Below are 72089 nucleotides of genomic sequence, written 5' to 3' on the forward strand. Positions count from 1 at the left end.
ATGATGAGCAACATGAAAATGAAAATGAACAGTGTTGGAATGGTTTTGTGTTAAATATGATTTTCATTGATATGTATGTTTACAATTGTACTGTTATATAGCTAAGATCTGTTTTACTGTTACTAACAGAATTCAATGCTATAAATACAAATATTCAAAACTAATCTATAGTTACACAATCAGTTTTGATTGTGGATAGGTTACACAATCAGTTGTGATTGTGGAGAGGTTACACAATCAAAACACACAATTAGTTTTGATTGTGGAGAGGTTACATAATCAGTTTTGATTGTGGAAAGGAAATCAATGTAGGAGAGTGATTTTCTCTAACAACCCCCTTCAAACTGGGCGGCTCAGGACGCACAAGTTTGGTACACAAGAGATTATGGCGCTGCTTGTGAAGTGGTTTAGTAAGAAGATCAGCAGGTTGATCGACAGAAGGGACAAAATGAACCTGATGACTCCCAAGAGCTACCTTTTCACGAACAAAGTGATAATCTAACTCGATGTGCTTGGTGCGAGCATGGAAGACCAGATTAGAAGCCATGTATGTGGCACTTAGGTTATCACAATAAAGCAGAATGGGGTACTGAATATGGACACCAAGTTCATATAGTAAGAAGCCTAACCAAGTTGTCTCGGCACTAGAATGAGCAAGAGATCGATATTCAGATTTTGCACTAGAGCGAGCAATGGTAGGTTACTTTTTGGAACACCAAGAGACAAGGTATGGCCAAGGTAAATGAGATAGCCAGAAGTGGAATAGCGAGATTCTGGGCAGCAGGCCCAATCGGCATCAGAGTAAGCAGAAAGGTGGGCAGGTTGGCGTTGAGGACTGAAATGAAGACCATGGCCTAGTGTGCCTTTGACATAGAGGAGAATACGTTTGGCTGCAATGAGATGCGGAGCATGAGGTTGACTTATGAATTGTGACACAGAATTGACAGCAAAGGCAATGTCAGGGCATGTAATGGTTAGGTATTGCAAGGAGCCAACCATCTCACGAAAGGCAGTTCGATTTTCAAGAAGATCCCCATCATCTGTGGTGAGAACAGCCTTTGCCGACATTGGGGTGCTCACTGGTTGACTGAGTAACAGATCATGTTTCTCTAAAATATCATGAGCATACTTAAGTTGATTGATGTGAAGGCCGGTGGAATGACGCCTAACCTGTAAACCAAGGAAATAGTGAAGGGGACCAAGATCCTTAATATCAAATCCACGGCCCAAGGCATCAATAAAACTTTGAAGAAGCTGATCACTCCTGCCCATAATGACAATGTCATCAACATAGAGTAAAAAGAAAATTGTATGATGTCCATGTGGATAGATGAATAAAGATGAGTCAGCTTTACTATGTCGAAAACCAACAAAAAGCAGAAAAGAGCTCATGCGATGAAACCAAGCACGGGGTGCTTGTTTGAGGCCATATAGTGCCTTGTGAAGCTTACAGACATAAGAGGACCGAGAGGAATCGACGAAGCCAGGAGGTTGAGTCATGTAAACGTCTTCTTGAAGATAGCCATGGAGGAATGCATTTTTGACATCTAGCTGACGGAGAGGCCAACCCCTAGACACAACAACACAGAGAACGGTCTGAATAGTAGCAGGCTTGATAACAGGACTATAGGTTTCACCATAGTCGATCCCGTGCTATTGATGGAATCCTTTGGAAACAAGGCGGGCCTTGTAACGCTCGACTAAGCCATCCGGGTTTCGTTTAATGCGGAACACCCATTAGCAGCCCACAATATGCTGAGATGGAGAGGGAGGAACAAGGGACCATGTATGGTTTTTCAACAAAGCATTAATCTCCTCGGTCATGGCAGCTCTCCAATTCACATCTTTGGAAGCCTGAGTATAACAAGTCGGTTCCATGGAATTAAGAACAGATAAAAGAGCTTTTGGAATGGGATACTTTACAATGCCATCCGTGCGAATTCTGGGCTGAATGATTCCATCACTGAGTAGAGTCCTCATCGGGTGTGTTAGGGGCGGCAGAGGAGGCGCTAGGACTAGTGGAGAATGAGGGGGAGGTACAACGACCTGCAAAGGTTCGACGATGACCGGAGGAGCGACTTCGTTCGGTTGCTGAGCAATAGTGGACTGAGCAGGCGGCTCGGATGCATCCACCGGTAGGTGACGATGGCTGTAAGTCACAATCGGAAAAGCGACCGGAGGAGACGACCAGGGGCAGCGATAACGGAAGTGGAGGCATAAGATTGATGGAGTGCCTGTCTGATTCGAGAGACGCCAAGGGTGGATTTTGACCAGAGTGTGAACTGGGGGCATTGGGCTGCAGACTTGGACTTGGGTCAATGGCTTGCGCTGGGCGAGAAGGAAGGGCAGATTGCTCAATTTGGTGAGTAGTTGGGCTTGGGCCAGATGACACTGAGCTCGGCAGGATGGCCTGCGGAGGTGCAATGTTAACTCGATTGGAGAGAACAGTGAACTCGAAGGTAGCTGAAGATGAATTAGCGTGTACCTGCAAGTTTTTGTAGGGAAAATTAGTTTCGTGAAATAAAACATGACGCGAGATATAGACACGACCTGTGTTTGGATCGAGACAACGATAACCTTTGTGTTGGGGACTATAACCAAGGAAGACACACTTGACACTACGACTAGACAATTTGTTGGGAACATTTGTACCTAGATAAGGAAAACATGAGCAACCAAAAACACGAAGGGATGAATAAGAAGGAGGATACTGGAAGATGTAGACGCAGGAAGAGAAGAAAGAAGATTGGGTTAAGGTTTTGGTGGATTTGATTAGTTTGATTTGTGTTTTGAGAGTTTCAGGTACTGATTCGAATTCGGCCTCTGAGATCAATGATGGCTACACCATTCCCTTTTTTTTTTTTTTTTTTTTTTCTTTTTTCAGCAGATCACATGCCACAAGTTGTCTAGTATGAGAAAATATGCAGAAAAAATGTTTTAATTCCAGTTATGTACTATGTACTAGAATAGCATCTGTTTGGTAGATCTACAACTGCTTGTACTAATATTGAACTGTTGTAATTGTCTTGTTGCAAGTTTATTGGTGGGCAGTAATAAGATTACTAGGGGCAATAAAATGTTTATTGGGCAATAATTAGATTATTGGGGGGCAATAATATGATTATTTATTTAGATAAACCTCCTAAAACTTTCAAAATTAAAAGCATCTTCATTTTTCACTAATTATTGATTCTCAATAAACTTGTTATTGAGGGGCAATAAATTTTTTATTGGGAGGTAATAATATGATTATTGGGGGACAATAATGTGATTACTGGGTATTATTGGGGGGCACTAAAATCGGCCGCTGGAATCCCGTCACCGGTCCGGTAGCAGGATACGGGATTCTGGTCACCTGTCCGGTAGCCGAAATCCGGTCACCGGTCGCCGGAGTCCTGTCACCGGAGTCCGCGGCCTGCCACTGGTCACCGGAGTCCGGCAAGGTCTCCAATGACTTCTCTCTCTAAGTGACAAAGAAGGAGAAGGCAAAATTGTCCCAAAAATAAATAAAAAGGAATTAAAAAATACTTAGTTGGGTATTAGGGAAATAATATCTTAGAGTGTTTGGGTAAATGGGCAATCTCTTAGAGTGTTTGGGTAAGTGGGCAATTTTTAAGCTAAAATTGGGTAAATGATCATTTTGCTCCACATAATTTGGTTAATACAGTTTGAGAAATATATCATACAATGTAAAGTACCCTGATATCAGGGAGATGGAGTCATGGAATTACCCAATGTGGTTTATTGTATATTAATGGGGTAAAAGAATAAGAATGATCATACTATTGATCACTAGACAATCTCAAGTTTTGTGTGTGTGTGTACGATTGAGAGATGACGTCCGTGAGTATCAAAAAGTGCGGACGAAATGATATGAGCCGTAGATTGCTTTAAATGAAAAAGAACGGTCTAAGATCCAAAACTAGTCTCCACGAGAAAACCAGATTACCCAGTCTCCACGACAAAACACTCTCGCTTGTCATCATTCTCTTCTCACTCCTCATCATCTCCGCCCAAAAACCATTAACAGCTTCGGACTGATTCCACCGGCGACGCCCGATATCAGTCCCCGCCGAACCTCGTCATCTCCTTAGTCCTCCTCACTACTGCCGTTTGGGTGCGACGATGACATGGTCACCGGAATTCATCACCGGTGAAGACCCCGATGCAGGTCCCCAAGTCGCCGTATAAGGTAAAACTTTGAGTTTTCTGAGTTTGAAGATTTGGGATTTTTCAGATTTTGCATTTGATTTGGTCCTTTTCAGGCTATGGATTTTGTGGTGTGTTTGACTCTACAGATTTTGGATTTGCAAGATTATTTCAGGTTGGGTATTAGCTTTACTGATTAGCTACTGTGCTGGTTTCGAGTTTGTTGAGAAATTGTTTCTGTGATTGGTGATTTAGCTTATGAATTTTGTGGTCTGTTTGATTCTTTAGGTTTTGGATGCACGGGCCTTGCAAGACGTGTATGATAATACACTTTTTTGTTTAATTGGTTAGTTGTTTTATTGTTATAACTAACCAGTCTATTGACATCTTGTTTTGCAGAATCTGTTTGAGACAAATCAGTTCATTTGTGATTGCAAATGCTCTCTATGAATGAGCTTCACTCTGTACATAGTAGATTTTCTTATCATTGAGTAGAAATATTTCTTATTTTGTGACTGCAGATGCACAAAAATTATGTTGGCCTTATTTATAGGTCTGCACTTGATTCATCTGTTATCAGTTTAATGGCTCAATTACAAAAGTGTTAAACTTTGGTATAGCAAGAAGTTCTTGATTCTCTGTTGTGTAAATGATTTCTTCAGTCCAAGAACTGAATCTGCTTTTTTGGCTCAGTTTCTTCTACTTTGGGACCATTTTGTTCACAACTATCCCTTTGCATTTGGGTCATCTATTTTCCGGCTTCAGCCAAACACTATAAAAGAGGCAAATGAAGAACAAGATTCATGTGACCAATTAAAGGATAACAAGGATGACAATATAAAAGTATGTCATCAAGGGACTTATGTTATTGCTACTTCTCTCCAGTAGTGACAAAATCAAGTCTCCCAACTCATCTAGATCATTGTTACATACATAGTTGAAGCTAGAAAGATTCAATTAGTTCCATCTCAAGATGAACTTCAGGAAATTTAACCAGAAACACCAGCAAGGGCATGGGATTGAATTAAAACGATAGGGACCAATAAGATAAACATAGTTTCATTTCATCAAACCACCAGAACAAGACCAGTACTCAACATCAACATTAACTAAAGCCTTTTATAATGGAATCCCTGCTGGATATATAATACAACATTCATGTAATGATTTCATTCCTTCCAACATTCATCTAACTATGAATATGCCTCTCTGCATCAAATTCCTTTGCAAAGTCATAAACAGTCGAGGGAACCTTCCTTTCCTTTTAGCCCACAGAAAAAACGAATTCCCAGTAAACATGAGGCATATGCCAGCAATGCTGCAACATTAAAAGTAAACCAGAGTCACTAGTAGAAACGGGATAAAAAAAGAAGGAAAAATCCCAATTATGGTATCTGGTATAAAAAGAACAATAAAACAATAAAACAACTAACCAATTAAACAAAGAAGTGTATTTTGGCAAGCCTTGATCTTCCAGATCACCTTTCAGACATGTAATCATTTAGAGTGTTGAAGTGAAGGATTTAATCTTGCTTCATGAACTTTATGATACCTCACTGTAAAACTACCACATTATTCATAGGTGGATAATAGGACTAGAATTCGATGAGTGGTGGAAAATAGGATCAGAATTCCAACAGGGAACATCCCTATTTCTGAGACTGGTCTTCAGTGGTGAGGTCCTTCATCTCATATTTCAGTCAATTCTAGCTAATGCATGAAAGAACTAAAGAGTGGATGAAACGTCACAAATGAGATGACAAATATAATTGACTCATATTTCAATCTATTTTGATCATTCATTGAGATAGTCATATCATAACAGTTACCATCAAAACAATTGAGAATAATAAATCCAAAAGAGAAGATGAAAGAAATTGACTTCAACTCAAATAATTAGTGTCAGGACCCACCCCGGAATTACCCTCCTAACTCCAAGATGGACCTGCGGGGCCCACTTTTCGGGAAAATTCGACAGAACTTCCCCTAAAAGTGGACAACCCTAAACCTGCTGAAAACACTTCTAAGTATAATAAATTTCAATGCTTGAAGCCACCCTGCTTCCTAGCAACAATCCGCAAATATCCAAATATAAACACCGTACTACACAAACATATCCACTTATATAAATTACAACCCAGCAAATCAAATCTTTCGACTTCCTCCAATATTATACAACTCCCATACACTCATAATTATACAAATGTCTAAATCCAACCTTTTAAGGTAATCAGAGCAATCTATAGAACACACTCGAAATATGATACATAAGGTAGGTTAGGGGTCGTCAATGGGCAGGGCAGGGCCGGCCCTGCCCAAAATTAATGGGCTCGGGCCAGGCCAAAACATATTTTTTTTATTTTTCGGGCTGGGCAGGGCTGGGTTTCTCTTAAAAATCAAGGCCCAGGGCCGCCCATGGGCCCAGGGCCGGGCTTTTTTGGGTGGGCAGGGCCGAGCCCATTATATTTATATGTCATATTATTTTGTTAAAAAAATACAAAAACCTATGAAAAAATGATGATATGTTAATTATTGAACAAAATAAAATACAAAATTAAAAAAACATATGGCCTAATGCAATAATTAGTTCAATATAACTACATAAAAATATATTAATACAAAAATTGAATGGGCTTTCGGGCGGGCTTATAAGGCCGGGCCGAGCGGGCTTTAATGGGCATATAACTGGCCGGGCCGCTGGCCGGGCCTGGGCTTTGATGGGCTTTTCTGCGGGCCTCGTGCCCTTGGCAGGGCCGAGATGGGCTTTTCTGCGGGCCGGGCCGGGCTTTTGCCCACTGGGCCGGGCGGGCGCCCATGGGCTTTTAGGCCCGCGGACCAAATGATGACCCCTAAGGTAGGTTAATAAATAACCTACTGAGGATAGATGGCAAAGGTGGTGCTAGCCTCCACTCCTAAGCCGGTCAGCAACGCTGCGATCTGGGCAATTGAAACCAAATGGCCCAGGGGAAAGTACATAAAAACGTTAGCGTGAGTGGACAAAATAAATAAGCATAACGAAAGAAGAGTTTATACTTTCCCACAGTTTTAAATTTATAAAATCTCGATGCATGCAACGTTTAAAAAAAAAAGTTAAAAAACGTATTTCTTTAAACTCAAAAACTAGTGAAAAACATACCAGCCCCGCTGGTTAAGAGAAATCAGACTAGCCCCACTAGTCAAGTAACGATAAAATATGGGGAAGAAATTTCACCATACGAAAGAAGGGAGCCTCCCAGGCTCGGGTCGGAGTGTCCCACACTCTGGAGCATCTCATGCTCTGCTCTTACTCACCCACGAACACATAGTAAGTAGGGACGAGTACTAATAGGCTAGCTAGCAATAAAATATAGCGACCCAGGTATGGTGGGTAAAAACTATTCAAAACCAATAAATCTATAAGGCTTCCCCATGTCCCACGAATAAAGAAAACACGGGTACGATTCCCAACCGTACCCGGAAACTCTCGTAAAAAGTCGTATAAATTAACAGCGTGTCCCACACGCTAAAAGAATAATTAGATTATCAATGAGGCATTCCCAATGCCAAAACTGAGAGTCGATAAATAAATATGAAGATTTACTCCAACGAAAACTCATTTCGAAAATAAAATCTCAAATCAACGAATATAAATATAATATAAATAGTATAAATCCGGAAATCACATCGAAAATAATTCGTCGAAAATCAACATCAATTATAATTCGAATCTGAGCATAACAACTTAATAACCGAAATTCACAACTGGTATAAATCATAAATGCTTCATGAAAATCATTATTGAAGGCAAATCCACGAGATAAATCGCAATCAAATTCCGAAATCAATTCATATGCTCGGAAAGTAATATGTTAATTAAATAGAACATACTTTAATAAATAAATGCATGCATCACTTATTTGAAAACAAAAGTCCACTCACAGTGTACGACTAAGCCTGCCGTCGATCCGAACTCTCCTCGAGGGAATCCTCCTCACGTCATGTACAATATAACGTTCGTTCACCCTTAATTACTGGATGAAAAACTAAATTACGATAAGTAAAACCAACCCTAACATTGTCTTTATATGCCCAAAACCTCCCAATCTTCTTCACTAATGTCAATCCCTTAATGTATGGGCTTTAGGGCCGAATCAAGGAAATCCGATGGATGGATTCCTCGTAATTCAATTAACAATTTCCACCTTTGAACAAACATCAAAATCCATACTCACTCCATCTCCAATTCTATCCCAAAGCTGCAATTATGAAACTAAATGTATAATTGACTAATTATCTCAACAACAGAAGTTAAAGACCGGCCAAACACCGTCTCACGCGCCACCAACAATGGCGGCGCGTGGCACCCACGCGCCTGTACCAACCTCCACCACCGGCTGCCAAATTCCATGCACAGCAACAACTCAACCCACTGATTAATTTTCTCAACTACAACACATCCAAATTTTACCTGGAAATGGTCGAATCCGGCCGGTGAAGATAACCCAGAAAACTCAAGAACCCTAGATTGTCGATTCGGCCTCTACACAGCAAATTGGAATGCAAGACCTTAGGGGAAATGATCTCCAGCAAAAACCCGACCTTCGATGCCGGTTTGGTGACCGGAGATGACCGGAATCGCCGGAAATCGGCAAAAACCACAAGTTGCTACAGTAACCTTCCCAGCTCAAAATCGAGCTCCTCCAGCCAAATCTCCACAAAATACCACCACAGATGCAACAAGGGGGAGGAGACGAGCTTGGGGATAGCTGGATTTCGTCGTGGGTTGGCCGGAGGGGGAAGAAATCGAAAGGAGAAAATTAGGGCCGAAGGGGAGGAAGGGTCCGGGAAGGAGAAGAGAGAGTTACCGGGGGCTAGGTAGAATTTCCGAAAATGGAAATCTACCAACAGTAACTTCCATATATATATTAATTACCATGAACAGTAACTTTTAATTTTCGGCCATAACTTTCACATACTAAGTCCAATTTTTACGCACCACATATGCACGCGCTCGGTTTAAAGTCCTCTACAACTTTCATGAATGAAATTTTCTCATAAACGGCCCCGAACAAAGGTCAACCCTTTAGGGCCACTAAAGTATCGATAAAAAGTAAAAATTGATAGTAATCGACATTTACCGTCTAAATAGTAAGTAAATCGTTAATTCTAGGTTCGGGATGTAACAATTAGGGGGATGCAAAAGATAATTTGCCGTACAGTTCTCCTTGGCCACTAGTGTAGTCTTGGCCTTGGCAATGGCTACCGTAGTATACCAACCTTATTACCAATTCATCAAATAGAATTTATTAATGAATTTGGTGAATGCTTTTCATTGTTGCCTCAAACTAATTAAGATATATAAGACAAATCAATGAATAACTTCAACAAAAGAAAGAAAAAAGAAACCCAGAAACAGAAAGAAGAAAAGTCCCAAATATGGTAAAAACCCTAAATTTTGTAATTGGAAATCAAACACATCAGAAAAGAGAGAACCCATACTCTAGATGTGTTTCTGTGCTTACAAGTCTCCAACTTTTGCCTCGAAAACTCCAAGGGTGGTCAGTACCATAGAGCACTACAATTTTTGTGAGATAAAGGAAAAGAAGAGAGTTTGTGTTGCAACAATCGTGCAATCTGAGGCCAGTTTCAAGTGTCAATGGTGGAGACTAGGAGTCGGGTTGGAGAACTGGATTTTGGTTGGAGAAGTCGAGACAAGAACTCTGGTTTTGTCGTTGAGAGAGTGAGACTGAGGAGTCGGGTTGAAGCACAGAGCTATTTGACCCAAAGTTGAACGGTTGAGATGCCGAAATGTGATCAAAAAGTTGATCTAATGTCATATTTCTAGAAAAATAAAAAAAATGGATCCCTTAGTGGAAGGGCCCTATACACACACACACACACACACACACACACACACACACTAGCGTTCTTCATACATGCTCTGCATGTGTAATAGATTTTTTTTTTAAAGAAAAAAAAAACAGTTATTGCAGAGAGAAAATAGTGGGAGAGAAGTGGAGGTTGGAAAATTTACTTTTTATTTTTTAATAAAAATCCATTTTGTAATTGTCATATTTACCCTTATGATTTAATTTATTTTCGAAGTTTTTTATTCTTTCAGAGTTAAATTTGTCAAAATTTTTGATTTTGGCTAACAAAGCCTTTTTTTTTTTTTTTTTGAAATAATAGTAATTCCATTGATAATAGCGCATGCCAAGAAAGCCATTACATACCCATCCGCTGACACATAACAATAGCCAGACAAGACTCCGTGGAGGAACCACAGTGATACATAGGATAGACCAACTATATTAGAACTTATCGCTCGCATAACAGCGAGCCTATAAGCTATGAAAAAACATAGCAAATAGACAAGCTAAAACAAAGACACTCGTTAGGTTCCTAATACAAGGGAACTTATTGTAATTAGACAAAAGCTAAAAACATAGGGTTGGGCCAAGAGCAAAGCCCTAGCCCAACATAGAGGCCCAATGGGGTAGCTCAAAGAGGAGAGACCCAAAGCCCTAAGGCCCAGCAGGATTTGGAGCAAGGCCCAACCGGTCATCATCTTCACGCGTCTGCCCGTGCAGCAGCACCCACCACCAGCAATCCGTCCTATCGTGCCACGCCGACTCATCCCCCGGTTCAAAACTGCGCCTACCCGACCTGGTATACAACGCACCACCTCACCACCGCACCTCCGAAAGCCGCTGCTGGATCATCTCAGTCTGCACGTCTGCACAGCTCCTCAGAACCGCAGCCGCTCATCCCTGCAGACCCTGCCACCACCTAGATTTGCAGAGCCATGCCGAAGGCTGCCATCCTTGCACAACGCAGTCACATCCAGAGATCCCGTCTGGAACTCACCACTTCCTCCCCTCCAAAACCTTGAGTTTCAAAGCCTCTCTCTAGATCTCCCCGAGCAAATAGCATCCAAACTCCATTCCGGCAGCAGCCCATCGGCGGCGAGGCAGACCCTCACCCACCCCGAGCATCGCCGGACGAGCAGAACTTTGCAAAAACCTAGACTGAGGAACTTCCGGGTTTTTTGGAGCGTTTAGTTTTTGACAAAGCCTCTTCTCTTAATAATAGTATAGATATAACCAGTAATGTACAAGTAAAAAAGTACAGGCTTGCTACTGAACAATCAAACTCAAGACACCTAACACGGTTTTAAAGTTAATAATACAAATAAAGTAATATGCTCCTAACTAGCTATCTTATTTTCCAGCAAAATATCAAAGCTTCTTCATCCAAAGGGAATTCCTCAAAGCTTCTTCATCAAAAGATCGACGCCGGTTTCTGGCTCTACAACCAATCTTTGAGCAGGTCTGTGACTGTAATTGGGCGAAAGTGAGAATGAGAAGTTGGTGACTATGAGAGCTATGACAACCTTGAGTTCGATCATGGCCAAGTTCTGTCCAAGACACACTCGAGGTCCAAGCCCGAATGGCATGTACAAGTAGGGAAGCTTGCAAGCCCCAGTGATCCCATTTGCAAATCTTTCCGGCTTGAAATCGTAGGCATCAGGTCCCCATATTTCTGGATCAGTGTGTATTGTCGCCACACTAGTCCAAACATTGACACTCTTTGGAACATGAATGTCTCCAAATTTCATGTCCTTGAATGCCTCCCTTGACATAATGGTAACGGGTGGGTAGAGCCTTAATGATTCATGAATCACCATTGTTAGCTGCACATTAAAAGATTCAAGTTTAGGGTTACTGATTGGACATGTTCAAGTAGTTTCAAGCGCAATATTAAAAGAGTAATGCTAAGTGAACCACATATTGGGATACCACCTGCATCTCACTTTCTATGACAGCTAATGTAGCAGAAAGTTTAGCCTATCACATAATTTTATTATATGACATGATTGTGCCACATCAGCTGCCACATAAGGTGGTACCCAAAAAAATAGTTCACATAGCATTATTCATACTAAGAATCTCTTGTCAAATAGTTTGGCATGTTATGTTGTCATATTAACTACATAATGTGTGAGATATAACCTAGTCAACTAGTGATACCTGTTTCATCTTGCGAAGCATATCAGCATCTGGGACGCGGCCTTGGCAAACTTGAAGGACCTCTGCTCTAATGCGTTCTCGCCATTCTTGATTCGAAGCCAACAGCATGAGGCACCATGTGGCAGAAGTAGCTGTGGTTTCATATCCAGCTAAGTATATGTTCTTGCAATTATCAACAATGAAGCTGTCTGCTGCATCTTGACTGAGATCACTAGCTCTTGCACCCTCAAGAATCATTTGCAACAAGTCTTTTTCATGCCCAGCTGCCTGTCTCTCCTTCACTAATTGCAGTATCAACCTCGCAACCTCCTTTTCTAATGCCCATTCTTCCCTATTGCTCTTTGTAGGAAGGTGTCTGCATCAAATTAATATGACACCAATTTAGACCATATACTTAATATGTAAAATTACAAGCATATTTTTCCATTGATTTGTGCAACTGTTAGCGAATTTCTGTCCGGAAAGTTCAAGCATCTCAATAAGACCCCAGTGATACCACTAGGAGCCACAACTATACTAACTCTTATTACCTCATTCCAGGAACTGCACCCCCAAAGACTTTCCTGCCCATGGCCTCCTGGAGTTGCCTTAGTTTATCAAAAATCTGTACCCCTTTGGTATAACTGCTCCCAAAACATGCCCTCGAGATAACATCACCAGAGAAGCTTCTCAAATCGTTGTCGATTTTTATGTCTGCAACTCCTTTGCCAGCATCAATTTTAATGTTCCACAAGTTCACCAGAGTATTCGAGGATTCGGTAATTAAGTTGATCATTCCCTGCAGGATTCAACACAACTACAAAAATTAACACTTTTTCATGTCACAGTTCATTTCCAAGTACCACCTATAAATTTTACTCATTACTTACCTTGACCTTCTCCATGTAAAGTTCAGGAGCCATGACCTTGCGCTGATGAGCCCACGAGGCTCCATTGGAGGTCAAAATACCTTTACCAAGTAAAGGACCACGCTGTTTGAATTGGTATGTGGGTTTCCCCAAGTCCAAGGATGTGCAGGTTGTGATCTCCCTCACTGCTTCTGGTTTGATCACATATAGGATTTGCGTGGTGCCAAGACCAAACACAAACACATCACCTGCACACAAGTTTCACGCTGTTAATTTTACTAGAAACGCAAACTCACCAACTGGGAAAACAAATACGAAACGTTTCTCTCTTATGCCAAGGCCTTCAGCCATCTGAAACCACCTCCCCCAAGTGAAATCGTTCAATATCCCTAACTAAGCTCCATGACAAAAAGTATGATAATAGGTCAACATAGTCGGACATGTACGTTATGTAACCAATAAATTTGAATCAATAATTTTATGTTGTATGATTGTTTGGTAGTGCTTGTGCTTTGGTTAAAAGTGTATTTTTATTCTGGTTATAAAAATTAAAAAAGATAAACTCACTCAAGCCCCCCCAAATAACACAAAAATGGTACTTTTGTGATGTAACAAAAAGTGGTACCAAAGTGCCATTCTTGTAAAATTCTAAATTTTGGGTGCCACTTTTGATCGGTACATCTCAAAAATTTCATGTGCTTCGAACTAAAACGCTTTCAGAAAATGAACTTTCTACAGAAGACCGACAAATATACGTGTACACATATCTGGTATGACAACAATCAAGTTCTTCCGGCAAGAGAGACAACAGTCATGTTTATGAAATGACAATTAAGAACGATAAGCATGGTGTTTTAAGTACAATACCAAATTGCTTCCTCCACTTATCAAAGAAGGGGAAGATAGTAGCAGCCAGGTTGTGTGAGGTGGGTGGTTCGCTGCTCGGAGCCTTAGCATTGCCACCTCGGCCGTGAGCCTTCTTTATCTCCGAGATATTCCCCAGAAGCAAAGCCTGTGGAGGTCCGGTGATGCCTTGCTTGGCCAGTAGGGATCTCAGCCTCTTCGGCTCCGCCACTAGCCCCCTATACAACCGCACCAGCAACCCCACGAACCCGATCAGCGCCACCGTCGACACCAACATTTTCACATCGAACCCGTGGAGGAGCTCCATGAGCACCGCACAACTCGATCTATATATGTATACTTTAAATGATGAATGGACTAGCTAGCTCGATAGTTTCGAGTTATGGTTTAGTTGGCGATGATGTTGAAGCTTGTTGAGAGCGCGTATATAAAGGGCAAGAGGGGAGAGGTGTGCCTTGGGTGACCTACGCTAAGTGACAGACGAGTCCCGTCAAAGTAGAATCGTGGCCTAGACAGAAAAAAGTACCGAGTTTGCACGTATCTGTAAAACATACATGAACGAAATGAGGAATATTTGTGGGCCGGTGATTGTACGGAGTGGTTAAAATATGGGATTTTTTTATTTTTTTATTTTTTGTCAAAGCAAAATAAGGGATCTTAATGATAAAAAAATGCAGAGCTTCTCCGCTAAGGACCTCTGCATATTTTAAATTATGCGGATTTCCTTGATAAACTCAATTTTCGATCTCATATCCACATCTTGATCGTTCAGTTTTTAGGTCATAAGAGCAGATCATCTCTGCAAATTTTCAATCAAATTGGTAATCGTTAAGGCAATCATAACTGCTATTTGCAATTATAAACATGAACGGTTCAGGTTGGACAAATTCAGTTCGTCTATTGGTTTAATCTAGTTCGATATCTAAATTACGATAATCAATTTGGCTGAAAATTTACAGAAGTGATCTATACATTAGGATCTAAAAACTGAACGGTCGAGATATTGATATGTGATCGAAAAGTGTGTCTATCAAGGAAATCTGCATATTTTAAAATAGGCGGATGTCCTTATCAGAGAAACACTGATAAAAAATGTCATCTTCTAGGGTTCCATTTGATATTATGTCTTATACGCGGTAACATTCTGAAAATTATCAAAAATATCATCCACATATAATGAATTTCTTCAAATCAGAAATAGACTATTACGGGGGCGGATCCGTGGCCACCTAAATTATAGTTAAGATTATACTCTGATTTTAGACCATTAGATCATATAGCAACTAATGGTGCTATTATTGGTTTTTTTTTTAATAAATATTCTAAAATACATAAGTAGAGGATTATCCCTTTTCCTTTTTTTCTCAATCCTTCATTTACTACAAGAAAAACTCAATTTGGAATACCAAATCAAATAAGATTATCTATTTAGTTACTTTCTTCTCTAATCTCATTAAGGTACCAATTGAAAAACTATTTAGAATTTTTCATGTAACATAGAGTAAATTTTTTTTAGAGGTTGAGAAAAAAAAAAATCTTTGTTTCTTGATTCTACTCCTTAGGTGAGTTGCATATCAATGAAAAAAAAAATTCAATTTCATTTTCTTAATTAATTATTTTTTTCTGCAACAAATGAATTTAGAGAATAAGAAAAAGAAGAAAGTAATTTGAGGAAATGGATCCTGTAATTATTGACCATTTTTTAAGTTGTCTGTAATAAATGAATTTGAAGGAGAATAGGAAAGCAATTAATGGCTAGTTATTTGATTAGATATATAATAGAATATATTAATAAAAAACAAATAAAATATTTTGTTTAATCTCAACCATTAGTTGCTATATGATCTAATAATCTAGAATCAGAGTATAATCTTAACTATAATTTAGGTGGCCACGGATCCACCCCCATATATCTTTTTAAAAAAAAATTACTATATATAATAATAATTAACAAGAATGACATATTATTACAAACTTGTTATGATTTTATTAAATTATTTTTGTTGAAATTTTAAAGAAGAAAAATTTTATTCACGCATTTCCAATTACTTAATACTAGGGCTGGGCATATATCGGGCCGGGTCGGTTTGAGGCCCAAAAAGATCTAGACCCGAAATTGTCGGTTGTGGAATTTTTAAAACCGAAACCGGATTTATCAAGTAATGGGCCGAATCTTCGGTTGGGACGGATCTTCGGTTGGGCCGAAAAATCGGGTCGGTCTGGTTCATTTTTGGGTTGGGCCGATTTAGAGTTTTTGTCCCATTTTTGACGCCCAATTATTTAATATTTCAGTTTACCTGCTTTTCTAGGACTGTTTTTTTGGATAAGGCCCAATTTTAAGGCTTTGTTCAACACCTGAACTTTCAAAACAGAAATCAAACATCCAAAACGCAAGCTAATCAAACTAATAAACTATCAAAGACTCAAAAGTGCAGCAAACTGTGAAGATTAAAAGTGTAGAATTACTTAGTTACAGACCAATAAAAGTCCATTAACCATTAACCATACTAATAAAAGTCCATCACCATCAGTTTCAGTCCTAATAAGTAATAAAAGTCCATCACCAACAGCAAATAAAAGTCTTTGATTTAAGCAAATAAAAATGCAGCAACTTCAAGTCTTCAACAAGCAGCTCTTTTCACCCATCATAGTCTCTTCGGGTAGCTCACCAACATTTGTTACACTAGAATCTGCATCATATCCACAATATCCCAAATTTCAAGTATTCAACAAAATCACAAACACGCAAAATGAAACAAAACAAAAAATTTTACTTGCTTCCATCTTTTCCAGCTTTGCATACTGCTCCATTTCGTCCCTTATAGGCTCCTTGAACAATGGCTTGCTTGTAGCCCTTAACCAGTCACTTGAACAAAAGCGCCTCAACCTTTTTCGGGGTCAAACTTGCCCTAAATGGATCCACAATCTCCTTTCCAAGACTGAAGGCGCTTTCACTAGCAACTGTTGATGCAGGTACAACCATAACATCCCTTGCAATCTACGACAGAATGGGAAATCTAGCACAATTCTCTTTCCACCAATCCAGCACTTGGAAGCTTGTATTTGAAGGGTCCTCAGATAGCTCAAGCAAGTATTTATCAACTTCATTCTTGATCTCGACGACATCCTTTTCCTGCCTAAGCTTCATGAACTCATTCATGCTTGCAGCATAGTTGTCCTCTTCAATCAAACTTGCATTTCCAGCATCAAACTTTGGTTGAGTTGTAGAAAAAGACGCTTGTGCTGCCTCCGGATCATTTTCTGGATACTCAAGGAAGAGGTGCAGAAACATGCTCTTCACTTCAGTCACCATCACATCCACCATGGACTTGTCTTGCTGCAATTTTGGAAAAAAATATTCCAAGTACAGCAACTTGTACCTACAAAACAGAAAATAATGTAAAACTCCTCTTGTCAACCAATACTGCAAACTAATACTTGTCAACCAACTACTTTAAAGGCGATGATGACAAAAACAAAAGCAATGGATTTTAGTGTAGCAATGACAAAAACAAAGCAGCAGTATTTTAGTACGAAACAGTTAGTTCAAGTGTAGCAATACCAACATAGCAGTAAAAAAGAAAAAAAGAAGAAAAAAAACATAACCTTGGATCCAACACCACAGCTATCAAAAGAATCTTGTTCAGCTCCTCAAGCCTCCCTCAATATTTGTCGAACTTCTTCTTCATTGAATTCCCAACGCTAGCAAGCAATGGATCATCCCCTTGTAAAAACAAAATCATGCAATTAGTTATATAGTTTTATGAAACTGAAATTTGACAACTACATAAACAGAAAATTTGACAGGTAACAAAAAAGAAATCAAAGGCAGTATTTTACCTTTAATACACGTGTCCAACACTCCTATGATGGTGCACATCCAAAGCAAAGGCTGGTTTGCGGTAACAACTTGTGTCCCACTAAACTTGAGTGTTGCATCGTAAAATATTTTCATAAACTTGACCAGCCTTGCAGCCTTATCCCAATCAAGACCAACTGGAGGTCCATCTCATTTCTTCCCACCAACCCTCTCACTGAAATAGGATTCAAACTGTGAATCCTCGTCCTCCAACCTTAGAAAAGCTTTTCGGTACTTTATAGCAATGTCTAGCATGAAATAAATCGAGTTCCATCTAGTGCACACATCTAAAGGCACTATCCCACCCTTGTGGTCAACTTTTTCTTGAGCTGCACCCTTTAGGAACTTTTCCAATCTAGCTGGACTTGACCTAATGTACTTCACGCAGTTCCGAATCCCTTCAATTGAGGAATCCAGCTCCTCCATTCCATCCTTAACAATTAAGTTAAGGATGTGGCAACAGCACCTCAGATGTAAAAACTGCCCCCTCAAGACTAGCTCTTTCCAATTTCCTATATTTTCTCTCATGTAATCTAAAGCCACTTGATTAGGTGAAGCATTATCGACAACAATACAGAAAACTTTCTCTATTCCCCACCCAATTAAACAAGTCTCAACTAGCTGCCCACACAAAAATTAAGGATTCTTTTGTGCAAAACCCATTCATCATCAATAAAGTGAGCTGTGAGAACCATATAGTTGATATTTTAGACCGAAGTCCAAGTATCAGTGGTTAGGGACACTCTCTGACCATAAGTGGCTAAAATATTTTTTGATCCTAGTCTTCTCCGATTGATAGAGATCCCAAATATCTCTAGCAATTGACCTATGGGACAGCAGCTTAAACTGTGGCTGACAACTCTTCATGAAATCAATGAATCCCTGCCCTTCAACAAAGCTAAAGGGCAGTTCATCCCTAATTACCATCTTAGCACAAGCTAGCCTCGCCACATCATTGTCAAAACATCTTGCAACTAACTTTCCCCCATTATCTACCGAATCAAACACTAAATTTTTCTGTTTTTTAGCAAGAATGTAAAGGGGACACTTCTTACACTGATATAGCATATGATTTTTCATCGAACTCGTGCCGTTGAACTTCGTGTGGCATAAGTAAGTCTGCGGACAGTAGTTGCATTTGGCCTTCGGCTTTGCCATCTTCGAACCATCAGGATTCATCAGTTGCATGAAGTGCTCCCATACCACGCTTTTGTTCTTCCTTTTCGTAGCAGACTGAACCTGAGCCACATCTGAAGAAGGGGTGCAGCTCCAGCAGGAGGTGGAAGTGCAGGGGGAGGTCGAACCGTGGCACTAGATGCAGGGGTATCAGCAGCAGTAGTGCCAATGCTGCTCCCAGTGACCTCAGTCCCGACGACCGGTGGTTGACCCTGAATTGATTGATTTGATTCATCCATCATCTGCATCAACAGTTTAAAAAAAATGTTTAACAGGTTATAATGATAGGATACAAAATTGAAATCCCAATATATGAAAGTATTGACAAAGTAATTCTGCCAAAAGCCCAAAACTATAACATACTGAGAGTTAGATATACCCAAAACGAAGAATTAAAATGTGCTAATGTCAATAACTGAGATCCTTTTGTAAATAATTTAGATATCAAAATCCTACCAAAACTAAACAAGTGAACCATATCAACCAAACAAGAACAGTTTTCTTACATGGTTCTTGTAGTAAGAGATACATGAAACAACAAGCACAAAAGAAAAACAAGCATACAACTGATACAAGTACAACAGACTGTTTCATACACAAAAGAAGAATATTAGTTTTCCTAAGGAACAACTAAAGACACAAATAACAAATTGGGAAAATAGATCAAACAGCTAGATTTATGCTTAAGAGATTCTCTCTTTGAAGAACAAAAAAATAGGGTTTGATTTGAAATCATAAGCCTTAGGCTATAGTGTACTAAAATAGAGGAGAAAGAAAAGCGGTTGTTGACTTGTTGGATACATAGTGATTGCTATCCTTCGGAGCTTCCAGAGGTTTCGATTTGGCATACTAGTATCTGACCAAAGTATAATTCAAAGCATTCGGCGGGACTATCATAAAACACACAGATCTGGAAGAGAGGGAAAAGAGAGGGAGAGGTGAGGGTGATAGCCGACATCCGACGAGAGAGACTGAGAGAGGGCGAGCGGACGATAGGTCGAGGTTGATCGATCTGCTGGCAGACAGAGTGAGAGTGAGAGTGAGAGAGAGGCGCTAAGGGAATGAGTCAAATGACTCAATAAGTTGATTAGGGTCTGATAGTCTTAGGGTTTTCTAAACGTGTGATCGGGTGTGAGTTGGCCTACACAAGCTCTGTGTTCCACCAATAATATGAAGACAGATATAAAAAATTTATATAAAAATAATTATTTAAATTTTGGTCTGTCCAGGATATAAAACCGAATCCGACCCGGTTTATGTCCGGTTCGGTCCTGTTCTACAAATTTTCGGTCACAATATAATCGGTTCGGTAACCTGTTCGGTTCGGCCGGTTTTCTGCCTCACATCGGTTTTTTGTCCACCTGTACTTAATACACACTCTTTACTTTCATTCTAAAAAATATATATATATATATACACACTCTTTCCACATTTAATAAACACCCATTTAATTTCTTATTTTATCATTTTATTAACTACACCACTCAAATTACCTAACTACTCTTAAATTGCAAGTGTAGATTTTGTCAGCTAATTTTCCATGAATATGGAGTTTGTTCGGTGACTAATGGAAGAATCGTTGGAAAAGCAGTTGAACCTGCAACTTTTAAATGCCTTGACATTGCCAGTCCCTTCTTAGGTTTTGCATATGGTAGGTTTGTGAATGGGGCCTTCAAATTTCAAGGCATTCAAACTTCAGTTCTTAATTCCTTCGATTGGAAGAACTCTCTTTAGGCCAAAATTAAGAACTTGTCAAAAGTTCGATGGTGATTCACAGCTAGGACATGCACTCAACCACCAATATAGTGATGACAATGCACCAGCGCTAGTACATGTTAAGGAGTCACTGCCATAGAGTTTCTCTTCTCCAAAATAACTGAAAATCTTGCTGCCATATTTCATTGATGAGGGAATTAAGGGTATTGATGCACCTATCAAGAAGGTAAAGAAACCTGAATTTTCTTCCAAATTTACTGCTAAATCACTGAGCTTGGTAGAGGCACCGAGTGGTATAATGGTACCACGAGAGTTGGTGACTGTGGGAAAAGATAGAGACAAAGAAAAAAAGGGGAAGCCTTTAGGTTCAAAGAATAAAAATCCCTCTAAGACGAAGAAAGCTACTGCTGGAGAGGTGTTAACCTTGATTTACCCCGCTAAGCCTCTTAGCCCTAGTTTAACGGTAAGAGAAAATTTAAGTTTTTGCTACTTAGCCTATTTACTATGTCTTAGCGTTACCATAGTTCATAGGTTTGATTTGAATAAGTGAGCATTGGATGTTTTCAATGAGTGGTACTATTATAAATTATCTATTCTTGTTATGAGACAAGGTTCTCGAATAATTATAAAAAAACTGACCTAGCCGTCTGCTAGGGTTTCCTCGATACCTCCTCGAGTAAAATTCTAAGATTTTCCGGCGACATGTCTTACTTGGTGGAGAGCAACCTCGATGATCTTCATCTAGTGGACACGGCCAGGGTATCCTTGGGTTCAGCGGGGCTTGCGGCGTTGCAGGCTGATCGTTGGTATCTGGTGGGTCTACTGCTTGGCCCGAAGGGCAATCTTCTGGGGTTCATAGGTACTATACCTACGATTTGGCGTATGAAATCTAGACTGACGATTCATGAAGTGGGAGAGCGTTTTGTGTTTCAATTTGAGCATAAGGCTGAAAGAAGCAAGATCTTGCATGGAGGACCTTGGTTTTATAGAAATACGATGGTAGTGCTTGGCAATTATGACGGTATTGGTCTGGTGCATGAGGTTCCTCTGAATCTGGTGGAAGCATGGGTTGCAGTTAAGGGACTTCTGGTGGGTTTCCGAAATAAGGCTGCGCTGAACTTGGTGGGATCTGCTCTGGGCTATGTGATTCGCTTTGATCATAACGCTCTATATTGGAAGGAGGCAGAGCAAAGGATCTGTTTAGTCTTTGATGTTCGAAGGCGGATTAGGGTTTGGATGCTTTTTGAGTTTTCAGTGACGGTGGCACCTGAACTGTCGTTCAACTTTGAAAAGGTCCCGCGGATTTTGTCGGAGTTGTGGCTTCTTCATGCATGGAGAGGCAAGATGTGATGCCTGGTTGACTAAGGAGAGAGATGAGATCATGGCTCCGGTCCAGACTACGGAGATGGTGGGCTATCATTAACGGATGGGGAAAGTGGTCCTCGACCTGATGGGGATGACCTGCAGGTTCAGAGGGCGATGGTGATTGAATCAGAACAGGTAGTTAGGGGGGAGGGGGGGCGGCGATAGTGGAAGCTGTTCCAAAACATCAGCCCTCGCTGTCTGGTAGTTTCAAGGTTTTCCCTTCGATGTTGGTGGATTTTAACCTAGCTGCGTTTTGGAAACTTGGACAAAGCAAGCTAGTCAACCTCCTCTAGAAATAGTGGGGAAGACATTCCTGGTGGCTGTTATCAAACCTCTGTGCATGGATAAGGGTTAGGATACAGGGGTGATGGTCACTTCAACTCATACCTATCCTGTTTTAGGAACTAAGGGTAAGGCTGTGGAAGGGCTAAGACGGTTGGGCAAGAGATGTGTGTCTAACACTGAACCTTTACTCCAAGTTGATGATGGGATGTTGCTTGTCTTGTAACATAAGAATGGACAGCTGATTGTTTCGCCAAGAACGAAGAAATTGGGTAGACCAAAGGGAAGCAAGAACAGGCCGAATTATGCAAAAGCTCTGGAGAATGAATTCTAGGGTAGGAATTCTAAGAAATGGAAACTTCGGGAAAGAGATCGTAATGGTCAAGTTCTTGAGGAAAAAGAGATCAGTAGTACCTCTGAATACATGGTGCAGCTGCAGGGAAGTGTTGGCATTATTGGGGATGTTGGAGCGTCATCCTCAACTAGTAATGTTTAAATTTCCATAGGTCGCAGAGTCTAGTTTTGCTCGGTTGTTACTTTTATGTTTCTTTGCTTCTGAGTTTACTAGATTTTGTAAGAATAAAGGTGCTTATTAGTCCTTAAAAGGTGAGTGTACCCGGAGTGCGAGGTTCTGTTTTTAGAATAGGCCCTTTGGATGTCCTAAAGGACTGCTCTTTCTATCGGCCCCTCTGGGGTATGTCATTTCTGGTATTGCTTGCTGAATATTAATATATCTGACCTTTCTTGATTCAAAAATAAATAAATTATCTATTCTTTAAAAAAAAAAAATGAGCGGTGCTATTATATATACCACTTTTCTTATCAGCTTACTCATGACAGTAGAAAAGTACGTAATGTGTCATTTTGGCTTGAGGTCAATAATATATTGTTTTGATTTAAGTAAAAAAACTACTCTTAAATTTCATAATTCAAATCAATATCAAAATCCTCGATTTTTTTTTAGTTAAAATTTATCATAATCACAAGATTATATATATATATATATATATATCATCAAGAAATTAAATGCGTTTATCAGAATAATTAGAATGATTTTTCGACTAGGGTTCATAATTATTAACATGATTTTTTGAAGATCCTGATTAGGGTTCATATCAAAATAATGTTTATTAATTCTCTCCATCCATTAACTACCATGAAATAATATAAACAATCATAAGGATTGGGTGCGGCTATTGCCACCCTACCAGCTACTTGTTCATCCTACATTCTCTTCTCACCCTACACATACTTTTTAAATTTCATGTTTACTTTGTTCACCCATTTGCAGTACCTAAAATACCCTTTTCTAATGTAGGGTTTAACTCGAATTCTTTTTCTATTTGGTTTCCTCAGCATCTCTCTCAGTTGTTTTTGACTTCCTCCTCGTCTATCTTAGTCAATCTCATGAAGTCTTGGTCAGTCAGTCTCACTAGGATTGACGATGAATGAAACGATTAAGAATTAAGAATAATTCTAAGTACATATGATATAGGGATAATAAGAAAAATAATTAAAATTTTTAATAAGATATTGTCCTTTATTGTAATTTTTTATTAGGGTATTTTACTATTTTAATAAATCAAAGACTTGATGGGTAAACAAAGTAATTAGTAGGGTGGCAATAGCCGCACCCTAAGGATTTTGTAATGCATTACTGGCATCATGTTTGCAGAAGATTATCAAGAAAACATGAAGAAATTTCTAACTTGGGTTTATAACAAAACTAAAATCTATAACTATATTTCAACAATATTTTATTTTCTAGAGATTAATAGGGTGCTAACAGGTCTGGGGGGAAAATAAGAATCAAAGCTTGGTATCAAATGAAATCATTTGTGATCTAATGTCAAGAAACCCTAGGGTTTAGCAAAGTGCGGCGGCCAGAGCTTCTTTGGTTGCAGGCGGTTCTAGCGACGACTAGGCTTCTTGTCATTGGTCAGGGCAATCCAGGGCGTGGTCGTGTGTTTGGCTGGCTATTCCTATCTCTGATCGAAGGTGGAGGGGTGTCTGTCAGTGGCATCGGGGAGCAGAGTCAATCTTCCAGTTTGATGTGATCGACGTGATATAGATCGAGGGTAGCGCGGCGATGTGGTCGTGTCGATGGCTGGGCTATCTGTGTTTGGCGCTTGGTCGGATTTGGTGTCAGTGGGGAAAGCTATGATCGAGTCGAGGTTGACAAAATTGGGACAGATCGGTTGTTGCCGATCTGATTGGTGGACCATTTTGCATGTATACAGCAAGGCGGATATGGCCTTCTGGAGAAGCCAGCTGCCAGAACTTGCAGCACTGGTGGGGTTGCTCAGAGAGGCTTCCTAGGCTTGGAGTTGGGCCTGGGGTTCTGGGTCTGATTTTGAGCTTGGGCTAGCTGGGCCTAGCTCATGGGTTATCAATGAGGGTGCATTGCCACCCTCACTTGTTAGTTAGACTTGGGCAGGCCCGGCCCAAGAGTTTTAGACCTACTTGGGCATGTTTTGGGGCTACCTATGATCTTCAAGTGCCAATTTATTCAGATCATGACTTTTTCGAGAGTTGGTAATTATCTTGGATGTGATTGGTGTTTTTCAAGCGAGTTTATGGATAAGGAGGTGCTCTTATTTGTTGGATAGGAAGTGGTTTTCTGTTGGTACCACAATTGCGTGATTGGCTAATGGGAGGCTAGTGACTGATTTTTCCCTAGAAGACATGGAGTTTCTTTGTTTATAAGTACTTATAATGAGTTTGCTTAGCTTAGATTAGGGATTTCAGATTTTCTTGTTGGGTATCTTTTTGTAAGTGCAGTTAGAATCTAGCCATTGGCTGAATGCCAGCTATTGATCCTAATGATATCAATTTCTCTTCAAAAAATAAAAAAAACAATATTTTCTTTTCTAACATCTGCAATTCAAAAAAGACAAAACCCTAGCTGTCTTATTCTCTCTGTTAGAGTTTTTGCAGCACCTGATTATACTCATTTATATGCGTGTAATTATATCTAAAACACTATAAATAAGCTAATCCTCATGTCAATTAATATGTAATTAATCCATTTTTATTTACTGTGTAGAAAATAAGCGGAATTGCGGAAACGAGAGAAAATGGTGCGAAATTGGAGCAAATTGTAGTTTCCGACAAAATGACGAAAAAAGTCAACACTGAGTCAACTGCAGTGGATGCCGTGAAAGAAGTGAAATTCCATTGTCTCCAAAGATATATGCTGAGGTGCATTGAGAAAAGAAGAAGAAGAGAAAGAAAAAAAAAAAAAGGAAATAAATCTTGATGCATGGATGTTTAATTAATCAAGGATTGATTACTTAAACATGTTTTGGCCATATATATGCTGCACGTGTTCCCCCATTTCAACCAACCAAAAAAAAATCCCATTAGCCATTCCTTTCACACGTGGCCCTTTTCTTATCACATTCCCTCACCTCTTTCTGACCCATCGAGACCACATATACATATATATATATATATATATATATATATATATATCCCTCATCTGCATCATCCCGAAGGAGAGGGCAACAACCGCACCAGACCACACCCAAAAAAACAGAGGCAGCCCTTTTGGGCTGCTCTCTCTCCTCCTTCTCCTCCATTTTTCATTTTTAATTTCTTTCTATTTTATTTTGAGATTTGAAGGACTACTCACACAAAGCTTCAAAGATCTATCAAAAGACTCAACCTCTACAAGATTCAATATTTGGGTATTTTGTGGGAGTTGTAATTCAAGACAAGTCATGCTAGCTTTTTAACTATTTATGATTTTTCTTGTTTTCTCCTACACTTCTCTACTCTTTTCTATTTGAATTTTGTAATCTTGATATCTATGATTATGGGTTGTGAGTAATTTCCTTGTTGGGGGTTAGGGTTGTGTCCCTAACCCAAATTTTGTGTAAAAGATGTTTAATTTAATGTAATGATGCAATTTTCATATGATGGATGTTTATATCTATTTTTGTTGGGTTAAAATGCATGTCTAGGAGCCTAGTCAACTCTAGGGTGTGTATTTTGAGCATGTCTAGGATGGAGTTAGAGGCTTGACCCCCTCTAATTCCTAAGCTAGAAACCTTCAATTTCGTATTCGAGGGGTTATAAGCATGGTGATTTACACCCGTTGCGTGATTGCGCGGGTGTGTCGCATAGTAGTCTAATTCCTCGATCTCTACGCCTCTTGAAGTGAATTAGTGACCCTTGAACCGGCTCTAATTCATGCCAAGTGAGTCCCTACGGCCCTTGAAACGGAGTAGGAATACCATGAAAGGGAATTTCGGTCCTTGAGCCTTGAACCGCCTTGGATACGACTACCGCCAAAATAGGAAATATGCATCTATATTAGATTAGCTTCCGACACATGAGATTTGGGTGAATGAACCTCCCTAACACCCGGCATTCTCATTTTTATTGTTTACATTTCATTATTATTTGTTAAGTTAGAATCAACCCCCAAACATTAAACTCTTCCACTCATTTGTGCATATCCACCACTAGGCTCTTAGTTTTGATTAGACTTTGGTGAAAATTAAAGCCGAGCATTGCTAAGGCTTGGTGCCTTAGATTAGTGTTATTTTATTTTATTTTATTTGTTTTATTTCCTTTATTTTCTTAATGACTTTAGTTCCGACCACCCAAGGATTGTGGGTTAGCCACTAATCCCCGTGGTACGATAACTTTGGGCATTATACTTCCCTATCTTGACAACGATACGTACGCTTGCGTAAATGTGTATCAAGTCAGCACCAAACCTAGAGATGACATATATTGCCTCCATGACCGCAAGACTAGCATCAGCTTTGTCGTTAAAGGATGAGAATGAACCTGTTGATCTCAGAAACCTGAGAAAGCAAGGTAAGAACTTTGTGGCTAACCAATATTACATGGTTGGAAGATTGAATATCTGTAGGGTTTTCAAAATCACTCATTCATGGTAGCCTTTCACTCAATGTGGCTTCTGTATGATAATCCCAATGTTCAGGAAAGGATGAATGGAATGTTTTTATTAATTTTTTATGAGGCCGGCGACGTTGATAAGATTAAGAAGTGACATGGATTTTCAATTGGGCTCGAATCGTACTCAATGACTATAATGACTTGTCTTCGATTCAGAAGGTGTCGTTGACTCATATATGAATTTGGGTGCATAATCATGAATTACTGCCAACATATGTGACTCATGCAACCGTGGTCTTGATCGGAGAGACGTAGGGGAAGGTGATGGACGTTGAAAGAAGAGGACTTTGAGAAGGTCGGGCTCGTATTCAGGTGGAACTTTTGCTTGATTTAATGAGGCTGGGCAAGGAGATTTAGGGTTTCTCATGATGAAAACTCTAACCCTAACTTCACATGAGAGGATGGTAGGTAGGTGTAGGGACTGTGCTTCCTTGTACTATGTCGAAGAATTGTGTCCACAATAGGTCCAACAAGTTGATTTGGCGGCTTCAGAAGTTGGTGAGGCTTGATCCTAGTTTTCCACCAATGGTATTTGAGGCTAATGTGCCTAGATCTCTCTCTACTCCATTCGTACAACGTAGACATATGATGCATGCTATGGGGCTGAAGAGATAAATGGTAATCAATCAGGTGGAGGAGCGGCAGATGGTGGCAGAGTAGTGTCTACGGATTGTTGGTGTGTGGCGGAGCAGGGAGGAGGGTACAGAGGTTGACCCCAATCAGATCGTAGGTTTTCCTTTCCTTAGAGTTGATTCCATTAACCTTGGTTGCAAAGCACCTAGTGCTGACTTGGAATGATGATGGCCTAGTGGAGGTGCAGGTGTTGATGGCTGATGAGGGGAAGAAAGCTCGTGGTAAGCCCCAAGGACGGTACAACAAGCAAAAGTAGGTGGAAATGGGTAGTGAGCCACTTACTTCTTCCTCCTCTAGTTTTACTGTTTTCCCATTCTCTTCGGGAAAGAGGAAAGAGAGGTGTAGATGAGGCTTGGTTCGCTGCTTTAATTGCTATACTGCGTGAGCAACTCATGGGTGGTATAGATGGTGTTTAGTACCACAACTGCGTGCATTGACTACTTCCATCTTGTCTTCCCTGAAGTTGTGTAGTTAGTCAAAACCAATTTTTTTTTTTCTTTTGTTTCGTGTTATTTTTAAATTAGTGCGCAATAAGGTCTATAATGAAGTTTACTTACTAGGGTTTTCTTTCCCTGTTTAGGGCGAGTAGGCATATCATTGTAATATTGTTGCAGGGGCTTAGGCTCTCGTGTATGTATTTTACTGGCAGTGGCTCAATGTTTAGGCCGAGTAGGCATAGCATTTTATTGCTTTGGGGGGCTTAGGCTCTGGTGTATGTATTTTACTGGCTGGCGCTTAGTGAAGCAATGAAAATATATGAATATTCATTTCCATAAAAAATAATTTATATTTTCTTTTAGAATATATAATTTTTTTTAGTCATCTCATTTACCCAAAAAATTTTTAATGTAGAAAAATTGGGGTATGTATTAAGTATTTAAGAATAATGATGCGTGAATTTCTTAAAAGGTGGGTGTACTCTAGATTGCGGAGTTCTATTTGTCTAGAATAGGATCTTTGTAAATGACAGCTCTTTACTGTCGACCTCATAGGGGTGTGTCGTTTGATACTGCTTGCTGAATTATAAAATCGGGTTGACCTCTTTCGATTAAAAAAAAAAAAATTAAGAATGTGCGGATAAAATTTCTTTTTAAAGAAACTTACTCATTCAATATATCTGCAACAAACAACAAACTGATGACTAAATTTTAAAATTATTTGATTAGTTTCTTAACTGAAGAACGGCTCCACCACTAGTCAAAACAAAGTGAAAATTTTCACTTTTCAGAAAATCAATTTGGCTAGCGAGCAATCTCTAACCAAAACTATTTTTAATTTTATCTTTCCCATATTCTTCTGTCTTCGTTTGAAAATAAAATATATATATATATTTCATATTAAGCTAGTATTGTTGAAATAGAACTCCAAAACAAAAGGCTACATTTCACTTTCTCAGCACCTTTTTTTTTATCAAATTTCACTCGACTCTCATAAGAAGATGCTCTCATATAGAAACTCTCCTACTTCTCACCGTATAAGTTTGAATGTTTGATAGTTTGGTCCAACCATTGGTCCATTTAGCTAGTGTGTGTGATTATCTCGTTTGGTTTCCGTTTATAGTGGCTTCAGTACCAACACTGATTAATTATTGTTCTGCTAGAATTTGAGACAAGAACGTACTATATGAAGTTTGTCGATGGATGGAAAGTTCTATATGGCTAATCTTGGCCGTTCATCAATTTTTAATAATATATATGGTTTAATCTTGGCCACTTAAATGGGGCAAAGCACTAGCATGTTCTAGAGCGCCAAGACGAACATATGTAGGTCTTGTCAGATTTATGCTACGTGCATTTCCAATCTAGTGAAATTTAGTGGAATCCAACTCTTGTACCGGTTAAGTTGGATATAAGATCTAATTTTCCACTTGTTTGCATACATGTCGCACTGTACATTAATTCATAGTTTAAAATTTTTTTTTTAAATGACCGATGCAGCTGCTTTTAAAACTTGATTAATGAAACTGCAAAATACAAAGGGAGGAGAGAGAGAGAGAGAGAGCCTGAACTCCAAAATACAATAAGCATAAAGAGAACGTCTCAAAATACTATTAGGAGTTTATACAAAATTATATATTTTAACGTGCACTAACTAGTAAAGAGTGCACAACTGTCTACTCTATTTAATTTGACAAAGTTGACACAACTAAAAAAATGACTCGAACTCGAAGCATCAGTACAAGTAGTGTAGCTAGCTTTTCCATTATGTTGCCGACAGGAATTGAGACCGGCGACACTTAATTTCATCATACTACTAGGAGGTTGGGACTATTTGATGAGGCAAGTAGCTCACCACCTAATTAGGGTAGACAAGGCATACAAGGTGCACAAACCGGGATAGAACCCACGTCGCCCTATTACATAACGATAGAAACTTATTGCCGGCATTGAGCCACATCTTACTAGACATAAAAGACAATATAAATAAAACCTAATAAAATCTTGGCCCAAAACAAAGCCCAAGCCCACAGAAAACCAAGCCTAGGCTCATGTTTGGAACTGTGAGAGACTCAATACCCGACGTATGCTTGGACATCTTCCACTGTCCCTGTCGTATAAAAGCGACCCAACGCTGGATACTATCGCCTCCCTACCTCGACATAGACTCCTGCTCGGCCCCTGCAACGCGAAAGGCATGTTCAACGACGACGACACGAAAATCTCTTTGCAGAAGAACAGTATGTAGTCTAGGATTTTTTAGAGAGCGGCTATTCTTGTAATATATATTCTGGTAAATCAACTGATTCGAAAATTATTTAGTCATCCATCAACATTTTTACTGAACTTAAAATTCAATTCACAAACAATTTATTTTTGATAAATACACGATTTGATTAGAAATAGATATGGACCAGCTACAACTATTGGTGAATGGAGGGAAGGGCCGGTAGAGAACTTATGTTTGAATTGATGATCTACATCATTCACTGGTAATAGCTCACCCTCTTCTTCCCTTTTTTTTTTTTTTTCTAACGAGAGGCATTTGAAATCATTTATTGTTCCATGGATTCTGTGTGCCTCTGTTGAAGTCAAATATTAGGTTTAGCCGTTTAGGCTAGGTTTTATGCATGCCCGTTCCAAACCTTCCATTTAGGCCATATTCATGTACCATTATCTTGAGCTAGTATTACCTTTTCTTTATCAACTTGAAGCTCTTTGCATTAGTAATAGTCAAAACTGGCAAACTCAGTACTCTTCACAACATCAAGGTGTGAATCGCATCACACGATTCCAAATTCCTAGCCGATGAACATGCATATAGATTGGACATATTTGCAGGACATTGGGATTGTCAATATTAATTTGCTAAGGCAAGCCAAATCCTCAATTCTGTTTACACTACAAGGTATAAGATACAGGTCTGACTCTGCGTCGAGCATCTGTCCTCACCAATATTGGATGCCAATGCTGTATTTTGGCAAATACCCAAAGGCTAAAGATGCCACCTGTGCTTTCGTGGTAATATTTCAAATTTTAACACATCTCAACTTTACCTTGTGTTATTTTCTCAGACGAACATCAATATAATTCTGCATCGACAATAATTGTTGACACGATATGTCCTCTAGTGTTGCGTCCTTTTTGATGTTATAGAGTTTCAGCGGCATTTCCCCCTCGAGGTGAGATGATGACGAAGTTACTGTATCAATTTCTTTATTAACTAGTTTTTTTCAGACAATTTGTTAAACGCTTTAAATATTACTCTTTCCCCGCCTTCTACCTCTTAGCATGTTTTGCTTATCCAACCTCTAATTTGGGCACCTGAGACAATTTGGTTGAAAGTAAAAGTTACAAAAAATAACGTTGTCAATACCTAGAACAGCAGTTCCTGCAACTTATACTTTTCGGAGTTGACATAACGCGTGCTAGACTGCTAGCTCCCTTACAAAGTCGGTTTCTTTTTTCTTTCATATTATAATAAAAAAATTTCTCAAAACACACAGTTTTTATTTCATTATATTTTAGCTTGTAAGAATCGCACTTGAGGATTTTACCTTAAGAGAAGGGGACTTGATGAGCATGAGACCTCATCCATATTTGTAAAGGGAAATACTATTGCACCGATTTTCTCTCGGTAACACAGAGTTATATATTTATGTTAAAAGATTTGATATTTTATTGAAAGGTAGTGTTATTCACACACCCTTTTTTTTTATTCACCACAGTCCCTCTATTTTTCTATTATTTTAATTCAAATTTTTTTTTATAAATTACTCTAACTACCCTCCTTTATAATTATGTTTTTTTTTCTTTTTTTCTTTTTTCTATTTGGCAAGTCAATCATCCCCAAATCCTAAACTCTTATTTTCCCGCAGACACAGGGGACTTCAAAACTCTTTTCTATTCCCTCTTTTCTTTTCCATCAAAAACTTTTCTAACATAGTCATTCTATCTCTCTAATGTGATGTTTTGAAGTTCAATCATGTTCTGCCTTTACACCCATCTTTGGAGAAAATTTTACATCTGATTTGCAATGGAGACATGGAAGAAAAATATGAGTTCAATGATTATTCGAGCCCCTTTGAATCCATCATTCTTGATAATATTCTAACTGAAATTATTTGGTGTATTTAAATCCATTGAGCAACTATAGAACTATACAAGAGCCTAAAAATAATGGCCTTATGATGATAGACATGATTTGTTCTACTATATTATTCTAGTAAAATATAATATTGGCCCCACTCAAAGATTGCAACTCATTGCATTTAATACTATGTAGAGCATCTCCAAATTTTGTATACATCATCGGTTGTAGTGTGGAAGCTTGTGGCTGAAACAATGTTCTAAAAAACGGCCTAGGCGGCGCCTAGGCGCTAGGCGGCAAGGAACCGCTCCGATTTTGGCCTAGGCGTTTCCCTTAGGCGCTGGGCTACTAGGCGGCCTAGGTGGGGACTAGGCGGGCTAGGCGGTTCTAGGCGGAGCCTAGGCGGTCATAAACCCTAATTTATTCTATATTTTGACTATTTTTATATTTATAATTAATTTTTAGACTTTAAATATTGTCATTTATATTATTATATGTCATTAAAATAATTTAAAAATTAAAAAAAAAAAAACCGCCTAGTCCCCGCCTAGGCCCCTAGGCGCTAGTCCCTGGGTCACCGCCCGACTAGCGCCTAGCGTTTTTTAGAACCTTGGGCTGAAATGGATAAAACGTTGATTCTATATATTTTTTTAATTTGAGGATGATGCACCTAGATTAAGAATCATAGACAAACAAGTATTGAGTTTGGTGCTTTGCAAAGTATGAGGACAAACTTTGCAATTTGGATTAAGTTGAATGAAGGTAATTACCTGAGAAGCATATTCATTGTCTAATAATATAGGTCATTCCACTCAAAAACATATTATTTTTCCTTAATTTATAGGTAAAAAAATTGATTTATTGTATGATGATGTTTGATTAATGATTGACTCATCAAATAGGAAAACAAAAAAAGAAAAAGAAACATAATTACAAGGGATGGTAGTTAAGATCATTTATAAAAATAATTGAATTAAAGTAATAAAAAAATAGAAGGGGTGTGTGAATAGTACTACCTTTTATTGAATTAATAACTATTAGACCCACTTCGTCTCAATAACAAGTAGTGTTTATCTTTTTTTTTTTTTAGAAGAAATAAATTCATTATTAACGGATAAGATTATAACGCATTAGAATGACCGGTTGTGGTCACAACACCACTACGCACATTCCTATCTAAAACTATAGTTATGGGTCCGCCACAATTAATGTCATCCATGAGCCAAATGAGCCCAACCCCTAACTAAATTTCATGCCCCAAACCATGGGCTATGACAGAGAACAAATCCCGAGTGTCACAATACAACCTTGCTACCAACATTAAGACGAACGACTTCACCCTCTCAAGCATCGTGTCCAAATACCGCCAGACCACATGCGAGGTCAATTCACCATCACGTTGACAATCAAAAGGCACCGATCTTAGAGCACATAATTCTCGGGAATAACGCCAAAACATTGGCACCACTACCAAACCATGACTCCCAAACCCTAGCTCAATTGAGTAGGGACTTATTGATACTAATAAAAGAAAAAACCCTAATGAAAGCCAAAAGAAGACTGCTGAGACCCACAACCATGTCCCAAAGAGCTGCCACAATATCCTTGCTAACACACGTCCTCAGATCAATGCACGCATCCAAGATGTCTCCCACATCAAGACTGATATGCACTAGGCCAGCCAAGCCGCCACGAGAGCTCCACCACCATCCCAACCCATCTGTAAGCCTCCCCCGCTGCCAGCATTCACGCCTTAACTCCAGAACTGCCCAAAGCCTCCAACCTCAACAACACAACCCACCATCGTTGATCCACCAACCAAAACCCGTCTGCACAAGCACATGCCACCCCCCAAATCCATCACAAATCATAACCAATATGGAAGACCCCCAATTCCCCTTTCCCCGCCGATTTGAAACATTCTGATTCAGGCTCGACGGAGCAACCCAGCCCAACGATGGCCGCGACAATATTGCCATCATTTTCTTAACCATATAAGAGCATCCAACAGTGATACCACCGCCACCCCCCAAGTCAACAAGCCATGGGTAACAGCCGCATCGTATCCTCCCCACAAGAACTATCAAACCCCCGTCCGGCAGCAACCACCACACATCGACGAAGCCAGAGGTTCGCACTGCCGCTGGGGCGACGCCAGATGAGATCCACCAACAACGGACGAGATAACCCAAACTTTTGAGAAAAAACCCTCCCTCCGAGAGAAACTCTAATTAGCTACTTAATATTAATTATTCTCTTACAAGTAGTGTTTATCTAATGGGTCATTTTTGAGGAATCGTGAGAAACAAATGAATCTAACTAAAAATAAATACACAATTTTAAATTGTATTATTTTTAAATTTTAAATTTAATAAAGAGAAAATTTCAAGAACAGTACACGAAGTATCGCCGGTTCTAACTTTTCGTGAATCAACTTTTGTTAAAATCAAAATGGTACATGACTTTCAAATCTCGATCTAAGTTTGATATATGCTGTCATCTTTTCCTTTAGCCTTATGTAATTATTCATTTGTTAATGGCGTTTGGTTATGAAAGGTCTCATTTTCTATTCACTTACTTTAATCATGATTTGATTTGTTTCTGTGAGCATTTGGTTATGACCCATCATGTTCTCATTATCTTAACATCACAAGCATAACCCCATTGGAAGTATTTGATATGTTTTTATCTAAGCAAAGTAATTTTGAACAAGAATCATGCCATCCATTGAAATACCTTCTAACTTTCAACTTTGAGAGTTTTTTTTTTTTTTCCAATGATAAAGGGAAAATTAGGATTTTTAAAAGTTTCAAAAATATAGAGAGGTCCAAAAAGTAAATAAGGATGTCTGAATAGAGTCACCCAAAAACAAAACGGGTGCGGCTATTGCCACCCTATCATTTTCTTTGTTCACCCTACAAATATTTGAATTATTAAAAGACTATATTACCCAAATGCAAAATGAATAATAAGTACACTAATTTTTTAAAATTTAAATCTTTAAGGAAAACTAAATACATAACTAATTAAATACAAAACTACTTAATTTCTCTTCTGATAACATTAATCTTCATCTTCTCCATCCAAATTTCAATTTATTACAATTTTCTTTTTTATTTTTTTGTTCCGTCCTCATCGTTAATTCGTTATGCAATTCACAAAATCATTAGTGTCAACTTCATCAAAATAAAGATAATACCTTTATAAACACCGAATGTAAAAAATTTAAAACACGAAGAAAAAAAATCAATCTTTTTTTCATTGCTCATAGTAGCACTTACTAATTTTTTTTAATATGGATTGAAATAAACAAACATTGAAACTGAATGGAAAAAATAAAAAAATGGAAGTAAATCAAATTATGATTTTATTAGGAAACTTTAATATATTTTAGGACGTCTTTTTAATTGATATAAATTAAATGAGAAATTTTCTTTAAACAAAATTTCTTTTTTAATTTGATATGTCATATGATGAAGGATATTATTGGAAAGAGTAATGGGTTAAATAAGTAAATTTAATAATTAAAATTAAAATGTAGGGTTTAATGAGCAAGTAGGGTGAACAAAGAAAATTATAGGGTGTCAATAGCCTCACCCAAACAAAACTTAAGCTATTAAATAAAAGAAAATATGGGGAGTATGAATTTCACTCCCCTAAATAAAGCCTACGTAATCATCTAAACACATTTTTTTTTGGCCAAAATCATTTAGGCACACTTAAAACATATTTTTCAAAATAAAAAAGCATTAGGCAATTATTTGTCTCGTATGTTGAGAGTTTTTGCATACTTTTAGTTATCTTATTCTCATATTGTTGAGTCGTTTTTATAATGATGAAGTTCATATATATATTCTGAGAGAATGCTATTCAACAATCAGTATCAATGCACTATGTAAATTCATTTTGAAATCATTATGTACATGGTTATTTACTTATGTTTTAGGAGAAAAATTGTTTGTATTTATTTGACATTATTCAATTAATTATAAATTAATTCTTAATCCTCTCTCATTAGCTCATTAGGGTATGAACATGTTTATCTGATGAATAATTGACCAAGAAAATTATGCTAAATTATTTTTGGGTGTAAATTTAATGGTAGAGAGAAATTTTTTAAATTGAGCTGTTTTGTTTTCAACCGTTGAATTTACATCTAATGGTGATTGAATATAATTTTTTCAATCAATTACTGATCAAGTGAACACCACTACTACATTAGAATAACACATTCATTTTAATACTCAATTGTATATAAATTAAGTACACAATCAAATGATTTTCAATTTTATATAGATTTTACAAAGAGATACGTTTTAATAGTTAAGTGTACAGTCAAACAATTTTTTAAGTTGATAAAGTGTCACATATAGATCCATTTTCCCACCAGCTAGTGCATTTTATAATGGACAAAATAACTTTAAATAATTGTGGATGCTCTCCCCTGCGCTCTCAATAATTCCCCCATGTGTAAAGGATGCAGCAATGTGGCGCCTTATCTGAGAATGGGACAATGAAATTTGATTACAATAGCACAACCTATATATTTTGTGGGGATAAAGGTAATGTCAATGTGTAAGGTTGTTTGTCTCACCGACCCCCAAAAACCTAAATTTCCTCACGTGCAAGACCTATTGATAAGAACCTAAATATCCCGTCTAGGCAACCAACCTTGAATTATTCTCAACATCGATCATTTCACTGGCCATAATTACGGTGATGTTACACTCGAGACTTTTTTTTTATCAACAAAATACACTCGAGACTTTATTGTTTTTGTTTATTACCACAGGTTGTGACTGGCCCGCTTTGGATGCACTTGGTTTGTTGCTAAAGAAAATGAGGATCGAAGACGTGTTCTAATAGCAACAAAGGTCGACTGCTAACTGCTTTATGACGCAGAGAAACTGGGCAACAATGTATCGAAAATTCTAGTATGGACCAAGATGCACGTGGACTAAAGTGTAATTCGGAGTGTGAACAGTATACTGAGTATGATTAGTATGTAGAATTAACTCTTGGTGCAGGTGGACCAAGACTCTTTGCAATGTAATCACGTAATTGAGAGGCATTTTCAGCCAATAGAACTTTTGATGCCTAACGCGCCCGCAGGCGGCAGGCATCTTTGAAATTTGACATCCTTTCATTTTATCATTTATGAAGGAGATCGAAGCAGTTTGCATGTATATATGGTTTTCTTCAGTTCTTGTTGGACTCTTGGTGATATCATCTGCATGGGCGGTGCATGGGCGGTGCGGTGTTTATATATGAATATATAAACGTTTACTGAATGAGATAATGAGAATTGAGGCAGAAGGCTAGGGTTCAACTGGTCAAACAAAAGGAAAATTGACAACAAACCAAGTCTAAATCAAATGGGCCTTGCAACTCGCGCATAGCATAATTAATTTTTATGTCTTGATGTAATGCATTGTGTATAAGTCCAATTCTTACTAGAGACTCTCCCTAATGTTCTTAAGTGTCGATACTCGGCCACAATTCGACTTTAATTTTATGACGAATCAAAATTCACTAGACAATTTGTCGTATACATTGTGTTGGCCGGAGTCCCCAGTCATGTAGTGTTGGTTTGATAATGGATGTCGACACACCTTGATAATGTTTGACTACTCAACTTTCTAGCTATCAATCTACTCGAATGTATCTGTTGTTTTGAGAAATATATGTGCTATTTCTACATACGAGATAGTTTATTGATTGAGATAGCTCAGACATCATTATGAATTGGGTTATTATTACAAATGGTACCTGAACTTATCCTCTATTTTATCGATGCTACCTGAATTTCAATTTTGATCACAACCAGTACCTGAACTTTTCGATTTCATTATAAATGGTACCTAACGCCACATTCGATCACTATTCCGGCTAAAAAAGCCAAATCTAAAAAAACAAAAACAAAAAAAACAAGTTCAAGGCAAGTCTATTACCAAAAAATCATCACTATATATGATCACAACCCTCAAAATCATCAAAAATCATCACTATGATCGCCTCCCATGCCGTTTTTAGTCGGAATAGTGATCGTAGGTGGCTCTAGGTACCATTTAAAATGAAATCGAAAAGTTCGGGTACTAGTTGTGATCAAAATTGAAGTTCAGGTACCATCGATAAGATTGAGGTATAATTCAGGTACCATTTATAATAATAACTCTTATAAATTTAAAAGAACAAGGAGATGGCTGGATAGTGGCCATCGAGAAACCCAACATGGACTTTGAACAATTGAAATAATTGGATTTGGGTGGCATTACAAAAGTCAAATGTGAAAATCCGGTTAGGTCGTTATCAAACCATGTACTGAATTTGTGTGGTTGTTTGGCGGTAACATTTTAAGAATTAATTCTTGAAGAGCATGATGAGATGAGGATTTCTTTTACAAAATGTGAATTGAGAAGCTGATCAGAAACATTTTTATTTGCAAGTCCAATTATCCCTACCCGGCTGTGAGAATGGCTACATGCACATTCAATATATATAAAATACACACATTTGCTCCTAATTAACTTCAAACCTAATTCCAATCTCATGAACAAGGAGGAATATCCATCCACAAGACTTGTCAATTAGGAAAAATTAGATAACCCAAACCAAACATTATTCTTTCTTCTTTTTTCTTTCTTGTTCATCGACAATCTTCTTTTAGTTGGAACCACCGTGGCCCAGAAATTTCTATATTTCATAATCGTGATAATATGTTGAACATCCTTAAATTTCAAAAGTAACTATTAGTATTAGAGAATGAACCAATAGAGCATGTAAGTATGTCGACCAGCTAATAAAAATAATAAAATTTTAGTCAAAATAATGTCTTTATCTTACCCTCTCAAAAAACAATGTCGTCATCTTACGAACTGATGACCATATTGTGTATAGAAAGCTAACAAAGCACTCGGGAGTTAATGTGCAATATTATCATACTTGTGGACAGGGATGTAGCTACAGCCAAGGCTACTTGGGCTGTAGCCCAAGGGACATTTTGGGTCAAAAGTTGTAAAGTATTGGTAATAGTCCAAAAAAAAAAAAATTATACTAAGTTCATTAGTGATCGACTCGAGGAGACTAGGTCTCGACACTCAGTCACGGTCTAAGAAGTGAGAATCACTCTCGCAGCCGCCGCCACTCCCACTGACACTGAGGCTCCGTCCCGCCGCGACTCCCTCAGTCCCTCACCACAACTCTCTCTGACGTCCCTCGCTGCGACGCCATGGTTACTCTCTAAGGCTCAAACGCTCAGTCCCACCTGACTCCACCAAGCCATCTCTACCACTCCACACGGCCACGCCTCCTGTTTCTAGAGCTCAAGGTCCTCTTAAATCTTAATCGATTGTTTTTCCGTCTTCGTTTGGAGTTAATTGAATACCTTAGGCTTAGTCAACTAGTCGCTTAGAGGAATTGAATACATTAATTGAACTATTGAATCAGGCCTGTGTTGACTGGAGTTTCATCAATTCCTCATGTGTTCTGTGATTGTTTTGTCTGAGTTGTGCCCACGTTCTATAATTGAACTATATATGCTGGTATCAATATATAGCCTATCTGTTTTAATTGAATCAGGCATGTATTGACTTTCTTCATCAACTAGGCTATATGTGCTGGTATCAATATATATATACTAGCTAAAATTAGCCCAACTCATTTTCAATTCCTGACTACGGCTACGTCTTGCTTGTGGAGATGAAAGCAGAATTTCATCCTGTACCTTGGAAGCTATATGTGGCAGAACTGCATTTTTCGGATTCGGTAAATGTTCTCTCGATTATCCCATATTTTTGGTGATGGTGAGTGGATGCGTCAATCATGATGCCATTGCATCAAACGTAGTTTGGTGGGATGCACTAGCTACCACCTTTCATTTTTAATTTCTTTCATTAATCGCATGCGCAGTTGGATGAGATCGGAGTGCTCAATTTAATTATGCTTTGTATAGGTGTCTGGGTTTCCCTGAAGGGCTTCAATCGCACCACCATTTCTTTTTTATGGTCGAAATCGCAACACCATGGAGGTTCCAAAAATGAAATACCAACAATATAGATACGATTAGCTAACAATATATCCACCAAATAGTGTAAAACGAAGACGAACAGTTTGTCTAACTGGCTAGCACATATGTAAAAGTTCAATTGGGTCATTTTAATCATGGTCGGTTTGAACTTTCAACATAGCATGAGTATATTCCCTTCGACCAAGTAAAAGCCGCAAAATCGTGAGGTCTACGTAATGCACGTAATTCTACAATACTGGCCAGAGAGGCCACGGTAGCTAGCCTACTGAGTACGCTCTGGTGTGTAGGACTGACGCAGGTGAAGAAACTGGTGATGTTTGTTTTTATTTACTCATATAGTCATTTTCATGATGACGAAACTTGATTGAGTTAGAGCAGCTCGTGCTCCAGTGGTGGGGAGTTGAGCTGTTGTCAAAGAGGTGAGGGGTTCGAACCTTACCTCTTCCAAGGTTTTGTCCATCCAATAAAAAAAAAAAAAAACTCGATTAAGCTACTATCCATAAACTAGGTATTCCCTATCACCCTACCTGGGAAAGGACATGGACAAAAGGCGGTGAGGGTAGGGAAGGGATAGAAGAATATATTAATCTCTTTTTTTTTTCTTTGTTTATTTTTTTTTAATAAGAATTGATTTTATCAGATAATCAAGCTATAAAACAGATCAGAGTTTTACATGCACTTTACTTATACAAGAAATCCAGTAAAAAAATCACACAACCTATCTAAGTCAATACTAAACTCATTAAAGTTTATGAGACGCTCGCATAAAGCAAGCTTAACCAAGCAAGAACAACCTCACTTTCTAAGGAAAAATCATTCATTAAGCCTAATCTGCCAGCACGCAAATGTGATACAGATAACAACTAGAAACATTTCAGAAAAATATATAGAAGTCACTCCTACTTAAAAAAAAGGCTTACATCCAAATTTCTAATAGCATATAATTAAATTAGGGCTAGCCCCTTCCCCTTAGGGTTGGAATCAGCTCCATTTTCCGCAGCTAACAACCTTGGCAACATGTTGCTCCTCAGTCCAAGTTTGAGCCCAGGCCAAAGACCCAAGCCAAAACTCGAGCAAAAGGGGCAGAAACCCTAGCCCCTTACTGCCAAGCTGCCATCAGGCCCTCCGGCGATGGGCCGTTCCACCCTCGCATTGAAAATTTCAAGATAAGCTTGAGAGAAAACCAGAGAAAAGAGAATAAATGGAAACTAGGCTTGTATATTATGAAGTGAGTAGTTACAGAGAGGTTGGGTTTTGTATTTATAGTAAGCTAGCTGACCAACTTAATTAGCACGCTAACCATGCTAATTGACAAATCTATCTAACTAATCCATGTAACCATCAGCTATATGGCACGTGTCAGAATAACACACGTGAGGGAAAATACACTTGAAGAGTGTGAAGTAATAGAATTGATAAACCGGTATATATGTTAACACCCCTCCTCAGCTTGATGGGAGGGACCGAGCATCAAGCTAGAACACAGATAGTTGTGTTGTGGAGAGCAGAGGCCCTTGGTAAAGAGATCAGCAAGCTGGTCATGAGAGCAAACTAACCGAAGACGGATGGAGCCATCACGAACCTTGTCCCGTGTAAAATGGACGTCAACTTCAATATGTTTGAGCTTGGAATTATGGACAGGGTTTGTGGCAAGCGCCAAAGCGGAGATGTTGTCACAATGAAGCGTTGGAGGAGAGGCACAAGGGAGATGCAAGTCAGCAAGTAGAAGTTTTAGCCACTGCAACTCAGATGTGGTGTCCGCCATGCTACGATACTCGGCCTCAGTGGAAGACCGGGAAACAGCGGTTTGCTTCTTGTTGCACCATGAAACTGGAGAACCATTTAGTAAGATAACAAAGCCAGTGGTGGATTTGCGATCGTTAGGATCCCCAGCCCAATCTGCATCATTATAGGCTTGGAGGGAGAAATTGTGATCAGAAAAGACATGAAGGGAGAGATTGGTAAGAGAGGAACCCCTCCTGAAGGTGATGCCATAATCGGAGGTGCCTTTGACATATTTGAGGATACGTAGAGCAGCCTGAAAATGATGATTAGTTGGGCAATGCAGAAATTGGCACACAGAGTTCACACTATAGGCAATGTCTGGCCTGGTGAAGGTAAGATACTGCAAACATCCGACAAGACTCCGGAATTGAGCTGCGTCACTGGGATAGAGAGACGTGCCACTATCCCTTAGAAGTTTGAGACCAGATTGGCATGGAGTAATGTGGGAATGACAAGTATCCAAACCGGCTTTGTGAATAAGATCTGTCGCATACTTGTGTTAGGATACAAAAAGACCATGGGATAGATATTTGATTTCCAATCCCAGAAAATAATGAAGTGGACCTAAGTCCTTCATGTCGAACTCATGCTGTAGCGACATTTTAATTTCAGCCAAGAGATGCTCACAATTGCCAGTAAGGATGATGTCGTCAACGTAGAGGAGTAGATAAGCTTTGGAAGAACCAGATACAAGGGTAAAGAGTGATGGATCTGCATGTGAAGATTTAAAACCAAGAGAGGGTAGGAAAGAGGTAAACCGTTCATTCCATGCCCGAGGGGCCTGCTTGAGACCATAGAGAGATTTGTGGAGCTTACAAACATGAGTGGGAAGCTGTGAGTCTTCAAATCCAGGGGGCTGGGCCATATACACCTCTTCATGAAGTATACCATGCAACAATGCATTCTTGACATCAAGTTGATGTAACGTCCAACCATAAAAGGCCGCAATACTCAAAATCAAATGAACAGTAGTGTGGCGAACCACAGGTGAGTAAGTTTCGTCATAATTAATACCATATTCTTGGCTGAAACCGCGAGCAACAAACTAAGCTTTATGATGAGCAATAGAACCATCTGCATTTTTCTTCAGTTTAAAAATCCACTTACAGGATACTAGATTCTTATCTGGAGGAAGGGGAACCAATTTCCATGTATTTTGATTAAGTAATGCATCATATTCGTCTTGCATGGCAGACTTCCAGGCTGGGATTTTGAGAGCAGTTTTGTGAGAATGGGGTTCAGAGAGTGTAGGGTCCGAACAAGCAGAAGAGAGAGAAGATAAAAAGGCCTTTTTCTTAATAATCCCTCGTTTGCTTTTGGTGAGCATGTGATGGTTATTCATAGTAGAATCAGTCAACCCCTCCACAGGATGTAGAACATTGGAACTAGATATTTGACCAGTAGGTCGGATGGGAGCACATGCTAATTCAATAGAGAAACCAATTCCAGGTTGGGAACGGATGTCAACAGAGCCGTCAGTTTCATTAAAGTGTATAACCGTGTGTGTATCTGATGCACTAGATGGAGAGTTGATTGTGGGAGTGGACATGAGAGCAGTAGGTGCATGTGCAGGAATAGTAGAGGGAGTGCTCATAGGAGGAGCAGTAGGTGTAGAGGGAGAACTTGTAGGTGCATGTGCAGGAATAGTAGAGGAAGAGTGCATTGTGGAAGCAGTCATGACATCAATAGCTGCATGTGTAGGCAAAGTAGCATTAGTACATATAGTAGAGGAGGTAGGAGGCTGACCTGACGCAGGAACAGTACGAACATGGGTAGTAGAGTGGAGAACAGGTGCTGGGATAGTAGACTGAGTGAGGGACTGAGTAAATGAAGAGCAGGGCTGTACACTAGGTTGTTGCAGCGGTGGCCCATGAGATAGCCGAGAGCCAACATAAGGAAAAGATGTTTCATCGAAAAAGACATGTCTTGATATAATACACTTTCTTGTGATCCAATTGTAGCAAATGTAACCCTTGTACCCAGCTGCAAAACCAATGAACACACATTTTGTGGTTTTGGGTTGGAGCTTGTCAGTCCTATAGGGTGTCATGAGAGGATAGCACGCACATCCAAATACCCTTAACAATTCAACTGAAGGAATCCTATTGTACAGCTTTTCAAATGGAGAAAGCAACCCTAGGACAGTGGTAGGCATCCTGTTAATAAGATATGTAGCAAGAGCACATGCGTGATACCAGAAAGGAGAAGGAAGAGAGGCAGTTTGCAAGAGAGTTACAGCTGTTTCCCGAATATGCCTATTCTTTCTTTCTGATATACCATTATGCTCGGGTGTATAAGGACATGAGACTTGATGAAGTATCCCATTGGCATTCAGAAAGGCTTTAAACACTGAGCTAGTGTATTCACCTCCTCCATCACTGTGCAACGTTTTAATGGTTTTGGAGAATTGAGTTTGAACAAAGGCACAGAGAGACTTAAAATAAGGGAATACTTCAGTTTTATTTTTCATTGGAAACATCCAAGTATATCTAGTACAATCATCGATGAAAATTACAAAATACTTAAAGCCATCTAAGGACAAATGAGGAGCAGGGCCCCAAACATCTGAATGTACTAAATCAAAAGGTGCTTCACTTCTAGTTTGAGATGCTGGAAACGGTAGCTTGTGAAGTTTACCAAGCAAGCAGGCTTCACAGAGTGTAGGGTCACTAGTAGAATCATCAGAAAGCTTACACTTATTCAACATACTTTTGACTATGTCACTAGTAGGGTGGCCTAACCTTTGATGCCAGAGAAAATGTTTAATATTTTTTATTGTTTTCCCAACATATGCAGCCTTGGAAGAAGAACTAGGAACAGTAGAAGATGATATAGTACCCAGCTTGAGAGGCAAATCAAATGGTATGGGGTACAGCCCTTGGTTACTCAGTCCCTGATAAAGAATTTTTCCCAGCACCTTGTCCTGTATCACACACATAAACTCATCAAACCAAACTGAACAGTTGTTCTGTTTGCACAGTTGATAGATAGATAATAAATGGGCAGCCAATTCAGGTATAATAAGAACATTATCCAGCTTGAGTAAACCAAGAATGGTATTACCAATATGAGTAATATTGAGTTGTTTACCATTACCAACTTGAACTGTATCAGAGGCATTGTAAGGTGCAACATTGTTAAGCAATTGAACTTCACTAGTCATGTGATTGGTGGCCCCGGAGTCGGCAAGCCAGAATTGAGGTGTGGCTGAAGAGGATGCAAGCATGGCAGATGGATGAAGTAGAGGTGGTTGTTGTTGGTGACTTGGAAATCCAATAATATGATAACACCTATAAGCAATATGATTCTTCTTCTTGCAATACTGACATTCCACACCTGCAATGGAGTTGGTAACAAATGGAGGCTGCACAAAAGGTTGATAGTGAGACAAAGTCCGACAAGTCCTAGCACCATGACCAGGTTTGCCACACAGTTGACAAGAAAAGGTGTTTCCAGACTGTGAAGCAAAGGTAGAAGCATCTGTAAAACCAGTCGGATTGTAGTTGCCACCTGCAAAGCCCCTACCAGCAGTGGGAAAACCTCTGCCAGACCCACCAAGTCTCCCCCTCCCTCTACCAGCAAAGAAACCGGTCATGCCAAAATTGGGATCAAGTATAGGGAATGGACTGAAGGGGGAGTATCCATAGGGCACAGTCGGAATGGGAACATAAGAGGGCTGTGACACCGGGGAAAGAGTAGTGCTAGTAGTATGTGAAGGAAAATGACTAAATCCAGGAGGAACGAGAGGGGACACAGTGGGTGTGAAGACAGAAGCAGATGGGACCGGAGGAGTGGTGGGTGTAGAAGACTGTGAGAAGGAAGGAGAACCCTGTGCAACCATTGCAGTGAGAGAGACAGCCTGAGTCTCATTCTCAATGTCAACCTCAGCAGCCTTGAGTAAAGTTTTTAGCTCCCCCATAGAGCAACTAACAAATTGAGCCAGGATGACAGTTTTAATGGCAGCAAATTCAGACGGTAAGCCTCGCAAGACAGTAACCACAATATCTTCATCATCAAGAAAGACTCCAACAGTTTCAAGGGCATCTCTAGCAGCCTTGATCTTGTCCAGATAAGTCTCAATATTGTCAGACCCTTTCTTAAGACCTTGAAGAGTAGACTTAAGCTGCAAAATGTTCTGCCTATTTGGGGCAGCAAACTTGAGACGAAGATTGGACCACATCTCATAAGCAGATCGACTACCCACAGCACAAGACATAGCAATTGGACTCAAAGTTTGGCCTAGCATATTAACGATGCTCTGATCCTGTGTTTTCCACACAACATACTCATTGGTCACAGACTTAGTACCATCAGATGCAATAGCATACAGTGGTGGACATGGTGTGGATCCATCAACGAAACCAAAGAGGTTCTGACCTCTCAAGAACGATTCAAGACGAAAAAGCCATGTAGGATAATTCGATTCATCTAACAGAATGTTAGGGAGAAACACAGTGGTTTGAGTAATAGCCATAGGGAAATAATGTGAGATATCAACAAGCAAATCACATAGAGTAGATGAAATGCCCAAAAACTAGGGTTCCAAGCTCACAAAAGTAGCAATAACCAGATCTGAATAGTATTGATGATATAAACTGAAAGAAGAACTAGAATCACAGCTTCAATTATGAAGAACAGGCTCTAAATCCCAAAGATCTAGGGTTTCAACTTTGAACAAGTAACAATAACCAGATCTGAACCACTATGATAAGAAAGAGCAGAAGTCTAACCAAAACCAAAGCTTCGATGATGAAGAACAACCACTAAATCAACAATTGAACGCGGAGATTGAAACGAAACCAGTAGGAAGAACAAACTTAGCTGAAATTGACGAAGGAACACAGGAACTACGATCGGACGCCGGAACTACGATCAGAAAAGCGACGAGGCTCCACAGTGATTGGCCATGGCTCTTGATACCTTGAAAACTTCAAGATAAGCTTGAGAGAAAACTAGAAAAAAGAGAATAAATGGAAACTAGGCTTGTATATTATGAAGTGAGTAGTTACAGAGAGGTTAGGTTTTGTATTTATAGTAAGCTAGCTGACCAACTTAATTAGCATGCTAACCATGCTAATTGACAAATCTATCTAACTAATCCATGTAACCATCAGCTATATGGCACGTGTCAGAATAACACACGTGAGGGAAAATACACTTGAAGAGTGTGAAGTAACAGAATTGATAAACCGGTATATATGTTAACAAGCATCAGATGTGGATAAAAAAGTCACCAAGCCCAGTCAAATCAGGTAGAAAATCCAACGCTCCTCTACCTCTGTAACTCCTGGATCACCTCATGCCAGTTGAACCATCGATCGAAACACACCACAACCAAGTTCAATGGCGTCGATACCAGACGATCGCCAACCACAAGCCTGCGCCTCACCTACATAATCAGAGATCTGGTTTGCCCTTCTGCCACCACCAGTCAACACTGAAACTGGTATTCTGTGTTGTCCACGACCCCGATGAAGATACCCGGCGGTGCTAGGTTAGACAGCGATCGAAAAGAATTATGCCGCCAACGCTCTGCTCAAATCGTAGGGTTGCTCTTTAAAAGAATTAATCTCTTTCCCATTTTGCATCTACCTACACCATTCATTTAGTTCATCATTTCTAATAAAATAATTTTAGAACAATTCTTAGGTTCACCCCTTGGGTGAATAAGCATATTCACCATCTCTTGCGATTAAGGCATAATAACTTTATAATTTTCTAATCCGACCATTCGTGTTGTATAACGTAATACAAAGATTAGCTCTGTAAAAAAACAATCAAATTGAAGACCTTTTAGTCATTCATTTCTATGAAATATATGGACGGTTCATCATAATAGTAGTTAGTGTTGTTAGAACCATCCATTTGTTTGATTCAATTAGATAATTAAATGATTTCTGATTCGATTGATTTTTTTACAGAGATGATCTTTAAAGACTTATTTAAGATATGTACCGTTGGATTATTTTTCTCAAGTGAAAGTATGTTAATCGACAATGGGGGTAAATATGCTCGTTCACCCTAGGGGTGAATCTAATAATTGTTCATAATTTTAAGTAGCGCACACTTTTTCATATTCCCACATGCTGAATATTCTCATAATTTAATTAGTTTGTGGCATAATTTTTTAATATACAGGTGTTTTTATTGCTAAAAGTATATATACAGGTGTTTTGGATGGTTCAATAAATTTTCCTCCAAGAAACTAGCTGCCAATTTAAATGTTTATAAAAGAAGAATGATGACCACTATTTGAGCCAAATGGCTGGAAGTAATTTTTAAATCAAAATTGTTTCAAACACACCACACGTATCAGAGCCTGCTTTAGGGAGATTTTCTTTCAATTTAAAATTTGAGTTATTCTATATATCATTACCATTCAATTTATATAGACTAGCCTTCCTGCACGCGCCTTGCGCATGCGAATGCATTCTCTCTCTCTCTCTAGAATGACGAAGAAATGAGGACATATTTGATTAATTTCCGGGATCATCACATAAAGGTGCTATTTGTAATACACTAAGAATGTACAGAACTGGCAATATTTGACAGCAAAATCTCTAACCCCATCCTAGCCATCGGACTGAACTTGAGCGAAAGCTCATACACTAAGCTTTCTCCATACTCAATTGCCACTGCTTCAATCCTTTAAGCCATAATTGTACCTGAATGTGAGCTCAATTACGTTGTTATGTAAACCTTTTGTAGAACGGAACCTAAGTTCTTTTCTTCTGGTTATAGGAGAAAGGAAAATAATAAGAGATGAACAATAGAGAAGTGAACAATCACACCACAGGGGAATTTAATACCAACAAAAAAAAAAGAAATTTGTCAATATCAATTAATTCTAATTTGTTGGAACTATTCCAAGTGATTGTCTTTAGTCTCCTGAAGACCTATCTCAATGTCCATAGCTATGTTTACAGTTACATTTACATCTTCTCCACTGAGGTAGTTCGAACTTCTTGAAACTCAGGTGCTAGTTGTTGTTGAACAGAGCGAAGAAAATCTCCTATTTATCCTCCTTTTGTACCTGAAATAGTGAGCAAAAAAAAAAATGAAAATTGAATACATACATCCATATTTCAAAGTAAAAGAGAAACACAAAAAAAAAAAAAAATGTAACTCGAGTGTGCTTTACTTGCCTGGACATCAAATCAACAATTAGTTTCACCCTGAATGTTGATCTTTGAAAGTCGGTACCGATTACCAAATAAAGATTTTCATACCCTGAATGTAAGTTTTGTGTCCATTATTGTAGAAAAAGAATAGAAGTTCCATTGAAAATCATTCCTACAAAGTAAAACTGTAAGAATCAGGTTTGTAGTTTGAGTTTCATGGCAAAGAAACACGATGGAAATCCGCAGTTCCACACTACCCAAAATTTGAAAGGAGTATAAGCTATAAAGTATATAAGTATAATAAAATTGTAGATCAAGGGTCTGAGACCAAACAGTACAATATCATCACTGCAATTTATCTAAAACAAAAGTTAGAGAATTACCCGCATGCTCCAAATTCCCAATTTCGCATAGGGAAACAATTAGTATAGTTTATTGTACTGAACAGAACAGAATGCATAATGAGTGAGAAGGATAAAAGAAAAGAAAGCGTAATGAGCATCAAATTAAGCAATTCATAAACTGAACAGAATGACCTTACCTCTTATAGACATGTGGATGATATAAAATCAAAGAATCAGCAACTTCATATTCCAAAGTCCTGCATCTGCACTCCAATGAAAGAAAATAACAAAAGGAAAGAGTTAGTATTAATATGTTCACCTAGAATATTGAGCAGAGTTAATACTCAAAAGAATAAACACACATGGGGAAAGAATTATCATGAAGTAAGATCAAGAACTGGCAGCGATTTATGAAATTACAATGACTGAAGAATTCCGGAAACAATTGACAATTACTGCTATTGGTGGAGTATAGAGGTTGTTGAAGGTACAAATAAGACTTTAATTTATAGGAGATTTCTGAAGTGAGTACTGGAGTCTATCATCAGTGTAGAGCCTGCTCAAGGTTACACATGAAGGACGATGGTTTATATGATTAGAAAGTTGTTAGTGCCCCGATAGAATTCAATGTCAACACTGATATATATAAACCCATATGTCATTATCCTTATCGCACATCAATTGAGAGAACCTACTCTCTTCCCTATGAAACTGAATTTATAGAAACAGGTTGCAAAAGCCAAGAAAATCCAAAACAATACAATTACAGGTTGAGATAAATGGGAAAAAGTAACTGCATAAATCAAATATATATAATCTGGATAAGAGTACCTGTTCTCTTTGCCACGTTTGTATTCTTGAGACAATATTCCAATCTAGTTTTTAAAAAAAACATCCTTAGTGATGATCGATAATGATAATCAATGGAAAGCATAATGACAGGGAATAAATAGAAATTATGCAATTGGGAAACTAAATTCAATTAAATAGAAAAGGAAAACGGGAGAGCAGAGAGCAACAATTACCAGGAACAAAAGAAATTAGTCATTTGTTCAAGATACCTGCAAAATTTGGAGAAAACAACTATGAAAAAAAGTTAACCCAAAATCTACGCTAAATGACACCCAAATAATAGATTTAGGCATACCTTTGTTCTGAAGAAGTGCACCACTTCTTGCATCAATGCCAGTATCGTCGTCGCTGTGTACCTGGCTGAAAACCATTAACCCCAAAAATTATATACAAACCCATCAAAACCCAAAAAGTGCATATGAAAATTGAAATCTGAAAATTATCCAATGACAATTATCAAGTCTGACCTCAAGTGAATCTGCAAAATTGTCAGCCGACTTGATAATAATTTTCTCCTCCTGTTTGATTTTGCTCTGCTCCTCTTTCTGTCATAGTTGAGTTAGGGATAAGTATTGATGGAGCCATATGTATTCCCACGTCGTCTGAATCTTCGTCTGTGTTGAGATCGTGCTTCCTGGCAGTTCTCTCTTGTTTGCAGATCGTGCGCGATTCGTTTTTTCCAATTTCGTTTTTTTTATTTTCCTCTGTGTCGGCAAAACCCAGAACCACATCTGTCATTTTCTCTGTAAATCATGGGCAATATTAAGGGCAAAATGGGAAGTTCGAAAGTTTCCCCAAATATGAACAGTAACACCCTCTTCACTTTATTAATAGAGATATATTTTCAATCTTATACACAAGAATTATCTCTACATAACAAAATGTATTCCCAAATTTATAAGCTTCTAATTTGCAAATTTTGAGCAAAACTGAAATAAAAATGATGATAATCAATAACTATATAGTTTCTGACCTAGTTAGTACTCAATTGCAATTAGAATGATGCTTCTAAAGAGTAGTTCATTCACCTCATTTGTATCAATTGTGGCATCAAGTGCATCAATTGTGTTATTTTGCTGTCCCCAGAGCTGTGCATATCTTCCTGCCTTGGACAAGAGAACATCATGGGGTCCCTGCTCAACCACTTGCCCATTGTCCAGAACTATTATCTGAGACTTGATTCGGAAAGACACAAGAGTACGAGGTACTAGCAAAACCAAAAAGACACTGTAGCAAAAAACGGCACTCTAGCAAGTAGCAAACTACTAAAAATGCAGGAGAGGTAACTAGAAGGTGGAAGAATGGTTACCTCATCGCACTGCTTTGCAGTAATCAGCCTATGAGCAATGAAAACAAGTTCGGTTGGTTGCCAAGGACTTCAATGCACTAAATATTTCCGCTTCTGTGGTGCTATCTAGTGCACTTGTAGCTTCATCACATAACCTGTGCATTTCAAATAAAAGGTAAGTCATATAACGGTCTCAATAATCTGTCATTCCGTGTACTATTAGGAATATGATTGTGTATCTTGTATATTATTAGGAATATTCTTTTCTGTTTTGTTTCCTAATAGGACATGTTGTATCTTGTATATATTCTCCATTCTTGGAGAAGATAATATACACATATTATGGCAGACTCCATTTTGTACAGTCCCTTCCCAAACGCTCTCTAGGCACTAGGGTTAGGGTTTCTTTTGTCTCGGTGACTGCCGGAGCAAAAGTTACAGTTGAGTTTCCGAGTTGACCATAGGTGTTCAGCGTATGTTGGTAGTGTTGTGGTGGATTTGGGAGTGTTGGCAATACGTTACAGGGTGGATCTGTACTATGGAAGAGGAATTGGGAACAATGGTCAGAAGGCTAGCGCTAACTGAAGCTGAGGCGCAGGAGGTCGTTCTGCCTGACAACAAGGATCTGTGGAAGCCAAAGAAGTTTCTTTTGGTTGGGAGGCTGATGACCGCCAAGCCTTACAACAAGGAGGCGTTGATGGGGACATTGAAGGCTCTGTGGTCTCCAAAGAATAACCCCCGGGGGCAAGCCAGTGTGACGGCTTGTACTCTGGATGGTTGCGATCGGATAGTGTTTTCCTTCTCACGAGAATATGATCGAAATAGGGTTTTAGCTGGGTGTCCCTGGCATTTTGATAAGGCACTATTTGCAGTGGCGGCGACAGATGGTAGAGATGATCTAGTAGGTGTTTCGCTAAATTGGCAACTATTTTGGATCCGTGCATGGGGGGTTCCGCCATTGTATATGGAGAAGGAAACAGGGGTGAGGGTCGGGAACTCGGTTGGGCGTTATGTTCGTATGGATGAACCAACTCATGGGGTGTATTTGGGTACGTCGTTGAAGGTGAGGGTGTTGGTCGACACAAGTAAACCCCTCCACAGAGTTGCATCGGTGCGGCTTCCAGGGAAGGCCAAACCTTCTTTTTTTGAGATTGATTACATGAAACTTTCGACTTTCTGTTTCTATTGCGGTTTACTGTCCCATGACTCAAACCGATGTGAGATGCATCTGAATGGGTTGGTTCGGGAACCACAGTTTGATGCTCTGTTGTCGGCGGAGAGAAGGGATAAGTGGATGGTGGAGCAGGCCGCTTTGCGTCCGAGGGAAGAGCAGGAGGCTAACTGGACAGGATGTCGCTATGGGTTGGTGGAGAAAGTCAAGGCAGGCTGGTCCATACGGGCGCCGGAATTCACTTTGTCCGGTATGGTGAGGATACGGTTGGAATGGGAGGAGGATGAATCACCACAGCAGGTAGGCGATGGCATGGAGGTTGATTCATTCAGCGATGGGTCAGTGCACAGGGGGGAGGGGGTGTCCAAACGGCGGCGGACTGATGACAGGCCGGCAGAGGTAGCGGCGAATCTGGGATTAGCTGGTGCTCCGGAATTGCAGGAGGTTCCAATTATTGCTTGCCCTAAATTGACTCATGCTTTAATGCTCGTTGAGGGTGGTTTTGGTAAGATGGGAGCTAAAATTGAGGGGAGGAAAAAATTACACGGAGTTAACTCCGATTGTGAGGGATCTGGTGTTAGTACTTCGCTGATTGGGGAGGGCATTGTAGGCACGCAGATGGGGACGGTGGATAAGGACGGTGTAGCTGGGCCATTTACATTGGGCCATGCGATTAATGAGGTGGAACACTCATGTGATTTGAAGGATAATGGTGGGGCTAAGTCTGTACCCCATAATAGTGGAAAAAAAGGCCCCCGTAAGAAGTTGCACGTGCATGATGGGAGTTTGCATGGTGGTCCACTAATTGGGGACCAATTAAAGGATGCTTTGTCATTGGACTCTCATAGGCCAAATGGGAAGGAAGCCATGCAACGTAGTGGTCAGGGAAGGAAAGGGTTTCCAGTGGGAGGTCGTCGTAAGAAGGGATCTAATGGTGGTGTGGTCGCTTCAGAATCTGCTAAATCGAGCCCTGGGCGTGCTCTGAATTGTCCTTCCGTGATGGGTCCGGGATTGACCCATCACGAGAAATGAATATATTATGTTGGAACTGTCAAGGGATCGGGAACCCTTGCACAGTTACGGGGCTCAAAGGGATAGTTTCCCTCAATCTTCCCGATTTAATTTTTCTTAGTGAGACTAAATGTACTACTGCGGAGTTTGTAGGTATTCGTGGCCAACTAGGGTGGCAACATGGGTTGGTAGTGGACTGTAAAATATCCACGAAAAGAAAGGGTAAAAGGAAAAGTAGGTCTGGGGGCTTGGCCTTGATTTGGAAGGATGATGTCAAAATAGAGTTGATTTCTTTGTCGGACAGTCATATTGATGTGCTTGTGGGTGAGGTTGATGATCCGAAACGGTGGAGGTTTACGGGGCTCTACGGTCAACCAAAGTTAGAGAATCGTCACAAGACTTGGTTGCTTCTGAGACAACTTAGCCTACATGGCAATGGTCCATGGGTGGTGGGAGGCGACTATAATGAGATTACTTCTTTAGCTGATAAAATGGGGGGTGCATTGAGAAGTTCGAGCCAGATGGCGGGCCTCCAGGATACTCTGAACTTTTGTGAATTGGAGGATATCCGGTTTACGGGACCTCGGTTTACCTGGAAAGGCACGAGAAATGGCGAAGAGGTGAAAATTAGGTTGGACCGGTTTACGGGTAATCAGGCTTGGAAGAGTATGTTTCCTGCGTCTTCGGTGAAACACTTGAACCCATCGACGTCAGACCATGTTCCTATTATCTTGGAGGTTAGGGAGTTAAAACGGCGTAGGAAGAAGAAAAAGAAAAAGAGATTCAAATTTGAGGAGTTTTGGTTGAGGGAGGAGACGTGTCGAGAGGTGGTTAAAAGCGGTTGGGAGGGTGCCATGGGATCTGACCCCTTCTTGCAGTTGTGGAACAGAACTCAAAATACAAGGAGGCTACTTGAAGAGTGGAGCTTTGATCAGTTTGGGTCTTTGCCTGCAGAGATTGCGTTGACCAGGGCCCAACTAGCTGTGTTTTTTGATAATTCCCTCTCAGCACCACCGGATGGGACAAGGGTCTAGCTCGAAACAAAGCTCCATGATTTACTGAGAAGGGAGCATGATTATTGGAGACAGAGAGCAAAGGTTTTTTGGCTGAAGGATGGTGACCTTAACACCCGTTTTTTTCACCAAAAGGCGTGTAATAGAAGAAGAAAGAACTCTATTGTGGGGCTCTATGATAGTGATGGGGTTTGGTGCACTGAGGATGAAGATATGGAAAAGGTAGTTCTTGATTACTTCCAGACTCTCTTTACTTCTTCCAACCCTTCAGGGTTCCAGAACATTCTAGAAGCCTTAGTACCTATTATCACGGATGAGCAGAATGCCATGTTGACCAGAAGTCTAGATAATGAGGAGATATTTGCAGCGTTGAAGGCTATGCACCCTTCGAAGGCCCCGGGTCCAGATGGGTTCTCGCCAGGATTTTATCAAGTCTTTTGGGACTTGGTTGGGTCTGATGTGGTTGAAGCTGTGAAGGTTATTGTTGGGTCGGTGGAGAACCTGAAGACTGTGAATTGTACGTACGTCACTCTGGTGCCCAAAGTAAAAGTCCCACAACATATGCACCAGCTGCGCCCAATTAGCCTCTGCAATGTCATCTACAAAATTGGGTCTAAGGTGTTGGCTAATAGGTTGAAGCCTCTTCTTGATTCGTTTATCTCTCCATTCCAAAGTGCTTTTGTGCCTGGTAGGTTGATTTCAGATAATTCGTTAGTTGCTTTTGAAGTCTCTCATTGCCTAAAAAGACGAAGGAGTGGCAAGAAGAAATATTGTTCTCTGAAACTTGATATGAGTAAGGCGTATGACCGGGTAGAATGGGTTTTCTTGGAGGAGGTGATGAGGAGAATGGGTTTCTGTGAAGTCTGGGTTAGAAGGGTGATGGATAGTGTCAAAACAGTGTCTTATTCCTTCATTGTCAATGGAGAGCCACGAGGACGTATTATTCCTTCGAGAGGGTTAAGGCAAGGAGATGCCATTTCTCCTTACCTATTTCTCTTATGTGCAGAGGTATTGTCCAAAGTTATTATACATGCTGAGAGTAATGATGCATTGCATGGAGTGGAAATCTGCAGGGGGGCTCCTAGTGTTAGTCACCTCTTTTTCGCAGATGATTCTTTTATATTTTGTAAGGCGGAAGTAGCTGATGTTCAAACAGTGAAGAGTATTCTTAGGGACTACGAGCTGGCCTCAGGTCAACAGGTGAATTACCAGAAGAGTTGTATCTCTTTTAGCAAAAATGTGGACTTGGTTTCTCAGGAGGAGTTGGCTGCTTTGCTTGGGGTCACTAGAGTGGAAAAACATGACAAGTATCCTGGGTTGCCCATTGAGATAAGCTACTCGAAGGAGGAGGCTTTTGCTTTCTTGATCGACAGAGTCCGCTCTAGAACGCAAGGTTGGAGGGAGAAAACGTTATCAGTGGCCGGCAGGGAAGTTCTCATTAAAGCGGTCGTTCAGGCTATTCCTTCATATGTGATGAGCTGCTTTGAACTCCCTAAACATATGTGTGAGGAGATGCACCGGTTGATGGCACAATTTTGGTGGGGAAGCTCGGATGAGGTCCGAAAGATACATTGGCTCTCTTGGAATAAATTGTGTCGACCTAAAGCGGAGGGTGGAATGGGGTTTCGAGATATGCATTGTTTCAATCTTGCGCTATTAGCCAAGCAAGGGTGGAGGTTGGTACAAAAACCGAATACATTGATCGCACAGTTGTTGAAAGCAAAGTACTTCCCTACTTGCTCCTTCATGGAGGCAGAGTTAAAAAAAGGTGCTTCCTATACATGGCGTAGCATCATAGCGGGACGAGCAGTATTACAAAAGGGTATGAGGATTCAGGTGGGTGATGGTGCTACTATTTCTCTTTGGGATGACCCATGGGTTCCGGTTCCATATTCTTTTCGTCCGTTCTCTACTGTGATGGAAGGGACCGAGTCCTGGAGGGTTGCGGATGTTATTGATTATGAAGATAAAGAATGGTTGACTGATGTTTTGGGGGAGTTATTTACTAGGGGAGAAGTTGCCACAATTGCTTCTATTCCATTGAGTATCCGAGGTGCTGCAGATAGATGGGTATGGCATTTCGATGCGAAGGGATATACAATGTGAGGAGTGGCTATCATGTGTTTCTTCATTCGTTGAAAATGGAGCAGACTGCGTCCTCGTCGGCGTCGGAGCAGGGAGGACCCCTGAGGAAATATTGGACCAAAATCTGGCATGCTAACGTTCCACCCAAAATTAAGGTTCTGGTTTGGCGTCTTGTGCATGGCATTGTGCCAACCAGGTTAGCCCTTCTTTCACGTCATTTACATATTCAGGATGTTGCATGTGTGTTTTGTAAGTCCACCAATGAGTCAAGCTTGCATGTATTTAAAGAATGTGATGCTCTCCAATGCTTTTGGAGGTTGGGCCCACTGAAATTGAAAGCAAAGGAACAGGCAGCTGGGGACTTGAAGAATTGGTTATTTGACGTTTTGGATATGTTGAATAGTAATCAGGTTGACTTCTTCTTCATGGCCCTTTGGTCTGTGTGGACTGAAAGGAATAAAATAGTGTGGAATGATGGTTGCTTCCAACCTATGCACATGATACAGTGGTGTACTAGCAGTCTGGAAGAGTTCCAGAAATATCATCAGAAAGTTGCTTGTAAAAAGAAGAGGCCATTAACAAAATGGCAGTGCCCCCCTCGGGGTAGACTTAAAATTAATATTGACGGAGCTTTTCAAATGGACAGTGGTGTTGGAGGTATTGGGGTAGTGGTCAGAGATGACTTGGGCACGGGTATTGCCGCTATTGCTAGGCCTTTTTTGCATGCTCACTCAGCGATTAATATGGAAGCTGAGGCGTGCAAAGCGGGTCTTCTGCTTGGTATTCACCAAGGTTGGTCGGATGTAGTTATTGAGAGCGACTCTGCCCTTCTGATTGCTGCACTCAAGAGTGAAGAGGATAATTTCTCAGAGGTAAGTCGGGTTTTTGACGATTGTAAAGATTACTTATCTGCTTTTCAGTCTGTTGAAATTCGACATATTTACCGTGAAGCAAATGGTGTTGCACATAGACTTGCACACCTTGCTAGCTACTTGTTGCTTGATGATACTTGGCTAGATGAGACACCTGCTATTATTCAGGATGTTCTCTACGAGGATTATTGTAATGTTTCTATTGTAGCACGGGGTTCAGGTTTTATGTCCCCCCCGTTGCAAAGTTCTAATATTAATATAATAAATGGAACCAGGCGTGGGGCTGAGCCTCCCAGCTAGGCTGGGTTCCAAACCCTTTCAAAAAAAAATAAAATAAATAAATAAATATACACATATTAGAAAACCCTAAAATCCCTTTGTTTCTTGGTTCCTTCTGACTTGGTATCAGAGCCGAGATCCATTCGGACTCGGTTGTGCTATTAGTTTTTCCGCTGCAAGAAAATCAGTTCGACCTTGTTCTTTTGTCCTTTTGGTTTTCGTTTGTTGCCGATCCCTTTGTCTCTTTGCTGGTCCCTTGTTTTTTGGTTCAATCGGTGCCTTTGTTTATTGTTGGTCCATCTGTTTCGTGGCTCTTTGTTTAATACAATTGTTGCTGGTCCTTTGTTGTTTCATTGCTAGTTGCTGGTCCCTTTCGGCTTCACTAGTTCCTCTGTGATTTGTGGTTATTAAATTGAATATTTGAAGAAGAAAGAAGATGGTGGATTTGAAGATCACTGACGGGAATAGTGGGGGATCCCAGGAGTCTGGAGAGACGAGTTCTGTGACTCGTGAAGTCGTAATTGTTCAGAATGTCACGGATAACTCCAGTTTTAGTGTCAAACTCGATGGTACCAATTATCAGTTACGGCAAAGACTCATGAAGATCCATATTCAGGGGATTGGGAAGTGGAGTTATGTTACTGGTAGTATAGCAAGACCTGCTGCCGGTCCAAAAGTTGATGAATGGGATACGGCAAATAATAATGTGATGGGAATTCTTCTCAAAGCTATGACTCCAGAGGTAATGAGACTTTTGCTCACTATGATTCTCCCAAAGCAATTTGGGATTCTGTTGCTGCTACATATTATGATGGGAGTGATTTTGCTCGTGTTCATGAATTGAATGTCAAAGCTTTCAAAATAACTCAGAATGGACAGCCTGTTGCAACCTTTTATGCGAATTTGAAGACAATTTGGCAAGAGCTTGACCAAAGAAACCCTAATCCTATGACTTGTGAAGCTGATATATATTAATTCCTCTCGGAGTGAGTAGGACAAGATGCGTGCTCATATTTTTCTTGCTGGCCTGGATTCTCACTTTGAAGGGGCAAAGAATGAGTTATTGCGTCTTGCCACTCCACCTACGTTGAAGCAAGCTTTTGCGTATATCCGAAGAGATGAGGGTAACAAGGCTGCTGCTCAGAATCTTCATACTGAAATTTCTGGTTTAGCAATCCATGCTACAACTCTATCTCAGAACCAGTATCAACCACGGACTCAGGGATCTTAGCAGAATCAGAATTATAACCAATTAACATGCAACTATTGCAAGGAAGTTGGCCATTTCAAGAATCAATGCCCTAAGCTGCGAAGGTTTACCTACAACAACAACTCTGGTTGGAGAGGAGGCAACAATAATAATACTGGAGGTCGTGGAGGACGTGGTGGTGGTCAAAGAGGCAAAGCTGCAATCCAATTAGTGCCAGAACCTGACTTCTACAGCATTGAGGGACAAGATCCCTCAAAGGGTAATGTTTCCTTGACTAAGGAAACTCGAGGTAAGATTGGTGTTGCTTTATATGTTTCTGACTTTACTGGTAGTGATACATGGATAATTGATTCTGGTGCGTCTGACCATATGACCTATGATAAGTCATTCTTTCTGTCTATGTCATCCCCTTCTATATCCCATGTTTCTAATGCGAATGGTGCGTCTTTTCTCGTCTTAGGTGTTGGGTTTGTTCAGGTTACACCATCCATTGTATTGCATAATGTGCTTTATGTACCTTCGTTATCTCATCATCTTTTATCTGTATCCCAATTGGGATCACACAATAAGTGTTCTGTAACCTTTTACCCAATGTATGTTATTTTTCAGAATCTATGCACCAAGGTGATTATGGGCAAGGGAGACCTGAGGGGACGACTGTTTCACTTGGATTGCATGTACGCAGAGCCAGAACAAGCATCGGAACCACCTTTGGCCCTGACATTGAATTCTGATCAATTAAATGAGCTATGGTTGTGGCACCGGCGGTTGGGTCATCCATCTTTTGGAGTTATGAAAAAGTCCATGCCTTCATTGTTTCTAGGAGTTAGTGAGTCTCGCCTGCATTGTGAAACTTGTGCTTTGGCTAAGAGTCATAGGACTAGTTATCCTTCCAGTTTTCATTCTAGTACTATGCCTTTTGAGTTAATTCATTCAGATGTGTGGGGTCCTTCTAAACATTCCACCCTTTCTGGAATGCGATATTTTGTGTTATTCATTGATGACTTTACTCGATTGTCTTGGGTGGTTTTGCTTAAGTCTAAAGATTCTGTTTTCTTTGCTTTTACAGCATTCCATAATCTTGTTTGTACTCAATATGATGCGCATGTTAAGATTTTTCGTTCCGATAATGGGGGAGAGTTTGTTAATCATTCTTTCCATGATTATTTCCAACACCATGGCATCATACATCAGACCTCATGTCCACAAACTCCTGAGCAAAATGGGGTGTCTGAACGGAAAAATCGTCACCTTTTGGACATGGCTCGGTCTCTTCTACTTAGTGCTAACATGCCTAAGTATCTTTGGGGAGAGGCCGTTTTATGTGCTTCTCATCTTATCAATCGTCTTCCATCTGCCCCTCTTCAAGGTCGTGTCCCACTTGAGGTTTTGTCTCACTATGTTTCTATTCCATCGTCTAACACCCTCCCTGCTCGTGTCTTTGGTTGTGTCGCTTATGTTCATCTGTATAAGAATCAGAGGTCAAAGTTGGATGCTACAGCCCTTAAATGTGTGTTTGTGGGGTATGGGTCTCATCAGAAAGGCTACAAATGTTATCATCCCCAATCCCAAAAATTTTATGTCACCATGGACGTTACATTCAATGAAGATGCATGTTATTTTTTACCTCCTGTAACTCATCGTCAGGGGGAGAAGTCTTGTTATTATGAGGATTTGTTCAATGGGACAGATGAGAGACTCGAGTTTTCTAGTCTAGAGGATTTGGGAACTGAACGTGACAAAGAAGATAGTCGGGAGCTCTACACGTGACAAAGAGATTAGTTGCCCACTGGTTGGTCCCACCTTCACCAAACGCATACCCCAGCTTGATCGGACACCCAACCATCACGGAACCCAGCTTGATCCGGAGCTCCATTCACCGACCTATATCGGGTCCGATTTGGACCTTGCAACCTGGGACAGCAACGATGGGTCGCCGAACGGTGGGAATTGGGACCTGGGTAGTGCGCTCCGGAGAAGGGGACCTGGACCTGGTATTGGGTTGCCCGGGTTTGGGCTTCGAGAACCGCGACGAGATCCGGACTGGCCAGTTGGCCGGCGAAGAAGAGGCACCAGATTCTGCAGTTGTGCCTTTGGGCAGTCCAGTCCCCGATTCTTTCCAGTCGGCCGGAGATGCAGTGATTCCAGATTCAAGCTCTCTTGATTCAGTTGCAGATTTCGGTCATGGTGGGTTTAATTCAGTTGCAGATTTCAGTTCCCCTTCTTCTTCAAAAGTGAACAGTCCCTCTTCTTCTTCACAGGTCTCCTCTGCCCCAACGTCACCTGAGGTACGTTCTCCTCCTTTGTCTATTCCATCTTCTGTGTCAGAGTATGTTCCCACCAAACATATGCCTAGTCGGTCTAACCGGGGTCAGCCTCCCAAACGCTATGAACCCACACTCAATGCAAAAACTAAATACCCTGTTACTAATTATTTGTCGACCCATAGGCTGTCTAAACCTTATGTTGCCTTTGTGAATCAATTATCCTCTGTGTCTCTTCCTAGTAAAGTGCAGGATGCAATGAGGGATGAGAAGTGGATGCAAGCAATGGCAGTCGAAATGGATGCTCTTGAGAAGAATTGTACGTGGGAGTTAGTATCCTTACCACCCACGAAGAAGACAGTTGGTTGTCGGTGGGTGTATACTGTGAAACACAATTCGAATGGATCGGTGGACCGGTACAAAGCTAGATTAGTCACTAAAGGCTATACTCAGAAGTATGGGGTGGACTACGATGAGACGTTTGCACCAATGGCCAAAATTAACACAATTTGGGTACTTTTTTCGTTAGCTGCTAATCTTGATTGGCCTTTGCAACAATTTGATGTTAAAAATGCATTCTTGCATGGTGATCTGCATGAAGAGGTTTATATGGATTTGCCTCCTGGATATGGTACTTCCTCTAAAGAGCAGGTGGTGTGTAAATTGCAGAAGTCTCTTTATGGTCTGAAACAGTCTCCCAGAGCTTGGTTTGGTCGGTTTACCAAGTTCATGAAGAAAATTGGGTATCGACAGAGCAATTCCGATCACACCTTGTTCCTTAAACATCAAGGTGGTAAAGTGACTGCCTTGATTATTTATGTTGATGACATGGTTGTGATAGGTGATGACTTGGAGGAGATTCAAAGGTTACAAGGTCAGTTATCTTCTGAATTTGAGATGAAAGATTTGGGTAGTTTGAAATATTTCTTGGGAATTGAAGTTGCTCGTGGGAAGGATTGTATTGTGTTGAGTCAAAGGAAGTATGTTCTAGACTTGCTGGCAAAAACAGGTATGCTTGACTGTCAACCTGTCAATACTCCTATCGAACAGAACCATCGATTAGCGGAGTATTTGGATCAAGTGCCTACAAATAAAGCCAGATACCAAAGGCTAGTTGGACGGTTGATTTATTTGTCTCACACTAGACCGGATTTAGCTTATGCAGTTAGTGTGGTGAGTCAATTTATGCATAATCCTAGTAAGGCTCATATGGGTGCTGTATTTCGTATTTTGCGGTATTTAAAGTTTGCTCCAGGGAAGGGATTAATTTTTTCAAAATACAGTCATCTAGATGTTTCCGGATACACAGATGCCGACTGGGCAGGTAATATTACAGATCGCAGGTCCACTTCGGGCTACTTCACATTTGTGGGTGGTAACTTGGTTACGTGGAAGAGCAAGAAACAAAAGGTGGTGGCTCGTTCTAGTGCAGAAGCAGAGTATAGAGGAATGGCTCGAGGACTTTGTGAGATGTTGTGGTTGAGAAATTTGTTGAGAGATTTAGGGTTCAAGCAGAAAAAGGCTATGCCGCTTTATTGTGATAATAAGGCTGCGATTAAAATTGCTCACAATCCTGTTCAGCATGATCGTACGAAACATGTGGAGGTAGATCGGCATTTCATTAAAGAAAATCTTGACAGGAAGGTCATTTTGTTTCCCTTCGTTCCTACTGAAGAACAGTTGGCAGACATTCTCACAAAGGCTCTTTCGAGTAAAGCCTTTTATGACTCACTTGACAAGTTGGGCATCCGTGATCTGTATGCACCAACTTGAGGGGGAGTGTCATTCCGTGTACTATTAGGAATATGATTGTGTATCTTGTATATTATTAGGAATATTCTTTTCTGTTTTGTTGCCTAATAGCACATGTTGTATCTTGTATATATTCTCCATTCTTGGAGAAGATAATATACACATATTAGAAAACCCTAAAATCCCTTTCTTTCTTGGTTCCTTCTGACTTAATCTACCTTCACTTTGAAGGAGATGCCTAGATGAGAATAGGATATCTTCATTATTTACCGAAACGATTTGATTCATCAAGAAGTTCAACTTCAATATCATATACGAACACGGTAATGCAGACCACATGAATATATATAAAAAAGTTGACAAAAGAATAAAATGGTTACAGAATTGGAGGTGCTTTCAAGAATGCACGAGCCAGTGCCACACGCTGCTTCTCCCCACCACTTAACTGCGCAGAACAATGATCATATTATTCATAATTCAATAGTTCACCGAAAATAATTAACAGTTAACTATTCATTTTTCTATTTCCCAGTCCGTTATAACTAATACGGTCAATCATAAGATAGTACAACACGTTGAACTTGCAGGAGGTAAATGTGCAGTTCTACATGAGTTTCACTAAATTCCATAGTACATGGGTTACAACACGTTGAACTTGCAGGAGGTCAATGTGCAGTTCTACATGAGTTTCACTAAATTCCATAGTACATGGGTTACTCAGATTACATGTTCAAAAACCATAGAGACCCAAACCCAAGCTTGACCCTCGAAGAGAAATTTCTAGCATATTACTGATGAAAACAATGAATTAGTGAAAACTGAAAAGTATCAGCCTCTCACCTTGAGCCCCCGTTCCCCCACTTCAGTAGAATATCTGTCGGGAAAGTTCATGATAGTATCATGTATTGCTGCACGTCGAGCAGCTTCATACACCTGAACAGATAGAGATCGATGTTAGGCCAGGAGAATATCCTGGTAAATTCAACACTGCCAAATATTATTCACAAATAATTAAAATTTTGATACTCATTATATCATACCTCTTCTTTTGTTGCTGAAAGACGGCCATAATGAATGTTGTGGTATATTGTATCATTGAAGAGTACCTGTTCATGAAGAACCAATTCTTTTCTTATTACGTGATTGTAGCATATGAAATAGTTCGAAGAAAGCAATCAGGAATGCTTGTTTCAACCAGGAGGAATAAGCGGCAGTGATTGGCATAGCTTTATAGGATGAGAGGTCTGCCTATTAGGGTTATAATAATTCTCTAGTTATTAGTATGCTATTTAGGGTAATTAGTTTGTTCTAATTAGCTCTTAATTAACTAGTTAGTTGCATTAGTGTCTTCATACTGGCCTACAGTTGTCCTCCACGTAGGCTATTTTCTCTCTCTATCCTAGCTACTGTATAAGCCTTGTCGGTGTGTACTTTGAACAATTAAGATCAATACCAGCTATTTTTCCTTCTTTGCTTTACATTTTCTCTAGAACTTTCATGGTATCAAGAGCTCGGTTACGATTGTGGTGACCTTGGAGCCCTAAGCGTCCAATATCGTAGCTCAGATTCTCTCTTCTCTCTTCTACAAGCTTTCTTCGATCTCAGATAAGTTGCTCAGTGATGGTTCTTGTTGAACTTGTGAAGTTTTTAAGCCAATTTTGTTGAAGCAGTATATGAAATTGATATGATTTACCTTCGATCATAATGTAGCATCAAAGCTTTGGATTTGAGTTGTGATTACTTGACTACTATTTTTGTTCACTGAAATTTGTTGGAAGCTTATAGATCTGTGATTTGTGACTGAATATAAATCGAAGATTATAGATCTGTGATTTGTGACTAAAATATAACATCGAAGCTTTGGATTTGTGTTTATGGAAGGAGGAAATCAAGAACGATCACTGCAGGTCAAATTATATCAAAAAGATGTTTAAATCTTCCAATTTCCCAAGTCGTCGTCTACAATATAAGTATTGCTGGCAGTTTACAGCCCAAGTGCTTTGCGAATTTGCACATGGTTAGAGAGGGCTGAATTTCCAAAGCTAGTTCATAATTCCAAGCTTTGGGAAAATTGTTTTGGTTGACGGCGTTAAGGATCAGTTCATAACGGAAAACAAATATACAAAGAGGAAATGACGTGTACCAATGAAAATTGTGTGTCACATATGCCATGTGGAATGATAGGATTCCCGGTGAATCACCTTTAAGAGCCCACCTTTGGTGGCAGTTCACGTGGCATAGCCATATCATCAAAGCATTATTTCTGATTTTTTAATATTTATATTATTCTTATTTATGATTTTTTTTTTTTTTTTTACTTTTTTGATTTTATCTTTTAAATCCTATTTTTTTGCTTTGTGATCTTATCTACGTGACATCTTTATCAGCTTTCTTCTCTCCTCCTCTCACCCCTCTTCTCAACCCTAGTTCTCACCTCCTCTTCAATTGATCAATGTCTTCTCAATCTAATTTTGGTTTCCTCGCAAGCATCGTTGACAAAAGATCTACCCAATCTAATGGTAGTTAGTTTTAATACAAATAAAAAATAAAATACACAAAACTAACCACATACCATTAGAATGGGAAAGGTTCTATTAACAATACCTGCGAGGAAACTGAAGATTGAGAAGGTATTGATCAATTGAATAGGAGATGAGAGGGGTGAGAGGAGAAGAGAAGAGAACGAACCAGCAAGTTAATCTCCTTGAGAAGACGTTGACAAATTGAAAAGGAGGTGAGAACTAGGGTTGAGAGGAGGGGTGAGACGAAGATAGAAGAAAACAACGTCTAATGAAGATGTCGTGTAGATAAGATCATAAAGCCAAAAAAAAAAAGGATTTAAAAGATAAAATCAAGAAAGTAAAAAAAAAAAATTAATTAAGAAAAACAGAAATATAAAAAAAATTATGCTTTAATGATGTGGTTATACCACCTAAGGTGGGCTCTAGGTGGTTTCTCAAATGGTAGAAGTACCATAATGAAATAGAAAAGTTCAGGTACTGATTATGATTAAAATAAAAGTTTAGGTACTATTAATAAGATGTAAGATAAGTTCAGGTACCATTTATGTTATTACCTTATAGAATAAAAGATGAGCTGTTATTACTTCAGCTCTTTTCTTTTTTTTTTTCCTTTTTCTTTTGAGGCTATTATCAAATACTTTGCCCTAGTTTCTTTGCAAAGAGCATAACGAGTCTCTTACGCTCTGAGCACAATCAGCTAGGGTTGGATTTGGTACGGTAACCGTATTTTTTCATTTGAGCCGAGTACCAACTGAAACACATCGGTAGGCTGAAAACCAATACCACTACCGTGTCGGAAAAATCGGTAACCGTAGATTTTGGTTACCGAGATTATGGTCGGTTTTGTCTCGGTTCAGGCCCAACCGAAGAGGAGGATTGGGCCTAATATTGATAAACATTTATGTAGGCCAATCACCCATTCTGGGGTGTTTTTAGACCATTTTTCTTGTACAGTTTTTACCAAATACATAAAAGCTATTTAACCTCATACTTAACTCTGCAATTTCCTGAATAATACATGTTCATCAAGTCTATTCCTCACCTTCTTATGGAGATGTGAGTTCTAGAGTTGATGTTTTCACTTTTTCTCTTTCAGTTCTACATTCACAAATTACAAGCTCACATCATATGTGACTGATGTCCAAGTCTAAAAGTTATTGAATATTACAGAACCTCAAACTGAAATAAACAAAAAGCTGCAAGCGATTTGATTATTCCAATGACTAAACAAACAGAAAAAAAAAAAAAAAAAAAAAAAAAAAAAAAAAACACAGCAGTTGCATCCAAATCTTCAAGTAGACTCCAAACACTTAAAAAAAAATGCACAGCAGCTTTATCTTCGAACTGGATGTTTGCACCATCCAAATCTTCAAGCAGTAGTTGTCGTAGACGAGTTCGCACCTCCCAAATGCAGAGCAGCAATTTCTTCAATGTTAAAACCACAAAAATTATACAAATAGCCAAGTCAACATAGAAATAAGTTGATGCATTAATAAAAAATAAAAAATTCAAGTAAGCTAAAATTTCTAGATTATACCTTTCTGCAATTCTTCTAGATCGTTCTACAAGGACATCTTATCCGTTGTTGGTTATGAATAGAAATTAGGCTGCTCAGATCTCAACCAATCACTAGTGCAGACTAAAGGGATCAACTACCCTTTTTCCCAAGCTAAATGCATTCTCACTTGCCACAGTAGAGCAAGGAATTGCAAAAATGTCTTTAGCAAGCTTGGAAAGAATAGGATATGCAGTTGCGTTAACCCTCCACCATTGTGAAACATCAAACCCTTTGACTAAAGGATTGACATATCTATCTGCAAGGTACTTGTCAACCTCTTGGATATCATGTCATGTTCATTTTCGAGTCTTTCTTGCATGAGATCAGCAAGTATCTCAGCTTGTCCATCTTCTAGATCATCAAACTCAACCCCCTCCCTTGCTGCAACACCATATGGATTGTTTGGTTGATTTATACCCCCCTCACTGCTCCTATACTCATCATAGATTCTCAACATAATGTTCTTCAAGTCCCTAGTTATCTTCTCAATGGTGGGAGAGTTGACTCCCACTCTTAAAAATGCTGCTTTCTGATATTGCAGTTTCCAGCGAGGGTCTAGGACATTTGCAATCACCATGATTTGATTCATGGTTTCAAATCTGCCCCAATATTTGTTAAATTTTGCTTTTATCCCCACTACCACCCTCTGCAAAACCTCATCAGAATTGTCATTTGCCTTCTTATCAATCTCTGTTTGAATGACAGGATCCGCCCCGAAATTCACCCTGAAATCCGAGGTGGCCCTGTGGGGCCCACCTTAGGGATAACTCTATCAAAAATTCGGCAGAGTCACCTCTAAAATGGACTACCCAAAAATCTGTAAAACACACAAAAACACTTCAAGCAAACAAACCTTATACTCCTGGAGCCACCCTGCTCCCAATTACCAACAACTCTACTTTCACAAAACACAAAACTCAACAATACTAATCCCAAAGGTTATCAGAGCAATACTACTATACACAGGGATATAAAAAGAAGAGTAAAGGATCAAGGGATCCTACACTGCGGAAGTAGTGATAACTATGCCTCAAATGTCTTATACGCCCGACCTCCACTAATTCGCCTGCAAACTGGGTATTAGAAACCGAAAGGCCCAGGGGAAAGTAGACGAAAAACGTTAGCGTGAGTGGACAAAAATAAACAATTTAAAAGAAGGATTTCATACTTTCCCACATTTATTTCGTTAAAAACCGATGCATGCAACAATTAGAAAAACACATTTAGCTTCAAATCCAAGAATTTCAAAACGATAAATCGACTAGTCTCGCTAGTCACCACACTCGAAAACTATATCGTAAAATCGAAATCTAGTTTCTCAAGAAGATAAGACCAGCCCCGCTGGCTACAGTGAAAATCGGACTAGCCCCGCTAGTCAAGCAACTATAAAATATGGGGAAGAAGTTTCACCTCGGAGTGTCCCACACTCTGGAGCATCCCATGCTCTGCTCTTACTCACCCACGAACACATAGTAAGCAGGGAGGAGTACTAATAGGCTAGCTAGCAATAAATATGACGACCCAGGTATGGTGGGTTAAAATCATACGAAAATCGAAAATCAGTAAGGCTTCCCCATAAGTCCCGCGAATAAAGAAAACACGGGTACGATTCCTAACCGTACCCGGAAATTCTGGTAGAAAGTCACATAAATCGACAGCGTGTCCCACACGCTAAAAGAATAATTAGATCATCATCAATAAATAAATATATATAAAATCTCCATCGAAAACTAACTCCATCGAAATCTCATTTCGAAAATCTCTTATAAAATCTCAAATCGACGAATAGAAACATAATACAAGTAGTATAATTCCGGAAATCACCTCGGAAATAATTCGTCGAAAATCATGCTTTCAAATAAAAGTCATATATCGGAGATACTTATCGAAGGCTCAAAATCCATTTCCGAAATTAAATCATAAATCCAAATCCGAGCATAATAAGTTCATATCCGAAACTCATGAAAAATCAATGTCAAATTATAATCCAAGACAAAATATCATGCTCGATAAATAAAATGATAATTAAATTAATCAATAATTTCAAGATAAATGCATGCATCATTATTTAAAACAAAAGTCCACTCACAGTACTATTGGGCGACCACGCAAACGAGTTCCTTCATTTAACCGTAACTCGCGGCATTGCCCTGTACACAATTATATTTCCGTAAACGGCAATCCAATAAAATAATTACGAACCTAAACGAAACCTGAAAATCCCTATCTCCATTACTTCTCAAATTCAACCCAAATCTCTCCCACAACACCAATTCCTCAATTAACATATTCCACAATGAAAACGAGGGAAATCCAACGGCCGGATTTCCAACAATTCAATCACAAAACTTCAAACTTCGGAAATTCACAAATAATTCCAAACTCCTCCATAATTCACCAAACTTCACATACAAGCTCTACAACATATATACAATTTAATGGGCTAAAAACCGGAATTAAAACACTGCCCTACATGCCTCCACGCGCCACCAACAGTGGCAGTGCGTGGGCCCCACGTGCCACCGGCAACCACCTCCGATGGCCACCAAAATTTGGCAGCACCATCTACTCAACAAACCCAACCTCTTTCTCAACTACAACAAGTTCCAATTTTACCTGGAAGAGCTCCAATTTGGCCCGTGAAAGATTTCCAGAAAATTCAAGAACCCTAGGATTTGAAATTTCTTCGATTCGACCTCCACACTGCAAATCGTGGCTCAAGGCTAGGGGGCAAATTATCCTTGGCAAAAACCGCACCTTGGACGCCGGTTTGGTGGCCGGAGACGACCGGAATCGGAATATATCGCCGGAAATAACAAACTGCTACAGTAATCTTCTTGGCTTGAATTCGAGCTTCTCCGACCAAATCAAGACGACCCACGACCACAGGCGTATAGGAGAGGAAGAGAGGAGTCGACCGTCACCCTGGGCTCGCCGATTGGTGGCCGGACGGCGGAAAAACAAAGGGGAGAAGGAGAGAGGCCGATGCGGGGGAAAGAGGGAGAGGAAGAGAGACAAAGTCGGGGTAGGTTTCCAGAAATGGAAATCTACCACAGTAACTTTCTATATATATAGAAAGTTACCGTGAACAGTAATTTCCACATTTTAAGGCATAACTTTCGCATATGAATTCTGATTTTTACGTACCACATATCCACGCACTCGGTTTAACGTCCTCTACAACTTTCATGAAGAACATTTTCTCAAATTTTGACCCGAACAAAAAGTCAACTTTTAGGGCCACTAAAAGTGCTGAAATGACAATAAAAGTGAAAGTAAATGTCGTTTACCGTCCTAATGATTAGTAAATCAGTAAATTCTGGTTCGGGACTTTACATTGAAGGCTGATCATCTCTTTGAACTGCAAGTTTGCAGTAACTGATTTCCAAGCACTCAATTTGAGTGTTGTCTCGTAAATTTTTTTGAGGAAGTGCACTAAAGCTTGAGCATTTCTCCAATCTGCCTCTATGGGAGGGTCTGTCCTCTTCCTACCTTTGGTATCTTTCACCTCAAAATATTGCCTAAACTGCACATCTTCATCACCCATCCTATCAAACACTTTCTCAAATTTTAATGCCGCAGCAAGCTTTAAATAAGTGCTATTCCACCTAGTGATCACATCTAGGGGAACATTTGCAGTCTTATTCAAGTGCTCAAGAACAGAAAACTCCCTAAACTTGTCTAATCGACTTGAACTTGACCTAATAAACTTGACATAATGCCAAATTGCATCAATCCCGTCCTCTAATTCTTTGATTCCATCCTTGACAATCAAATTGATGATGTGACATGCACATCGAAGATGTAAGAAGTCCCCATCAAAGCTTAAAGTGTTCATATTCCTCAGCCTTCTTTTCATGTAGACAACTGCTAGGTCATTTGCACTAGCATTGTCCACTGTGATAGTGAACACCCTATTGATATCCCATTCCCTCAAACACTGCTCCAAGACCCTCCCTATATCTTCCCCTTTGTGACTGGTAATTGAACAAAAGTTAATAATCCTTTTGTGCAATTTCCAGTCGCTGTCCAGGAAATGGGCAGGGACCACCATGTAGTTAATGTTCTGAATTGATGTCCAAGTGTCAGTGGTTACACTAACTCTCTTTGTATGCTGTGCAAAGATCGACATCATCTTTCCCTTCTCAGATTGGTACAACTCCCACACTCTTTTCGCCACTAATTTTCTACTTGGTTGAATCCACTGTGGCTGAGCTTCTAGTATAAATTCTTTAAACCCAACCCTCCACATGCCTAAAGGGAAGTTCATCCCTTATGATCATCTTGTACAGCTTCTAATCTATCCTACCCTGATTAAATTTATGATATTGTGGAGCCCCAGAAACATTATCCCTAGCTAATATAGTTTGCCCTTTCTCAATTGGTTTCTCAAATAGAGGGTTAACCTTGCAGTTTGTTCCAAGTGCCCAGCAAGAACTGGTTCCATTCTTTGAACTTAAAGCAGAACTAATGCTTTACAGTAGTTGCATTGTGCATTATGTAGGTCAGGCTTGCCATCAGGGAGCAAAGGCCTTGTAAAACACTCCCATACTCGACTCTGTTTCCTACCCTTTGT

At 39.6% G+C, this 72089-nt stretch overlaps 3 protein-coding genes and 2 long non-coding RNA genes across 7 annotated transcripts; 1 reads left to right on the forward strand and 4 right to left on the reverse strand.

Annotated features, from left to right (window-relative positions):
• Positions 1–11205: 11205 nt before the first annotated feature.
• On the reverse strand, positions 11206–14260 carry LOC112167722 (cytochrome P450 714C2). Of its 2 annotated transcripts, none has more exons than XM_024304771.2 (5): positions 13874–14260; positions 13028–13254; positions 12689–12936; positions 12159–12513; positions 11206–11821 (listed from the first exon to the last, which is right to left on the reverse strand). In XM_024304771.2, the coding sequence occupies exons 1-5, from the start codon at positions 14175–14177 to the stop codon at positions 11396–11398; spliced, it is 1560 nt and encodes a 519-aa protein (XP_024160539.1). In that variant the 5' UTR covers positions 14178–14260; the 3' UTR covers positions 11206–11395. The 2 variants fall into 2 exon arrangements, with proteins under 2 accessions (XP_024160539.1, XP_040361449.1); XM_040505515.1 differs by lacking the exon at positions 13874–14260 and adding an exon at positions 13327–13418.
• Positions 14261–21323: 7063 nt separating this feature from the next.
• On the forward strand, positions 21324–21971 carry LOC112164188. The gene has a single exon (XM_024300418.1). It carries the CDS (start codon positions 21324–21326, stop codon positions 21969–21971), a length of 648 nt encoding a protein of 215 aa, XP_024156186.1.
• A 27703-nt stretch (positions 21972–49674) lies between these two features.
• Positions 49675–51047, reverse strand: LOC112202468. 2 transcript variants are annotated; one of them, XR_005810794.1, is made up of 6 exons: positions 50956–51047; positions 50784–50848; positions 50662–50697; positions 50468–50511; positions 49834–49899; positions 49675–49732 (listed from the first exon to the last, which is right to left on the reverse strand). It is a non-coding gene; the product is annotated as an uncharacterized LOC112202468 (long non-coding RNA). The 2 variants fall into 2 exon arrangements; XR_005810793.1 differs by having other exon boundaries at positions 49684–49899.
• Positions 51048–51848: 801 nt separating this feature from the next.
• LOC112201996 lies at positions 51849–64570 on the reverse strand. The gene is made up of 4 exons (XR_002937041.2): positions 64474–64570; positions 64274–64366; positions 63814–63878; positions 51849–51931 (listed from the first exon to the last, which is right to left on the reverse strand). It is a non-coding gene; the product is annotated as an uncharacterized LOC112201996 (long non-coding RNA).
• Positions 64571–70814: 6244 nt separating this feature from the next.
• LOC112164189 (zinc finger BED domain-containing protein RICESLEEPER 2-like) lies at positions 70815–71765 on the reverse strand. The gene has a single exon (XM_024300419.1). It carries the CDS (start codon positions 71763–71765, stop codon positions 70815–70817), a length of 951 nt encoding a protein of 316 aa, XP_024156187.1.
• Positions 71766–72089: the final 324 nt, after the last annotated feature.

This window comes from Rosa chinensis, chromosome 5, assembly GCF_002994745.2.
Source record: "Rosa chinensis cultivar Old Blush chromosome 5, RchiOBHm-V2, whole genome shotgun sequence".
NCBI classification, from domain to species: Eukaryota; Viridiplantae; Streptophyta; class Magnoliopsida; order Rosales; family Rosaceae; genus Rosa; species Rosa chinensis.

Excerpts from the sequence above, each read along its gene's own strand:
- LOC112164189 (XM_024300419.1), bottom strand. The coding sequence starts at position 71,765 with ATGTGGAGGGTTGGGTTTAAAGAATTTATACTAGAAGCTCAGCCACAG.
- LOC112167722 (XM_024304771.2), bottom strand. The coding sequence starts at position 14,177 with ATGGAGCTCCTCCACGGGTTCGATGTGAAAATGTTGGTGTCGACGGTG. Across the intron at positions 12,514-12,688 it reads GGTGCAGTTCCTGGAATGAG|ACACCTTCCTACAAAGAGCA; the intron begins GTAATAAGAGTT and ends AATTTGATGCAG. Across the intron at positions 11,822-12,158 it reads TGCTTCGCAAGATGAAACAG|CTAACAATGGTGATTCATGA; the intron begins GTATCACTAGTT and ends TTTAATGTGCAG.
- LOC112164188 (XM_024300418.1), top strand. The coding sequence starts at position 21,324 with ATGTCTTACTTGGTGGAGAGCAACCTCGATGATCTTCATCTAGTGGAC.